The sequence below is a fragment of the Salvelinus namaycush genome, chromosome 20 (genome assembly GCF_016432855.1).
Source record: "Salvelinus namaycush isolate Seneca chromosome 20, SaNama_1.0, whole genome shotgun sequence".
NCBI lineage: Eukaryota > Metazoa > Chordata > Actinopteri > Salmoniformes > Salmonidae > Salvelinus > Salvelinus namaycush.
Genome location: NC_052326.1, coordinates 21,687,881 through 21,739,320, shown reverse-complemented (window position 1 = coordinate 21,739,320; position 51,440 = coordinate 21,687,881). Strand labels below are relative to the sequence as shown.

The window sequence follows — 51,440 nt, the reverse complement described above, 5'->3', positions numbered from 1 at the left end:
GCCAAGGAACATACACCCATACACTATACATAGTTGTACTTTACAGGATGCAGCCTATGTGTACAGTGTGTATTTTGTGTGACTGTTAGCTATGGAATAGAGAGAGTGAAGTTGTATTCCTTTCTAAGATGTCTCAGTCAGTGTTCTTCTCTTAACATATTAGTCCGCTGGAGCGCTCTAACTCGGTGTGCCCATGTGATTTCCCTTGTCAAGTCATGTTCCCCGCTAATGTGCCTCATGAGGCAAACATACCCTCCTCCTGTAAGGGTTGAGTAGACGCTATGTTTTTCAGCCGGGACTACTCGGTAGGTCCCAGCAGTGGCAGAAACTGGACTGAAGTGAATTGATTCGTGGGGGATTAGAGATTAAGATTTCCCCTCCCGCTCAGATGGGCTTTAGTGGAGTAAATCTGGGGATTATGATGTCAGAGGCCCGTGGTTGTCAGAGAGGAAATTTAATTGTCAGAGGAGTGCTGATGGCCAGGATTATGGCACGGCCAGTGAGAAAATGTAAGAACGGGAAGCCATGTCTGTGCCATACCCCTGTACAGTGAAACCTTCAGGGAAGAACATCAACCACTATTGGAATTTGAGAGTTGGTGGTCCATGGCGCTGAGTGGATTGTTCAGATGCTTAGTCAGTGAGAGAGAGAGAGTTTTTTATTATCTTCTGCCTGCCCTTAATGCATCCTTGTCAAGTGGTAAGTAGTCTTGATTGTGATTATTATCTAAGTACTGTACGTACTGTAATTCAGCAAGTTAGCTCACTAATGTTCTAAAATGACATATGCCACATGGTGAAATCCCTCGTTCCTGTTGATCTCTTCGCATTCTGAAAGCCCATTCCTAACCGTGTGTGTGTGTGTGTGTGTGTGTGTGTGTGTGTGTGTGTGTGTGTGTGCGCCCGCACACGTGTATGTGTGCGTGGGTGTGCATGTTTCAGCCTGCACCTGCTGCTGCTATTGAGGGGCTCACCAAGACCAAGAAGATGAAGGTGAAATGGACTCAGTTGGGCATGGTGTTCTTCCTGTTGCTCTCCCTGGTCATGACAGGATGTTTCCTCTGGCAGTACCAGCTGCCAAAGTTACTGCCAGGTAAGGCTCACTCCCTGCATTCAACCTTGTCCGTGAAAACATTAGTACCAAACTGAAAATAATGTCAGGAGCAAGCAATTCAACATATTATGCAGCAAACAGCATCAATTCACTCTAAACATTTCAGCCTGTCAATCTCTTGTGATTTTGTTACATTGTGTCTGAGGTAAATGGGTAAAGATTACTCAAAGCTTATGATTATATTAGTGGTTACAGTATCTTTACATGTAATCTCTCTTGGACAGATCTACATAAACATAACTGGTACCATAGAATCTGTCGGGAAGGAATGGGATGTGTAGGATGAAAGCAGCAGAAATTCCGGTGTTTGGGTTTTTTGTCACTGGTTATTTAGACATGATTTGGCAGGCATTAGCATCGTTCAAATTTCGGAAAGGGAGCAGACATTTCACCCATAACTTGCAAAGAAAGAGGGTGGAGCTCCTTGTTACGGTTCTGCTCATCTTCCTAGCATCTCATCATCTCTTCTATTAACACGCATGGATCCAAAACTTAATTGAGCAGCTGACCAATTACCTGACACTTTAGTTCTGGGTTAACCGAGATTACAGTATGTAGCTCCTGCTTCCTCTGCATTAACGTTGACACATACAATCTGAGATTTTGCACACAAAGAAGCCTCTAGAAATTAGTTAGAAAGTCCATTTGTTTTCGGGAAATAGAGAAAAGTTCCAACACATGGCAGTTCTCCCTTCAGAATGGATTTATTTGCCTGGAAGCCACATGAGGATACATTGAAGTGCTTCCAAGCAAGTCATTCCAGTTGTCTGAGGTGTGATTGTGAAATCCTATTAGCTGTTTTCTGTGGGTGGTCAATGGATTAGACAGACAGTGCTTGAAATATGGATTTTCAGGTGAATAAAAGAGAAGAGCAGTTGTGGATGAAGTCAATCAAAATCATTCTGGTTTAATACAAGTTGCAACAGAGATACAATATCCAGCATTAGAGCAAAGAAAATGTCGAACTGGCCTCCACTATCAGCAGACAACTGTTCTGTCAACATGGTCACTAAATCTTCTTAAAGACTCCAACTCAGACAGCAGGCTTAGCCACTGTCTGCAGAGTTTACAAGAAAGTATACAGTTGAAGTCGGAAGTTTACACACATACACTTAGGTTGGCGTTATTAAAACTTGTTTTTCAACCACTCCACAAATGTCTTGTTAACAAACTATAGTTTTGGCAAGTCGGTTAGGACATTACTTTTTGCATGACACAAGTAATTTTTCCAACAATTGTTTACAGACAGATTATTTCACTTATAATTCACTGTATCACAATTCCAGTGGGTCAGAGGTGTACATACACTAAGTTGACTGTGCCTTTAAACAGCTTGGAAAATTCCCGAAAACTATGTCATGGCTTTAGAAGCTTCTGATAGGCTAATTGACATAATTTGAGTCAATTGGAGGTGTACCTGTGGATGTATTTCAAGGCCTACCTTCAAACTCAGTGCCTCTTTGCTTGATATCATGGGAACATCAAAAGAAATCAGCCAAGACCTCAGAAAAAAAATTGTAGACCTCCACAAGTCTGGTTCATCCTTGAGAGCAATTTCCAAACACCTGAAGGTACCACGTTCATCTGTACAAACAATAGTACACAAGTATAAACACAGCCGTCATACCGCTCAGGAAGGAGACGCGTTCTGTCTCCTAGAGCTGAACGTACTTTGGTGCGAAAAGTGCAAATCAATCCCAAAACAACAGCAAAGGACCCTGTGAAGATGCTGGAGGGAACAAAAGTATCTATATCCACAGTAAAACGAGTCCTATATCGACATAACCTGATAGGCCGCTCAGCAAGGAAGAATCCACTGCTCCAAAACTGCCATAAAAAAGCCAGATTGCGGTGTGCAATTGCACATGGGGACAAAGATCGTACTTTTTGGAGAAATGTTCTCTGGTCTGATGAAACAAAAATAGAACTGTTTGCCCATAATGACCATCGTTATGTTTGGATGAAAAAGGGGGAGGCTTGCAATCTGAAGAACATCATCCCATGCTCGAAGCACGGGGGTGGCGGCATCATGTTTTGGGGGTGCTTTGCTACAGGAGGGACTGGTGCACTTCACAAAATAGATGGCATCATGAGGGAGGAAAATTATGTGGATATATTGAATCTCAAGACATCAGTCAGGAAGTTAAAGCTTGGTCACAAATGGGCCTTCCAAATGGACAATGACCCCAAGCATACTTCCAAAGTTGTGGCAAAATGGCTTAGGGACAACAAAGTCAAGGTATTGGAGTGGCCATCACAAAGCCCTGACCTCAATTCTATAGAAAATGTGTGGGCAGAACTGAAAAAGTGTGTGCGAGCAAGGAGGCCTACAAACCTGATTCAGTTATCCCAGCTCTGTCAGGAGGAATGGGCCAAAATTCACCCAACTTATAGTGGGAAGCTTGTGGAAGGCTACCCAAAACATTTGACCCAAGTTAAACAATTTAAAGGCAATGGCACCAAATACTAATTGAGTGTATGTAAACTTCTGACCCACTAGGAATGTGATGAAAGAAATAAAAGCTGAAATAACTAATTCTCTCTACTATTATTCTGACATTTCACATTCTTAAAATAAAGTGGTGATCCTCACTTACCTAAGACAGGGAATTTTTACTGGGATTAAATGTCAGGAATTGTGAAAAACTGAGTTTAAATGTATTTGGCTAAGGTGTATGTAAACTTCCGACTTCAACTGTAGTCGGAAAGGTCTGTAGGTCTGTTCAACTGTAGGCCAAAGGTCTGTTTAAGAAGTAAAATGATCATCAGTAGTCAGTTACAACAGGTAATTGTAGACTAACATGAGAAAATTACCTGACCAAACATGTCATTAGTACTATGTTAACATGGGGTTTAAACATGATATTTAAAATATATGGTTAACTCAGGTTTCTCCAAACAATGGAATGCCATTGTCAGCATCTCTTCGCTTGTATAATAATTTGTATTGCATATCATTCATAATCAACGTTACAGTAGATAACAAAATCAAACACAGGAAATCATGAATCAAATAATTTCCCACTACAGTGCTCACAGTGAAGCAACCTACTGTAGTGCTAAAGGTGTTTTTAGATTGTCCGCCTATTTCTGATGACAGTGAGAGATACTACTGTACTTTCCCCTTAACTTCTTCTTTGCTAAAAGTTTCTGTGGCAGCTATTTGAGAAAGTAATATTATAGAGAACTTACAGAGAAATATAAAGTGTAGTGAATGGTTTTATTTCCCAAATGTAGCGGTCATCTTTACCCCTAGGCTTCAGTTGCATTCTTTACTGAAGTGCTGCTTCTTACACGTTTACTCTTTCAGTAGCACACCATGGCTGTATGATCTAGTACTGGATCTGAATTCATTAACATACTGTAGGCCTATGGGCCTGTTGACTATAGTAACTCTAGGAGCTATAAAGGCTAGATCTAATCCTGTGTAAATGAAAGTCTCCATTAACTGCTCATTCGAAATTCACAGTGCGTTCGGAATTAAGCACCTTTATGACTATGTGTTTGTGTGCAAATTGGCTCCTTTGTGGTAGCCTACAGACATGGGAACTCAGGTGATTAATGAAGTCCTGTGGAAGTCCATTATGGCACATTGTGTTCGTCTCCTTGTCATGTCATACATATTACTCCACCAACATCAAGTGTGAATTTCAATAAACGCCCAACTTCTTTCCCCTTCTTCCTATATCTCTCTCTGTCTCTCTGCCAGATGAAGGCATGGGAGGCAATGCCAAATCAGAACGGATGTGCCCACGCTTCCCTGAGCCTCTCCCCCTGGAACACCCTATCCCTACCCTGAAAGAGGCACTAGAAAAGGTAAGTGCTCCCTTGGGTCATTCAGACTATGCACATTCTGCTCATGTCCAACTAAGAACAGGGAACATGTGTTAGTGATAATGCTTTATAACAATTGCCTAGACACGCTCCCCCAGAGGGATTGTATTACCATGCAGAGAAATATGTTTGATAAAGAAAGTATTTTTGATAAAGAAGCCTCTGAGTTGGACGTGACCCGCTCCTGCATTAATATAACTCAGACAGTGAAGGGCATTCTACAAAACAGAGAGGAGAGCAGTCCTACCAGTCCCAGCACATATCCATACAAGCAGCGGTCTGTTATGGATGAGTGTTGAAATTCCCATTGGAATCCTATTAACAATGTCCTCAGAATGACAAAAACACATTGGAACTCCTTGTATCTTTTATACAGAACCGAATATCCCTGCATACATTAAGACATTACTGCTTTGGCCCTCATAAAAACAGAGAGACATAATCTATAAGGTAGATTGTCATTCTGACAGTGTCCATTGTATAAAGTCATTCCATCTGCCTATTACCTGTGACAGTTAAGAATAATGTCAGTTCATTCAGCATCTGCCAAGCCTTGGCAGTAAATGCACCTCCATCACAACAAATCAATAGGAAGCAGTCTATTTTTGTGCCTTAAAGTCTTCAAGACCCAGGGTAACTTTTGAACGTCTTGTTTACTGAAACTACAGTACAACCTTGAGGGAGAGTCTGTGAATCAATTTGTTTCTCAGTAAGAATTTCTGTTTTGTAGTGTTTACAGCTATAGTAGTCGATATAAATGCTCATAAGTGGTATGTTCTCACTCAGGTGGACACACTGCTGCGCCAGAGTGTCAACCCTGCCAGTCTTCCCTCTTTGTCGGCCATTGTGATTTTCAATGACACCGTTCTGTGGACTGGTAACTTTGGCAAGAGGAACGGAAGTGACCCACTCTCAGCTCCACCCAATGAATACACCATCTATAGGTAAGGAGCAGCAGAGATCTCAGGACTCTTTGGGCCTTCCAGGGGGATGACCAAGACAGGTCTGTTCATTTTGGTGTCATGGTCATTAATTATAAGCACCCTTAGCCCTTTCATATTAATTTCTTAATTCGGGGACATGTGTGTAATTCCGTTGACCGATTGCATTAGCTTGCAATCATAGCACTATTACATTGTATGACGTACTACGTGCTCTGAGCATGTGAATGTCCTATCAGTCACAGCTTTCTTGCTGCTCATGATAGAGGCATTGATGTCACACAGCAATTAGCCTCTGACACAGTTAGCCACTACAATGCACCGTCATGTACCAAAAAGCTGTAACAGGTATTCTGGCTTCAGAGTACAGTTGTCAACTAAAGTAAACAAAATATAATTAACAATGGTGTGTGTAGTCAGTAATCAGTAGTGTAAGTGAGTGGTTGCGTGTATAGATGTGATAATGAGGAGTGTTGAAAGGTGCAAACGCAAACAAAAGCAAACAAACGCAAACAGCCACAAAAATGCCACAACCAAAATCTGTGTCTTCAGGGAGAGATTCTCCTCAATGAAGAGGGAAGAGGTGTATTTGTCCTGGGACACACCTGAACTCAGGTGTGTCCCATTTCGCTGACGACCCTCCCAGCTCCGCCCACCGACATCCTATTAAGGAAAACAAGAGCAAAGAGAAAGAATTCGGCAGACAGAGTGGGAGGGTCATCACAGGGCACACACTTAATATGTTGTGAATGTATTGTAATGTTTACAATTTTTTATAACTGCCTTAATTCTTCTGGAGCCCAGGTAGAGTAGTTGCTGCCTTGGCAGCACTGTTGTATTTTTTTTCTTCAGACTTGTGGTATGTTTGTGGAGATTGCATTCACGATAAATTAAGCGGATTAAGCGTAAATTACCTTTAAAAGTTGACTGCAATTCTCTTGTCGGCCATGCGCCTTTGATTGAATACTGACCAACTTTATGTCTTGAACTATATATGGGCTATTTATTATTCATTATGTCTTCATCAACATTGGCTCCAGATTCTCTCCAGCCCTGTCTTGAGTGTTGTCAGCATGGTCCTTGAATAGACATATTCTGTAGTATGATGATGTCATTTTAAACTCCAAACCCCTCAGTGTGTTAATGGAGTTAAAAATCATGCTGTTGCAAGAATGTCTGCGGTATGAGGCAGAGAAAACATTGTGAGGTCAAAAGCCTGAGTGTAGAAAGCTTTAGAGAGTGCATGTGAAACTGAAAGAAATTTACAATAAGTTAATCCTCTGAAAGGAAGAATAGTACTCATTTGTGCTTGCTCGCCATTTTTTTTGTTGTAATGATTTCTTTAAAAGCTTTTTGCAGGCATCGGGGTATTTACAGTAGTGAATAACACCTGTTTGATTCCTGCCCTACAGGATTGCCAGCCTTTCAAAGATCTTCCCAACGCTGATGCTGTACAGGCTGTGGGAGGATGGGAAGATTGCCTCTCTGGATGACCCACTTGAGAAATATGTGGAGAACTTCACCATTAAAAACCCTCTGGGCAAGTCACGGGACTCTGAGCTCAAGTACGTGACAGACGGTCTGATCTTTCTGGACAGTGGAGAGATTCAGATCCGCTCCTCCTCTGTCACCCTGCGAAGGATGGCCAGCCAGCTCTCAGGTGAGATACGGACCTCACCCTCCCCCCCACCCCCCCACCACGCCAGGGATTGGAAACCAGGTCATGCCGACCCTTTACACGACTGTGAGGGAAACCCTGTTTTGTGCCTTATGTGCTCAGCTGCAGTGTTAAACGTTCATGCTATTATGACCAAAATGGCCACTATAATGTAATATTGATGATCTTATTCATTGATTTAATTTAAATGCCACCATACTGCAATCTCTAGTCAGAGCCCTTAAACCTCTAAGCAGGTTTCCAGATTGCCTTCTAAGGTGGTAAACACCTCTGACGTTACAGAAACTGTTCAGATTGTCACTGCATCTGCTTATCATCAGAAATAGATCCTGTGAGTGCTGAGGGACGATGAGTTCCCCCTATATGATGGGTGACGCTCTGAATTGACAAAAACCTTGGTACACATCTACACAAATATACAGGCCAATGTGCCAGTGACATACACCTTCTACAGAATCGTATATCTTGTCTTTTTATTAGCATATTACTCCACAAAATCCAAGCCTGTTACTTCAATATGGCACCCTACAATACCTTGCTTTGAAACATAGGTTTGATTTGATTAGGTTTGCACTTTGATCATTGAGGCATGAAGGTTGAACTCAATAATTTATTGAGGAGAGTATTTGATGTTTCTGACTAGACTTTGATACTGATGGATTTCTGAGCTGTACATTAAATTAAATGACCAGTGACATACACTGCAGACGACATGCTGGAATAACAGTTGAGGACCTCATTTTAGTTCAAATTAATTTAAATTGTTGTGAGCTTTATTTGTCATACTAGCTAAATTAATGTATTTGCTTTCTTTATTCGTAAACACTAAAGATGTTGTGTTTTGTTAACTGTAGGTCTACCCAGAAGACTTAGAGCCACTAACCTGCTATGGAAGGGGAAAACACAGGCTGCAGTGAATCTGTTGCAAGACGATGTCCTCGTTGCAGACCCTGGCACCAAGTAAGACCTTAGTCATTCCCATCGTTCGATATCAGAAGAGCAATATAGTAATTAAAATGTTGTGCATATCCTTGTGCCATTTAACATTCAGTAAATATTTGCGTGTGTAATATAATGGAGCATATTTGCTACTCATTTGGATGTAAATAGACGACTCAGGTGTTTAATTCCATCACTCCTGTGGGCTGTATTAACCCTGCAGTCTGCCCTATCATAATGACTTCCCACTCTGCTGCTCTGTGCTTTGCAGATGCCACTACAGTAACCTAGCCTTCTCCTTATTGGCCCACGTCATGGCTGAGAAGGTGGTGGGCATGGACTACCAGCGCTGGATCAATGATAACATCCTCGACCGGCTGGGGATGGAGGATACAGGCTTCGACATCACCCCAGGGATCCACAGCCAGATGGCTGTGGGCGTCTACTCCAGTGGCCAGACAGCCCCTCTGTATGACCTGGGTTGGTACCGCCCCTCAGGCCAGATGTTCTCCACTGCCGCTGACCTTGCCAAGCTGGCTATGATGCTGCTGGGTGCCTACCATCGCAAGCTCCTGGAGCCTGACACCCTGAAAATCATGCTGACCCCTCTGTTCCGCTGTGATAAGGACTACTTTGCCAACCGCACCGGCACACCATGGGAGGTGAATGAGCAGTTGGGCTACGAGGTGGTGCGTAAAGACGGAGACCTAGACGGCTACTCAGCCACCTTCTCACTGGTGCCCAGGCTCAAGCTGGGCCTGGTAGTGCTGATGGCTGGCACCAGACCTCAGAACCAGGATGTGTTGGCCAAGGCTTACAGCCATATAATACCCGCCATGGAGAGGGCTTTCCGGGAGTCCAAGAAGATCCTCATCCCTCCCCCTAATCCAGACCCTTACATAGGCTTCTTCACCTACGGAAACATCACCTTCTATGAGATCAAAGCTGGGGCAGACGGGGTTCTGATCATGCAGCAGTTTGGTCCCCAGATTGAGGACCTGATCCCAGAGAGATATAGGACAATAAAGCTGAACTACCTGGTGGACAGGGTGTTCAGGGTGGTGTTTGAGAAAGAGTACCCTTGTGTCTTGCGGGTCAGCACCGCGTCTGTCTCCCTTGAGGCCCAAGACGGGCAGCTCTTTAACTTTTATGTGTTTGACAAGCGAGGTCTGTCCCCTGGCTTCGATGCACCAGGACTGAATACGTACAATGTGGTCAGGATAGCCCATAGGCCGACTTTCTCGAACTAACTGAACTCATACATTGGAAAGGCGCATGAATGTGCAGGATGAAGGTCCTGTTTGGGTCTGTAGCCTATATTTAATAGTGATATTCTATATTGAAAGAGCACATTGCTGGAGGACAGTGAGTGGACAATACCATGATGCATTGCAAAAGAAGGTACACAGCTAGACAAAAGGTGTTTAATTTACCAATTGTTGTCAACTCTTGTACATAATGTTTTCTTTGATTTCCATGTCAAATAATGGCATTGTACATATTCATCATTTTTATACAGTTGGTAACCTGAGCTTAAACATATTATACTGTACACATTTATTGTATTGTGACACAGTAATAGAGGGGTTGGTTGTTTAGCAACAAAACCGATGCGCGTGCAACCATGGGGCAAAATAGACTGGTTTGGCTTGGATTGTTGACAACATGTAAACTATATTTAGTCTCTTGAAAACATAAATACATTTTTACAATGAGAACTTGTTGTCTCTCAAATACATTGTTACAGTTGTTGGTGAGCTAGCTAGCAAATTCTAGCCATATTAGCATTGACATGACATCAGTCCGAACACCTCAAAACAAGTAATGGTATCAATAACAAGATGACATGAGCTGAAACAAGCCCCACATGGTAGTTTCTTGTCATTCTTTCTAGCAATCTGGCCATCCAGAATGACAACAACATGCTGTCTTCTGTCCCATGGAAGCGCGCACATCGTTTTCGTGATGTTGTCAGCTATCCCATCTATTGAGTTTTTCCTATGTTCTGCACATTGTTACCTTACCTTTATCAGCTTGTTCTATCCTTACATTGCATTTGTAAGAAAAGACTGCATGGAAATATGGCATGCGGGAATCAATCAACACAATTCAATTGTAACACTTTCATTTGCATGTGGAAGTTCATGTTTTCTTGCCCTGTGAATTTCATTTTGATTAATCAAAAGATGTGCAATGTATGTTTCTACTGCAGCAAAACATGGATATATTTTTTATTTGTTATCAATGAATCGCCTGATCATTTTTGACCTACAAAAAATCCATAAGATATGTTCATGCCAAACAAAAATAAAGTCTGATTTTTAAATAGTGATCATGTTGGCATGTTTTGGCAAGGAGACCTTTTACAGTATCTGTAGCCATACTGTACAGTAAGTATACTGTATGTGAGAACAGACCAACATGCTTTTGGCAGTCCAACCTTTGAGCAAAAATATACGCTTAAAAAGGGGATTGGGGACATAGTGCTATAGTTCCAGGAATGACTGTGCACTTTATCATCCCAATCCTCCTTATGAATAGATTTATATGGCAAATATGTGTAGCTCATAAACTGACTCACAAAGAATAACCTTATGTGGGCCTCTTCTTTGGCATTTATATTTTCTAATGTAATACTAAGTAGGGGACAAATGTACAGTTATGACTAACTAGTGTTCCCTGAAAGAGGGAAACAAGGTACAACACAGCTATGGGGGAGTTTGCGTGCTAGCGCCCTCTACTGCCTCACCAGAAGCCCCGCCCTCCACAGGTGATAAACCTGAGGCACTGATTCATTCCTTCAATTCAGTATCTCTCTTCACCGAGCCCAGAACTGGGCGGCACTGGGCCGAACAGGTGTTGTACCTCGTTTTCCTCCTTCAGGGAGCCGTAGTTATAGTAATATCGGTACGTTCCCTTTCAGTAGGTCAACTCGGTACAATAGGTATGGGGACATGAAATCAAGCCCTAAGCCGACCCCAGTGGAAACCAAATGAAGTGGCCCATGGCAGACCGCCCAGAGTTCCAACCCAACAGGTTGGTACCCGGTATTGCGCAATAAGCGTGCTGCCTAATGACCCTCTTCTGCCTCCGTCGTAAGCACACTGTGGGCTACACTAGGGTCAGTGAAATCCAAGCAATAAAGCCTCACAAATGTGGTGATGCCCATCTCGGCGCAGCACAAATAACTCCAACAGGCAACCCTCTACACAACAAGATGCCGCCAGACCCCTGGTGGAGTGGGCACATACACCATTAGGTAATCCCTGCCTTTTGCTGTCATATGCCAGAGAAAATAGCCACCACAATCAAGTGGGAGAGACGCTGCTTAGCCGGATTAGCAAAACAGACAACAAGTTGGTCACACAAACAGACACCCCAAAAGAATCTTAAGGCTAAATTCATTGTTAGGACCTTCATAAGAGCATATTTAAATTTCCAAGCCATTTCCCAAAACCAACTTTGTTAATGTTGCACTTAAAAAACGCTTGTAATCTATAAACGCCTGTCTCATACAACTTGTAGAACAGCTAAGTGCTTAATTAGATCACTGTTTGCCCTCCCGTGTCCCTTTACACACAGAAAATCTCAGCTTAACTTTGCTACACTCGCAATAACATCTGCTAACCATGTGTATGTGACCAATAAGATTTGATTTGATTTTATATTTGATATTAAATATAGAAAATGTTCTTGAGACAATATGGGTGGGCATAGGCAGGCGTTGCAGTTGGAGGATGCATTTTATGCAGATGCCTATTCCACAATGATATTTAATAGGCTACATTTGTCGGTACAAACTTTGACTGAGAAATTATGACTTCATTAAAAAATATATATATGGTGCTCCAACGCCTAAAAAAGTTGTTCAACACCACTGGAAATGAAGCAAGCGCATGCATACATAAGAAAAACATACAAAAAAACGTACACTCCCAAATGTCCATTCAAATGATTTGTTCCGCCGCCGGCCCTGTTTAGCCTAATGACAGGCAGGATTTGAGCTTCAAGTAGGCCTACAGATATTCTACAATTAAATAATTAGGCTAGGCTACACGTTAAGCGAAACATTGCAAACTTTTTAGTAAATCTTCATTCTATGTTAAGCTTCTAGATCCAACAGTGCAGCAATATCTAACAGGTAACATCTAAAAATTGCAAAACAAAACCTGATATCTAACAAATTCCACAACAAAACCTAATACACACAATCCAGGAAAGAAATGGGATAAGAATATTTACAGTTGAAGTCGGAAGTTTACATACACTTAGGTTGGAGTCATTAAAACTAGTTTTTCAACCACTCCACAAATTTCTTGTTAACAAACTATAGTTTGCCTTTACTATGAATCATCCATACACAAATTGGCTCTGTTATTTATTTTCCTAACTAATTAAACAATTACAGAATATACAATACATAATACCATTATACAGTAAATACCGTCCCTAGTGGACTTAACAAAAACAGGTTGGTTATAACATGATAGATTCAGAGAGGAAAGGAGGGGGGAGGTTGGAAGGAAGCCTTAAGAATGGGTCTCTATCAGACATGGGAAGTTATTCTCACATAAATACATATGCCACTAACGATCGCTCGTTCAGAGAAAAGTAATGCATTGTATTTACATGAAGCTGAATTCGATAGTTGAGCTGGTGGTGTGAGGCTCTGGTTTGCCCAGTCGAGGTCGCCATTGTCCTTTACAGATTCTTCCGGGTCGTCGTGGAGTGCGATGTTGTGGTTTTCTGCGTCGGTCAATGTTCTTACTAGATTTGCTACCTTTACAGCTGCCGTTTGTTAGGCTGTAAACTGTAATCTAGGACTCACTTCTTCTTGAGTGATCAATAGTTCAGCGTTCATACCATTTCACGTGTGGAGCAAGCTCTCACGTTTTCTGGCCTGTAGAGTTGAAATTAGAATTAGCCCTTTTTAAACGTGAGGACAACTGCTCACGGTATTTGGAACTGAGGTGACTTTTCGTCACGGGGGCTTTTATTCTAGAGTGGAAAAGGGGTTATTTCATCATTTCCAACCAATGTCTATTCACTTGGGCGGGGCCACTGACTGGGCACACGTTACCATAAAACACTTTTCATTTTAGAAGACTAAATCACATTGTTATCTTTTCAAAAGTATTCTTATACTTCGTCAAACATTTTATCCAACATTCAGATGCAAGCCTCATAACTGAGTAACCTGTATAAACAGAGTTAGGGTAATGTGGCTGTATTGTCTTTCATGAGGTCACAAACATGAAACAGAATGGACTGGGTCGTAGCTGACTTCTCCACCGACCATTTCAACATTCTTTAAATTAGGAACAATGTTTAATTCTCCAATTTGGGGAGGTAGGAGTATATGGCGGGAGAGTTTCTTTGTTCTACTGTGACCCTCTCTCTCCATACTGCATGTTCAGGGAGAGAAGAGTCTGTGCATGAAATTTATGACGTGGGTGTAAAAGTCATAAAACTGACCCCTCGTAACAGGAGAAGGGGGGGTTCACATCTCTGTTAGAAGGCTATCATCATGACAGTCCCCCTCTGGTGGTTCAATCTTGGTATTATTTGGCATGTTGCAACCCACCATAAAAAGGACCCAGAGATGAACTGGTTGTGGATCATCGTTGCTGTCCCCCTCTGGTGGTTTACCCTGGGAGGATTTCTGCAAGCTGAAGGCCGCTCCAAGGATGAGCAGCGCAGGTCCGGTTGGTGATTGCCGTTGATGTCCCCCTCTGGTGGTTTACCCTGGTGTCACGGCTGTCGACAAAAGAGGACCAAGGTGCAGCGTGGTGAGCGTACATGTTCCTTTATTAAACAAGACGCCGAACAAAACCATAAACAATACAAACAAACCGTGAAGCTCAAAGGCTATGTGCCCTAAACAAAGTCAACTTCACACAAACACAGGTGGAAAAAAGAGCTACATAAGTATGGTTCTCAATCAGAGACAACGATAGACAGCTGTCCCTGATTGAGAACCATACCCGGCCAAAACATAGAAACAGAAAATCATAGAAACACAAAACATAGAATGACAGTACCCCCCCCCCCCCCCCCCCCCGAAAGGTGCGGACTCCGGCCGCAAAACCTAAACCTATAGGGGAGGGTGGGCATCTATCCGTGGCGGCGGCTCAGGTGCGGGACGCAGACCCCGCTCCATCGCTGGCTCACCCCACATTGGTGCCACCTCTGGTGCAGGGACCCTCGCCGCCGACCCCGGACTGGGGACCCTCGTAGCGGGCCCCGGACTGGGCACCCTCGTTGCGGGCCCCGGACTGAGCACCCTCGTTGCGGGCCCCGGACTGGTCACCCTCGTTGCGGGCCCCGGACTGGTCACCCTCGTTGCGGGCCCCGGACTGGGCACCCTCGCTGCGGGCCCCGGACTGGGCACCCTCGCTGCGGACCCCGGACTGGACGCCCTCGCTGAAGACTCCGGACTGGAGGCCGTCGCTGGAGACTCCGGACTGGAGAACGTCGCTGGAGGCTCCGAACTGGAGAACGTCGCTGGAGGCTCCGGACTGGAGACCGTCTCTGGAGGCTCCGGACTGGAGGCCGTCGCTGGAGGCTCCCGACTGGAGAACGTCGCTGGAGGCTCCGGACTGGAGAACGTCGCTGGAGGCTCCGGGCTGGAGGCCGTCGCTGGAGGCTCCGGACTGGAGGCCGTCGCTGGAGGCTCCCGACTGGAGGCCGTCGCTGGAGAATCCGGACTGGAGAACGTCGCTGGAGGCTCCGGATTGGAGGTCGTCTATGGAGGCTCCGGGCTGGAGACCGTCTCTGGAGTGGAGAGACACACAGGAGGCCTGGCTCTGGGAGCAGGCACAGGACTCACCAGGCTGGGGAGACATACAGGAGGCTTCTTCCTTGGCCGAGGCACCGGATACACTGGGCCGTGGAGGCGCACTGGCGGTCTCGAACGCAGAGCTGGCACAACCCGTTCTGGCTGGATGCCCACTTCCACCCGGCAAATGCGGGACGCTGGCACCGAGCACACCGGCTTGTGAATGCTCAACCGAGACACAGTGCGCATCACCCCATAGCACAGGGCCTGACCAGTCACATGCTCGCCATGGTAAGCACGGGGAGTTGGCTCAGGTCTCCAACCTGACTCAGCCACACTCCCCGTGTCTCCCCCCAATTTTTTGGGGGGGGGATGCCTCTCGGGCTTCCTTGCCAGCCTTGTTCCCTTATAACGCTGCTGCTCCGCCTTAGCTGCCTCCAGTTCCTCCCTTGGACGGCGATACTGCCCAGCCTGCCTCCAGGGTCCCTTACCATCCAGGCTATCTTCCCATGTTCAGGAGTCCTCTCTACCACGCTGCTTGGTCCTTTGGTGGTGGGAAGTTCTGTCACGGCTGTCGACAAAAGAGGACCAAGGTGCAGCGTGGTAAGCGTACATGTTCCTTTATTAAACAAGACGCCGAACAAAACCATAAACAATACAAACAAACCGTGAAGCTCAAAGGCTATGTGCCCTAAACAAAGTCAACTTCCCACAAACGCAGGTGGAAAAAAGAGCTACCTAAGTATGGTTCTCAATCAGAGACAACGATAGACAGCTGTCCCTGATTGAGAACCATACCCGGCCAAAACATAGAAATAGAAAATCATAGAAACACAAAACATAGAATGCCCACCCAACTCACGCCCTGACCAAACCAAAATAGAGACATAAAAAGGATCTCTAAGGTCAGGGCGTGACACCTGGGAGGATTTTTTCAAGCTGCAGGCCACCACAAGATAGGCCAGGGGATGTCCTGGGTGGAGATCTCCGTTGCTGTCCCCCTCAGGTGGTTTACCCTGGAAGGATTTCTGCAAGCTGCAGGCCGCTCCAAGGATGGGCCGGGGATGTGCGGGTTGGTGATTGCCGTTGATGTCCCCCTCTGGGGGATCGCCCTGGGAGGATTTCCGCAAGCTGCAGGTCACCACAAGAATGGCCAGGGGATGTCCTGGTTGGAGATCTGGGCAGTAACTCAGGCAGATGTTAGCAACTCACACACACTCACGAAATACACAAATACATTTCTTTCCCGAACATGTGGCGTTGTGGCACTAAATGGTGGTTGTATCGGGACTTTGTTTATGGCTCTATCACTTCCTAAGTGTCAAAGGAACTGACCCAAAAAGGAATGAAAGCAGAAACAAAATATATACAAAATATAGTTATCACACCTTAATCATCTAATTGGACTGTATTCTACATACATTCAACAGTTTGGCAAAATGACCATATCATGGCATTGTCTAATGTCCTCTCTAGGGCGTTCCTAATTTGCAGTGTGTTGCTTAGGGCACTATCCTAAGTTGATAACTACATGATAAGTCAACAGCTGCAAGGCACCAGCTTCGGGCAGTCTACAGGGATGACCTATGGACCTCTGTGGTGAAACTGGTGAGTACTGTAGGGTCAAAGGCCTCAGGGTAAATGTTCAATTTTACCCAGGCTGACGTTTTGCTTGGCTCCTTAAGTGATCCCAGCATAAATTCGAATTGGATGTTCCATTGTACATTATGCTTACACAAGGGAAGAAAATCAAGTATCCTGGCAGACTACAACTTGTTCAGAACGAGTCTGACGTCATCAGATAATTTTCAGATCAATTCCTGGAGGTCAGTCAGACATGGTGTCGAGGGAGTCTGTAGTGGTTTTACTACAACTCACTGTGTCTTCCCCTAATGCTAGCTGCAACGCAGTCATCCATTACTGATAACAGAACAACATAAATTGTATCTTGGAAGTCTACACATTCTAGTTATCAGATTCACATGGAATTGTTGTGCAATTTAAGTGTTTAAATATTAAACTATTTGTGAAAACATTAAATGTAATTTTAAGTAAACTATCCTCACTCAGTGGCCACGCCAAAGTGAACAGACATTGGTTGAGAACTATGAAACACGCCCTTCTCTCCCCCACTACAAAAGCCCGTTGATGGAAGTCAGGACGGATGTCCATATGTTTAAAAGGGCTAATTTCAACGTGGAGGTGATGATCACCATACTGGAAGGATGAATTTCTACTAGACCAGCCAGAATTCAGTGCGAGCTGATTATGGCAAAATGGTATGAACTTTGAACTCTTATTCACTAAAGAAGAAGTGATACATCCTAGAAGTCAAGTTACCAGCTGCAGCTGTAAACGTACATGGCCTAGGAAAGGACAGACAATTCTATGAGAAGACAGGGTACTTCAATGTATCCGCTCTACAACACAACACCAGAAAGATTCTGCAAAGGACAAGGGCGATCTCTGCTGGGCAAACCAGTCTTCCATCTTCGACCCATCTATCGAAGTGCAGCTCAGTGTAAATAAATATCTTGCATTTTCCTTTTCCGAATGGGTGGTTATTAGAATGCATAGCATTCTGTATTTATGGTAGCAAGGTCCGATAGAGACCCAATCACCCATTGTCCCTCAGTCTTCCTGCTCTTTCATTCAAACCCAACCCCCTTTCTTTGTGTAACCAGCCGTCATATCGGTTTTGTCTGCTAGGGACTTTTTCTTTTATGACATGATTAGTAATCGATGTATGATCAATCCTGTGTATATGTAATTCTGTGTGATTATTTAGGTATTTAGTAAGTAAATAATTAAGCCAATTTTTGTATTGCTGATTCAACTTGTTAGCCAGGGTTCGTGAAGAATTTTACAATCTTCAGATGAGACTGAATAAGGTGATGATTAATAATTGACTGCTATTGATGTAAATATAAATAGATCTTTAAGAGTTTATTCAGAAGACAGCAGCTCTATAAACACTCTTCCGTGGTGCCCCAGGTTATTAATGAGTTAATTGTTGCATGGTTTAATTCAATCACGTAATCAAATGTTCGGTAATTGATTTGATAAAATAGCCTGTCATATAATCGAATCAGTCAGAGACACGACAATGTGTTTTTCATGTAACATATCATAGGTCTAATATGCTACATATGCTATTATATTTGGTTATGTTATGTAAAATACTAATGAATCATTGTGTAATCTTGCAGACATTGATTCAGCTTGATCTAACTTTACTAAAGGAGTACGAAGAACGAGTGACTTTGACTTTGGCTTTATTCATTCTTTCTCACAGTTTACACAAACTGTAGGAATGCAGAATTGACATAATCCAACATTGCATACAAAATAGCACGATAAAACACTTAGATTACATAACACATGGCAAACATAATACAAACACTTAAATAGATAATAGGCTACAGAACATTTCTTCGCCTTATGGGAAAACTAACAAAATATTTTAAAAAATATGACTTTGAATACTTTTAAGTGCTACAACGAGTTCTTTAGCCTATCTACAGCTCCTGCCGACACAGTTAAGTTTAACTTCGCAATGAGTGCACTGCGGGGTGTTTTGGGAAACGGGTGTGACATCTTCGGCCGTTACCTTCAGATGCATCATTAAAACATGGTAAACCTAAGTTCCATCACAATTGGAAAACAGCCCTGGTCCGTTCAATGTACATGTGTAACGCTCTTACCAGACACACGGCATGTAACCTCCCACCGCTGCTCCTCAGAAGCAAACCAAGGAAGCGAAAAGGGAAAAAGATCAAAAGCTTTTTACAGGACATAGTCACAACCGTAGGGTCTATGGCCGCATTAGAACACAATGTCACCTTAGAGTCGCCAAGGGCGACCTTCATACAGGAGGGTTGAACGAATAATGCATGGAGATCTCCCAAACTTTTAGCTGAGGCCAAAGCCACGAGCAGGGTGGTCTTGTAAGAGAGGATATTCAGATACACAGACTCCATCGGTTCAACAGGGTCCTCATACAGCACGTCCAAAGCCAAATCTCAAGTGGGCGCAATAGGTTTAGATACCGGCTTGAGATGGTGCACACCTTTTGAAAATCGCACCACCAGGGGATGAGCCCCTAGAGTGGCACCATCAATTTCCACATGACACGTTGAAATAGCTGCCATAAACACCTACAGGGTGGAGAATGAATGGCCCTGCCTGAAAAGCCCTTGTAGAAATATTATAATATTCACCAGAGAGCTATGAAAAGGAACAATTCCTTTATTTTGGCACCCAAGCTCGAATGCCCACCACTTATACCCATACAACACTCTCGTGGAGTGTTACGGACTGTATAGTAGCAATAACGTTCTGAGGTAAACACCTTGCCATCAGACTGAACCTTTCAGGGGCCAAGCCCATAGACTCCACATCTCCGGAAGCTACACCTGCCCAAGTACCTGTCACAACAAGTCCCTGTGCAATGGGAGTTGCCATGGGTCTCTGCCTAAAATGCGCATGATCTCCGTAAACCAAGGTTGTTTGGGCCAACAGGGTGCCACCAGGATCAACAACGCACCATCCCAACGTACACTTTCCAGCACGGGCTGAATCGGGTCCACCCGTAAAGGAGGGTCCGATGCAACTGGCGTGTGAGAGTATCCGTTCCTAACAGAGCACTCAGAACATTTCCCGTGTCTGGGAGACCCCCGAGAACTTTAGTGAAAGTGACTGTGGCGAGAGGGAAAGCCCGAAAGGGAGGAACAGAACTCGTAGACTACAGTCGTGGCCAAAAGATTTGAGAATGACACAAATATTAATTTTCACAAAGTTTGCAGCCTCCGTTTGTATGATGGCAATTTGCATATACTCCAGAATATTATGAAGAGTGATCAGATGAATTGCAATTAATTGCAAAGTCCCTCTTTGCCATGCAAATGAACTGAATCCCCCAAAAACATTTCCACTGTATTTCAGCCCTGCCACAAAAGGACCAGCTGACATCATGTCATTGATTCTCTTGTTAACACAGGCATGAGTGTTGACGAGGACAAGGCTGGAGATCACTCTGTCATGCTGATTGAATTCGAATAACAGACTGGAAGCTTCAACAGGAGGGTGGTGCTTGGAATCATTGTTCTTCCTCTGTCAGCCATGGTTACCTGCAAGGAAACACGTGCCGTCATCATTGCTTTGCACAAAAAGGCCTTCACAGGCAAGGATATTGCTGCCAGTAAGATTGCACCTAAATCAACCATTTATTGGATCATCAACAACTTCAAGGAGAGCGGATCAATTGTTGTGAAGAAGGCTTCAGGGTGCCCAAGAAAGTCCAGCAAGCGCCAGGACCGTCTCCTAAAGTTGATTCAGCTGCGGCATCGGGGCACCACCAGTACAGAGCTTGCTCAGGAATGGCAGCAGGCAGGGGGGAGTGCATCTGCACGCACAGTGAGGCAAAGACTTTTGGAGGATGGCCTGGTGTCGAGAAGGGCAGCAAAGAAGCCACTTCTCTCCAGGAAAAATATCGGGGACAGACTGATTTTCTGCAAAAGGTACAGGGATTGGACTGCTGAGGACTGGGGTAAAGTCATGTTCTCTGATGAATCCCCTTTCCGATTGTTTGGGGCATCCGGAGAAGACAAGGTGAGCGCTACCATTAGTCCTGTGCCATGCCAACAGTAAAGCATCCTGAGACCATTCATGTGTGGGGTTGCTTCTCAGCCAAGGGAGTGGGCTCACTCACAATTTTACCTAAGAACACAGCCATGAAAAAATAATGGTACCAACACATCCTCCGAGAGCAACTTCTCCCAACCATCCAGGAACAGTTTGGTGACGAACAATCCTTTTCCAGCATGATGGAGCACCTTGCCGTAAGGCAAAAGTGATAACTAAGTGGCTCGGGGAACAAAACATTGATATTTTGGGTCCATAGCCAGGAAACTCCCCAGACCTTAATCCCATTGAGAACTTGTGGTCAATCCTCAAAAGGCAGGTGGACAAACAAAACCCCACAAATTCTGACAAACTCCAAGCATTGATTATGCAAGAATGGGCTGCCTTCAGTCAGGATGTGGCCCAGAAGTTAACTGACAGCATGCCAGGGTGGATTGCAGAGGTCTTGAAAAAGAAGGGTCAACACTGCAAATACTGACTCTTTGCATCAACTTCATGTAATTGTCAATAAAAGCCTTTTACACTTATGAAATGCTTGTAATTATACTTCAGTATTCCATAGTAACATCTGACAAAAATATCTAAAGACACTGAAGCAGCAAACTTTGTGGAAATTAATATTTGTGTCATTCTCAAAACTTTTGGCCACGACTGTACAAGTCTCAAAATGGAACCTCAGGAACTTCCTGTGAGGGGGGTATATGGCCACATTAAAGTATGCATTCTTTAGGTTAATGGAGATGACCCAATCGCATGGGTGAACTGACTTTAACAACCGGCTCTTTGGCTGTTTGTGAGCAATCTGAATTGGAAGACCCTGATGTGCTTGTTTAGGGTATGCAGGTCTAAAAAGGGATGCAAAGTCCCACCCCTTCTTGGAATCAGGAAAAACCGGCAATACCAGTTGTCCTGGGCCTCTGACATGAGAATCACTCGTGGGGACGTTTAGTGAATTGTAGCCTGTTGCCTGTACCCCGACGTCACTGTTTGCATAATCCAGGGCAACGCTGTGCATGTGCATCATTGGTTGACACAGACAGCGAGTCTCCCGTAAAGTGTCATCTGAAGGGGTGGAATACCACCTTGTGGACTGGGAGAATTTGGCAATTTTTTTCATGCCTTTAAATTTCCACTATTCTTGACAAATCAAATCAGATCAAATCAAATCAAATTTTATTTGTCACATACACATGGTTAGCAGATGTTAATGCGAGTGTAGCGAAATGCTTGTGCTTCTAGTTCCGACAATGCAGTAATAACCAACAAGTAATCTAACCTAACAATTCCACAACTACTACCTTATACACACAAGTGTAAAGGGATAAAGAATATGTACATAAAGATATATGAATGAGTGATGGTACAGAACGGCATAGGCAAGATGCAGTAGATGGTATAGTGTACAGTCTATACATATGAGATGAGTAATGTAGGGTATGTAAACATAAAGTGGCATAGTTTAAAGTGGCTAGTGATACATGTATTACATAAAGATGGCAAGATGCAGTGGATGATATACAGTACAGTATATACATATACATATGAGATGAGTAATGTAGGGTATGTAAACATTATATTAAGTGGCATTGTTTAAAGTGGCTAGTGATACATTTTTACATAATTTCCATCAATTCCCATTATTAAAGTGGCTGGAGTTGAGTCAGTATGTTGGCAGCGGCCACTAAATGTTAGTGGTGGCTGTTTAACAGTCTGATGGCCTTGAGATAGAAGCTGTTTTTCAGTCTCTCGGTCCCTGCTTTGATGCACCTGTACTGACCTCGCCTTCTGGATGATAGCGGGGTGAACAGGCAGTGGCTCGGGTGGTTGTTGTCCTTGATGATCTTTATGGCCTTCCTGTGACATCGGGTGGTGTAGGTGTCCTGGAGGGCAGGTAGTTTGCCCCCGGTGATGCGTTGTGCAGACCTCACTACCCTCTGGAGAGCCTTACGGTTGTGGGCGGAGCATACAGCCCGACAGGATGCTCTCGATTGTGCATCTGTAGAAGTTTGTGAGTGCTTTTGGTGACAAGCCGAATTTCTTCAGCCTCCTGAGGTTGAAGAGGCGCTGCTGCGCCTTCTTCACAACGCTGTCTGTGTGGGTGGACCAATTCAGTTTGTCCGTGATGTGTACACCGAGGAACTTAAAACTTTCCACCTTCTCCACTACTGTCCCGTCGATGTGGATAGGGGGGTGCTCCCTCTGCTGTTTCCTGAAGTCCACAATCATCTCCTTTGTTTTGTTGACGTTGAGTGTGAGGTTATTTTCCTGACACCACACTCCGAGGGCCCTCACCTCCTCCCTGTAGGCCGTCTCGTCGTTGTTGGTAATCAAGCCTACCACTGTAGTGTTGTCCGCAAACTTGATGATTGAGTTGGAGGCGTGCATGGCCACGCAGTCGTGGGTGGACAGGGAGTACAGAAGAGGGCTCAGAACGCACCCTTGTGGGGCCCCAGTGTTGAGGATCAGCGGGGTGGAGATGTTGTTACCTACCCTCACCACCTGGGGGCGGCCCGTCAGGAAGTCCAGGACCCAGTTGCACAGGGTGGGGTCGAGACCCAGGGTCTCGAGCTTGATGACGAGTTTGGAGGGTACTATGGTGTTAAATGCTGAGCTGTAGTCGATGAACAGCATTCTCACATAGGTATTCCTCTTGTCCAGATGGGTTAGGGCAGTGTGCAGTGTGGTTGCGATCGCGTCGTCTGTGGACCTATTGGGTCGGTAAGCAAATTGGAGTGGGTCTAGGGTGTCAGGTAGGGTGGAGGTGATATGGTCCTTGACTAGTCTCTCAAAGCACTTCATGATGACGGAAGTGAGTGCTACGGGGCGGTAGTCGTTTAGCTCAGTTACCTTAGCTTTCTTGGGAACAGGAACAATGGTGGCCCTCTTGAAGCATGTGGGAACAGCAGACTGGGATAAGGATTGATTGAATATGTCCTTAAACACAGCCAGCTGGTGTGTCCTTAAAAACTTCTTGAGCCTATGGGGGGTGCTATTTCGATCTTGGAAAAATTGGTCCCCAAATTAAACTGCCTCGTACTCAATTCTTGCTCGTACAATATGCATATTATTATTACTATTGGATAGAAAACACTCTCTAGTTTCTAAAACCGTTTGAATTATGTCTCTGAGTGAAACAGAACTCATTCTGCAGCACATTTCCTGCCAGGGAGTGAGATTTCTGAAATCGATGTCCCTGTTCCCAGGTCAGTTTATAAGTCCCTGTGAACGCTGTGGGGCTACAAACACTGCATACGCCTTCCTCTAGATGTCAGTAAGTGGTGACAATTTGAATGGAGTCGATTGCGCAATCTGGGACCTTATATAAGACCCTGGAGCGGAAGTACCTTTCTTTTCAACCGTGCGCCTGACGCAGAATGGACGTCGGACTGGCCTCCTTCCAAGCTTTGGTTTAGCCAGTTCTATATCTCCGGTCATGTTTTTATTCGTTATAGTTGTTAAAGACATCATAAGGTAGTTAATTTAAACCGACTTATAGCAATTTATATCAGTTTATTGCGATTTTCTGGCATTTCTTTGTGACGCACTTTCAAGAGTTGGACACTTTTCCGGTACATGCCGAACGTTAGTGGCCATTTCGACAGGACAAGAGGACATCTTTCGACCAAAAGACGATTGTTCTGGACAAAGGACACCTTTCCCAAGATTCTGATGGGAGTTCATCTAAAAGTAAGAACTATTTATGCTGATAAATCGTTGTTCTGTTGAAAAATGTTAAATGCATAAGCCGCCATTAATTTTTGGGTAGCTTCGCTTTAGCGCACCCTGTATTGCGCAGTAAGGTTAATTTTAATCGCTGAATTACATTAAGAACTAATTTGTCTTTCAATTGCTGTCCAACCTGTATTTTTTTAGTCAAGTTTATGAATAGTTTTCGATAAAAATAGGTGTCTTTCCAAGATGGCGCCGGACAGATTGCTTGAGTAGTTGGACACTATTTTCATTGTATAAGCACGATTTGTGCCGCTAAATATGCACATTTTCGAACAAACTCTATATGCATTGTGTAATATGATGTTACAGGACTGTCATCTGAAGAATTCTAAGAAGGTTAGTGAAAAAATTAATATATTTTGGTGGTGATAACGTTATCGCTCTTTTTGCCTTGAATCAATGCTGGGGTGATGTTTGCACATGTGGTATGCTAATATAACGATATATTGTGTTTTCGCTGTAAAACACTTAGAAAATCTGAAATATTGTCTGGATTCACAAGATCTGTGTCTTTCAATTGCTGTACGCTGTGTATTTTTAAGAAATGTTTTATGATGAGTAATTAGTTAATACACGTTGCTCTCTGTAGTTATTCTTGTCGAGTTGTGATGGTGGCTGCAATGGTAAACTATGATTTATACCTGAAATATGCACATTTTTCTAACAAAACATATGCTATACAATAAATATGTTATCAGACTGTCATCTGATGAAGTTTTTTCTTGGTTAGTGGCTATTTATATCTTTATTTGGTCGAATTGGTGATAGCTACTGATGGAGTGAAAAAATGGTGGAGTAAGAAAAACGGTGTCTTTTGCTAACGTGGTTAGCTAATAGATTTACATATTGTGTCTTCCCTGTAAAACATTTGAAAAATCAGAAATGGTGGCTGGATTCACAAGAAGTGTATCTTTCATCTGGTGTCTTGGACTTGTGATTTAATTATATTTAGATGCTAGTATTTACTTGTGACGCTATGCTAGGCTATGCTAGTAGCTTTTCTACTGATGGGGGTGCTCCCGGATCCGGGTTTGGGAGGTGTTAGAGGTTAAACACACAACACTCTTGACACCCGTGAACACTGTGGAACTTGGGGTAGAAGCAATGTTGAAGTGCCAACGTTTGCTGGAAGCCCGGTCCACTCTGGGTTCGAGGGCTTAGGCTACCAGTGACGTGCCTCGAATGGCATTGCCACTTGGGAGTAATGCTGTCACAGAGAAAATGTGGGGAGTGGACCGTGCCACCTCCCCTTTCATCGCGCTAGGTGTGCGAGGGCTGCTGCCTCCCCCGCCCCACACTGGGACCGACTTTCACGTCACCCTTGGTAGTAAAACGGAGCTCTGCGTGGGGCTCCCAGCAGCCAGTGTGGTGGCCAGGTCAGCCAACTGCTCAGTCTGGTAAAGCTGCAGCATTGTGACCGTGTTCAGGGACCCGGCCACCACACACTAGGCCCAGTACACCTTGTCAAGCTGTGCCACCGAAAAACGGGCAACCTGACAAAACTACTTTACCAAATAAATAATCTGCCTCTACCTTCCATTCTATTGGCAAACGTACAATCACTGGAGAACTAAGCACGCACCCCTGAGGGGCCCCCGTATTGAGGGTCAGCGTTGTTGCCGTATGTGTTGTTGCCTAGCCTCAGCACCTGGGGGTGGCCCGTCAGGAAGTCCAGGATCCAGTTGCAGAGGGAGATGTTTAATCCTAGGGTCCTTAACTTAGTGATGAGCTTGGAGGGCACAATGGTGTTGAACGCTGAGCTGTGGGAAAGGGCAGTGTGGAGTGCAAGCTTGCGTCATCTGTGGATCTGTTGGGGCGGTATGCGATTAGGAGTAGGTCCAGGGTGTCTGCGATAATGGTGTTGATGTGAGCCATGACCAGCCTTTCAAAGCATTTCATGGCTACATATGTAAGTGCTTTGGGGTGATGGTCATTTAAACAGATTACCTTGGCGTTCTTGGGGACAGGGACTATGGTGGTCTGCTTGAAACATGTACAGTGCCTTCAGAAAGTATTTATATCCCTTGACTTATTCCACATTTTGTTGTGTTACAGCCTGAATTAAAAATGAATTACAAAAAAATTATTCATACCAATCTACACACAATACCCCAAAATGATCAAGTGAATACATGTTTTTTTGCAAATCTATTGAAAATGAAATACAGAGGTATCTCAATGGCATAAGTATTCACACCCTTGAATATATACTTTGTAGAAGCACCTTTGGGTAAGTCTCTGAGAGCGTTCAACACCTGGATTGTGCAACATTTGTCCAATATTCGAAATTTTTCAAGCTCTGTCAAAATGGTTGTTAATCATTGCTAGACAACCATTTTCAGATCTTGCCATAGATTTTCAAGTAGATTTAAGTCAAAACTCTAACTCGGCCACTCAGGAACATTCACTGTCTTCTTGGTAAGCAACTCCAGTGTCGATTTGGCCTTGTTTTTTAGGGTATTGTGGAATTATAGAACCACTCCTGCTGAAAGGGGAATTAATTTGCCAGTGTCTGGTGGAAAACAGACTGAACCAGGTTTTCCTCTAGGATTTTGCCTGTGCTTAGCTCCAGTCCATTCATTTTTTATATCCTGAAAAACTCCCTTGCCCTTAATGATTACAAGCATATGATGCCTGATGCAGCCAGCACTATGCCTGAAAATATGGAGAGTGGTACTCAGTAATGTGTTGCATTGGATTAGCCCCAAACATAAAAGTTTGTATTCAGGACAAAAAGTTAATTGCTTTTTTATGTCTTAAAGGGAAACTGTTGTATTTTGAGATGGTCTAGAATAAGCTAAGTAGACAGAGCGTAGCATAATTTGTCTGATTCTCTGTAATAATGGTATGGAAATAATAATTACTTTTATTTTGTAAAGGGGTTTCTTGCATCAAACACAACATTTTCTGTCACATACTTGTCTGAAGGACAAGCCCTGCATGTTTATTTTCAAGTCTCATGGAATGTCAGTCATTTAACACCACACATTGTCTGCTGCTGTAGGCTGAATTATAGAACCACTATTTCAATGTTAAAACATTTTTCGCCATTGTTTTTTGTTGTTGTTGGTAGGCCTACATTTTGATCAAATAGCCACAGTAGCCTACTTGGCCAGAGTTAAAACTGTAACTTAGAGCGGGTAAAGCCTCAGTGTTCACAGTAATCACGCACCAGAAGTTGCACAGAATTTTCACAACATTCAAGTTTGCACTCAGCAGACCTGAAATTTGCTCAGTGTCAAAAAAAGAATTGAGAAAACATTGCCTATCATAGCCATTAAACTCTGTAACTGTTAAAGACACAAATTGGGCTGAAATCCCTGAGTTGTTTCCTTCCTCTCCCACAACTGAGTTAGGAAGAACGCCTGTATCATTGTAGTGACTGGGTGTATTGATAAACCATTCAAATCGTAATTAATAACTTCACCATGCTCAAAGGGATATTCAGTGTCTGCTTTTTTTTAACCATCCACCAATAGGTGGCCTTCTTTGCAAGTCGTTGGAAAACCTCCCTGGTCTTTGTGGTTGAATCTGTGTTTGAAAGTCACTGCTCGACTGAGGGACCTTACAGATAACTATGTGTGGGGTACAGAGATGAGGTAGATGTAAAAAAGTGAGTCCATGCAACTTACAGTATTATGTGACCTGTAAAGCAAATGTTTTCTCCTGAACTTATTTTGGCTTGCCATAACAAACAGGTTGAATACTTATTGACTCAAGACGTTTCAGTGTTGTGTGTAGGCCAGTGACAAAAAATCTCAATTGAATACATTTTAAATTCAGGCTGTAACACAACAATATTTTTTGAATATTGAATATTGAATATTTTCTGAATATTTTCTGAAGGCACTATAGGTATTACAGACTGGGTCAGGGAGAAGTTGAAAATGTCAGTGAAGACACTTGCCAGGTGTACAGCGCATGCTCTGAGTACGTGTCCTGGTAATCCATCTGGCCCTGCGGCCTTGTAAATGTTAACCTGCTTAAAGATCTTACTCACATCGGCTACTGAGAGTGTGATCACACAGACGTCCGTAACAGCTGGTGCTCTCATGCATAGTTCAGTGTTGCTAGACTCGAAGTATGCACAAAAGGTATTTAGCTCATCTGGTAGGCTTGCGTCACTCTACAGCTTGCGGCTGGGTTTCCCTTAGTAATCCGTGATAGATTGCAAGCCCTGCCACATCCAACAAGCGTCAGAGGGGGTGTTGTAGGATTCAATTTTGGTTCTGTATTGACAACGGTTTGTCAGGGAACGTAGCAGGATTTTTTTCTTTCTACTTTCTGCCTTCTGTTTCTTAGTTTTGCTTGTAAGCAGGAATCAGGGGGAGTTATGGTCAGATTTGCCAAATGGTAGGTGAGGGTGAGCTTTGTATGCATCTCTGTGTGTGAAGTAAAGGTGATATAGAGTTGTTTTGCCTTTACTTGCATTGGTGACATGCTGGTAGAAATTTGTGAAAACAGATTTCAGTCTTCCTGCATTAAAGTCACCGGCCACTAGGAGCGCCGCCTCTGGGTATATTTTCTTGTTTGCTTATGGCCCTATACAGCTCGTTGAGTACGGTCTTAGTGCCAGCATTGGTTTGTAGTGGTAAATAGACAACTCCAAAAAATATACAGTGCATTCTGAAACTATTCAGACCCCTTCACTTTTCCTACATTTTGTGACGGTATAGCCTTATTCTAAAGTAGATCACATAGTTTTTTTTCTCATCAATCTACAAAAAATACCCCATAACAAAACAAAAACAGGCTTTTAGAACTTTTTGTAAATGGCACATTTACATAAATATTCAGACCCTTTACTCAGTACTTTGTTGAAGCACCTTTGGCAGCGATTACAGCCTTGAGTCTTCTTGGGTATGATGCTACAAGCTTGGCACACCTGTATTTGGGGAGTTTCTCATATTCTTCTCTGCAGACCCTCTCAAGCTCTGTCAGGTTGGACAGAGCTTGACTAGTCTCCCAGTCCCTGCCGCTGAAAAACATCCCCATAGCATGATGCTGCCACCACCATGCTTCACCGTAGGGATGGTATTGGCCTGGTGTACTTCTTGTTCACCCACAACTGTGTGGCCGCACACGACTTCAACACCATCATTGCGGTTTTTTTAACGGCCTGTTTGAGAGAGAGAGAATAAATTTAGTTTGGACATCGTAAAGGAATATTTGCCGATTCTGAAAAGATATAGCTAGCTAACGACATCCTTTTCCACATGGAAAAGATGGGCAGAGATTTGCTAGCTACGATAGCTAGTTAGCTGGGATTTTCTACAAGGAATCTGCATCCTGGATTCCACCTGGCGATTTGTTCACAGTTTGCACTAGCCTGTTTCCCTCTGTCTGGTATAGGTACCCCCGCCACACTCCCCCCTTTCTCCCAAGCTTTCTCTCGCCTCCAGCACACATGCACTGTTGAGGCGAGTGACTGAACTTACAATGGCTAGCACCAAGTTGTTGTATTTTTCGCTTGTGCTTTATGCTATTTGCCTCATGACTCCTGCGTGCCTCGTTGACTATGAACTTGCTTGTTTACCCAACCGTGGGACAGCCTATGTTTGTTCCCACACTCGGGACTCTGACTCTCTCCTAGTTACACGGACTCTTGGCCTCCCATCCTATTCTAACTACCTCTTGCCGGCTTTGTATTCACGTTACCTGAGGAAATTGCTGTACAATATGATATTGTTGCCATCTAATGAACATTCAAATGTTCTAAATCAACACTGCAGAGATCTCCCTGTCCTCTGCCGTGCCGTGATTGTATTACTGCTGATTATATCTGGAAATATGCATGTACACCCTGGCCCAGCTACTGTTGCTAGCCCCAATTCTAATTTGTGCTCTGATATCTGCTTCACTGATTTCTGCTCTCGTAAAAGCCTGGGTTTTCTGCACGTTAACACTAGAAGCTTATTACCTAAAATTGATCAATTGAAAGTGTGGGTTCAAAGCTACAATCCAGGTGTGTTGGTCCTTACTGAGACGTGGTTAAGAAAGAGTGTTTTGGAACACTGAAGTTAACCTTTCTGATTATAACCTTTTTTGGCAAGACAGATCTTCCAAAGGTGGTGGAATGGCAATCTTTACCAAGGAACACCTTCAGTACTCAGTTGTCTCCACCAAGTCTGTTCCCAAACAATTTGATTTACTGGTTTTACGCATTAAACTTTCAAATAACCCTTTGTTGACTGTTGCTAGGTGTTATCGGCCACCATCAGCACCAGCCTGTGCCCTTAATGCCCTAAACTCTCTCCTGGCCCCTTACACTAAGTCTGAATTTGTCTTGCTAGGTGACCTAAACTGGGACATGCTTAAACCACCTGACAAAGTCCAAAAGCAATGGGACTCCCTAAATCTTTCTCAGATTATTACCAATCCCACAATGTATGACTCTAAACACCCAGAAAAGGATACTCTCCTTGATGTTATCCTTACAAATAATCCTGATAGGTATCAGTTTGGTGTTTTCACTGATCACAGAGCCTGTGTTCGTAATGGCTGCTCAGTGAAACGACCTGTCCTGACTTGTCATAGACGCTTGCTAAAAAAATGAGCAAGCCTTCCTTCATGATCTGGCCTCTGTAAATTGGTATAGAATCAGCTTGATCCCCTCTGTCAAAGACGCTTGGACCTTATTTTTTATATTTTCAGTGGTATCGTGAACAAATACGTGCCCATAAAGAAAATGAGAATTAAAATCAGGTTCAGCCCCTGGTTCAACAGTGATCTGGCAGAGTTACTCCACCTCAAGAATTCAATTTGGCAAATCGCTTGGCACACGCATACTCAGGCTGACTGGCTCTCGTTCAGGAAAATTAGAAATAAGTGCACTCAGGCAATCTGGAAGGTCAAAGTTAGTTACTTTAAGGAATTTAAGGAGTTACCCCAAGAAGTTTTGGAAAATGTTTAAAAACCTGAAGAATAAACCCTCCTCATCACAGCTGCCCATGTCCCTTAATGTTGATGATGTGGTTGTTACTGACAAGGAGCACATGGCTGAGCTCTTTACCCACCACTTCATAAAGTCAGGATTCCTATTTGACTCTGCCATGCCTCCTTGCCTGTCCAACATTTCCTCATCTCCTACCCATTCTAATGTGACTATCCCTGATGCTCCTCCCTATTTTTCCCCTGCACCGCTACAAAGTTTTCCCCTTCAGGCAGTCACTGAGTCCGAGGTGTTAAAGGAGCTCCTTAAACTTGACCCCAAAAAAACATCTGGTTCAGATGGTTTAGACCCTTTCTTCTTTAAGGTTGCTGCCCCTATCATCGCCAAGCCTATCTCTGACCTTTTAACCTGTCTCTCCTCTCTGGGGAGGTTCCCATTGCTTGGAAGGCAGCCACGATATGTCCTTTATTTAACCTGTTTGGCGTGCAAGCCCGACGTCGGTACACTTATGACAACAGCCACTTCAAGTGCAGGGCGCGAAATTCAAAAGATATTTTTTTTTAAATAGTTAACTTTCACACATTAACAAGTCCAATACAGCATATGAAAGGTACACATCTCGTGAATCCAGCCAACATGTCCGATTTTTAAAATGTTTTACAGGGAAGACAAAATATGTAAATCTATTAGCTAACCACGTTAGCAAAAGACTCCACTTTTATTACTCCATCAGTTTTTGACTCCATCAGTAGCTATCACAAATTCGGCCAAATAAAGATATAAATAGCCACTAACCAAGAAACAACCTCATCAGATGACAGTCTGATAACATATTTATTGTATAGCATATGTTTTTTTTGAAAAATGTGCATATTTCAGGTATAAATCATAGTTTACATTGCAGCTACATTCAGAAATTGCACCGAAAGCAGCCATAATATTTACAGACACCAACGTCAAATACCTAATTACTCATCATAAAACATTTCTGAAAAATACATAGTGTACAGCAAATGAAAGACAGGCATCTTGTGATGCCAGACAATATTTCCGATTTATTAAGTGTTTTACAGCGAAAACAAAATGTAGCGTTATATTAGCTTAGCACAATAGCCAGAAACACTTGGGCGCCGGCGACTACGACAGATATATGAAACAACATCATAAAATGGGTCTTACTTTTGCTGATCTTTCATCAGAATGTTGAACAAGGTGTCCTTTGTCCAGATGAGTCGTTGTTTGGATTCAGAACGGCAACTTTCTCTCTCCATTTAGCAAGCGCGCTAGCCGGGTTGCACGGATCTCTCCATGTAAACAAACGGAAGAGAACGGAACACGGCAAAACTCCCGAAAAAAATTCAATAATCTGATGAAACTATATTGAAAAAACATACTTTACGATGATATGGTGACATGTATCAAATAAAATCAAAGCCGGAAATAATAGTCGCCTATAACGTCAGCAAAACAAAAGGCAACCCCACTGTCCAAATCGCGTTCTTCAGAGTACCGGAAATGGGGTACACGTCATTCCAAGAGGATTTATTCCATCCCAGATCGAGATAATCACCTCATTTCTTCTCTCACAGCCTTCTTGACACCCAGAGGAAGGTGTATGACGTGCATGTATACTAATAGCTCTTGTGCCCATTTATAGGCAGGAAGAGGAAGAGAGCATCGATTTCAGACTTTGAACTTCCGGGTCAGGAAAAGTGCTGCAGAATGAGTTCTGTTTCACTCAGAGAAATAATTCAAACGGTTTTAGAAACTAGAGAGTGTTTTCTATCCAATAGTAATAATAATATGCATATTGTACGAGCAAGAATTGAGTACGAGGCCGTTTGAAATGGACACATTTTATCAGGCTACTCAATACTGCCCCTTGCAGCCATAAGAAGTTAAAGGGGGAAATCAAGCTGATCCTAACTGTTATAGGCCCATTTCTATTTTGCACTGTTTATCAAAAATGTTGGAAAAACTTGTCAAAAATCAACTGACTGTCTTTCTTGATGTCTATAGTATTATCTTGGGTATGATATCTGGTTCCCACTCAGGTTATGGATGTGGCACTGCAACCTTAAAGGTCCTAAATGATGTCACCATTGCCCTTGCCCTTGTTGTGCTGCTATTTTTATTGACTTGGCCAAAGCTTTTGATACTGTAGACCATTCCATTCTTGTGGGCCAGCTAAGGAGTATTGGTGTCGGTGAGGGGTCTTTGGCCTGGTTTGCTAACTACCTCTCTCAAAGAGTGCAGTGTATAAAGTCAGAACATCTGCTGTCTCAGCCACTGCCTGTCACCAAGGGAGTACCCCAAGGCTCAATCCTAGGCCCCACGCTCTTCTCAATTTACATCAACAACATAGGTCAAGCAGTAGGAAGATCTCTCATCCATTTATATGCAGGTGATACAGTCTTATACTCAGCTGGCCCCTCCCCGGATTTTGTGTTAAATGCTGTACAACAAAGCTTTCTTAGTGTCCAACCTTGTCTTGAACACCTCTAAAACAAAGGTCATGTGGTTTGGTAAGAAGAATTCCCCTTTCCCCACCGGTGTGATTACTATCTCTGAGGGTTTAGAGCTTGAGGTAGTCACCTCATACAAGTACTTGGGAGTATGGCTAGATGATACACTGTTCTTCTCTCAGCACATATCAAAGCTGGAGGCTAAGGTTAAATCTAGACTTGGTTTCCACTATTGTAATCGATCCTCTTTCACCATAGTTGCTGTAATGACCTGCCCTGGGGGTATCATAGGCGCCCCTCTCTCTCTCTCTCTCCACAGTTTTATGACTTAACGACAGGTCGTAAATTCCTGGAAGGAACCCTCTCCTCCTTTGGACATGCAGTATTGAGAGAGAGAGAGAGAACAAAGCACTAGACTTGGCCAAACTCCTAATCCCCAAAATGGGAGTGTTAAACAATATCTCTACTTTTGAGAATGTGGGAATGGTCCGTGGACACTTAAGGATGAATGTGTTTCATTTGGTGATCTCATTAAGGACAGGAAACACACATAACGGTATCTCTTAAAGTGTACATTTCCCAGCTGTCAGGTTTACATCTAAATATTGTGAAACGTATGTAATTAAACATGAAACTATTTGTGAAAAGATGCAATGTGATGTTAACCTTCTAAATGAGAGTATGGATTTTCATATCAAGATTAACTAGTCAGTGGCCACACCCACGTGAGCATAGACATTACATCGGCATCATGGAACCACCCTTTTCTACTGAAATGTATAAAACCACCTGTGACGAAATGTACATTTCATGCCAAAGAGACCCACGGTAAGCCAGACGTCTTAAATGGTTAAGACCACACAAACCACGGTGTAAGCTAAGGCTGCAAATGGTTAAACGCTGAGACTATCGATCACTACAGAATAAGAGCAAATCTTAGATGTATAATTACTAGTCTGCAGCTAGAAATTACATAAGTCTAGAACGAGAATACCGACAACCACCGAAGCATCTATTCTATTAGAGCATTTCCGAATGGTACTCTGAAGTAGACATTCTAACCACCTACAACCATGGAAGACATCGTGACTTCTGGGAAAGTGAACCAGAGACTCTGATGAACCATACAGGACAATCAAGGATTCCAACAGAGAAGACAACAACGACATACGGGTATAAATATATAAATTGCAATTATTCTCGAATGAGCGGCAGTTCATGTGCAAAGGATTAGCATTTCAATGAATATAATTATAGACTGTGTGTAGTGAATCCATTTGGTCTTTTCCGCTCTTTCTCAGTCTCCACCCTTTCCCTTTGTCTACCAAGCCATCATATCGGCTTAGCCCACTAGGGACTTTTCTATTATTGTTAGTAACCAATATCTACTGTTTGTTTGTTATGTATTTCTGTGATTATTTAGTTAGTAAATAAATTATTAAGCCAATTTGTATATTGCTGATTCATTATGGAAACTAGGGTTCGTGCAGATAACCAATAATTTTACGACGTTCAGATGAGACTGATCGAAGGTAAAGCATAATTGATGTGACAGGTAGCCTAGTCGTTAGAGTGTTGGGCCAGTAACTGAAAGGTTGCTAGATCAAATCCCTGAGCTGACAAGGTAAAAATCTGTCGTTCTGCCCCCGAACAAGGCAGTTAACCCACTGTTCCTTGGCTGTCATTGTAAATAAGAATTTGTTCTTAACTGACTTGCCTGGTTAAATGACTGAAATGTAAGAGATCTATAGATCTTTTAAATTTTGTATTATTATTTATTACAAAAAACACAAGGAAGGGGCAACATTAAAGTATTAGAACATGAAGGACAAACAATACAGCATCAAGACACTATCAAACATGTATCAGTCTTTCCGCAACAGAGCCATCCTTATGAGTGAGTGATAGTGATATAAAATATATGTCATAGTTTCCTTTTTCATGATCACAATCTTGTGAAACCCGAACCCTCCAAGATCCCCCCACAGTTCCCCAACAGCTGTCCCTCAACCATTCGAGACTGCTCCCACAGTCCCCCCCCCCCCCAGAAAAAAAAATACAATTAATTCCATTCCCCCAAGAACCCCCCAATGCACCAACAACCAAGAGAATGAACTAAAGAGAAACAAAGGAAAAGATAGAAGAGAACAGCAAACAACAATGCTAACATTTTTTTTTAATAATACATTTAAAACAAAGGACAACAAGGACAACTGAAATTATAACAGCAATGCCAACTGTATATGTTTGTGTGCATGTCTGGCACTATTACATGTATGTGTGTGTTCTTGTATGTGTTTATTTGAATGAGAGTGCGTGTATATGCATTTGTACAAACACCTGCACGGCATCAGCCTCAGGCAAACCGGCATTAGTTGTAAAAACACTGCCACTTAGTGTCATTCAAATGTACTTTTATTATGTTTTATTTAGACTTTTTTTCCCTTTATCTTTTGACCATCATTCTCTCTCTCACACAGCAACTCCACTCCCACTTGTCTCCAATTCCACATACCAACCCTCAGCTTCCCTCAGCCCATCCCATCTATCTCTGCTGGCCACCCACTTCGTGTTTCTACGCAACACATATCTTTCAACTATGCTATGATGTTTAACGTACAATTTCAATCTATCTAATCGAATAGAATCAACAGATTGCGTGTTGAAGATAAATACTTTTACTAAGAGTATTAGTATATTAGTAATTGACTGACCCGGTCTCTCCAAATCTCCTAACAGTACTATTTCTAGGGTCAATTTTAGATCAATGCTATGCATTTTCAGCCATTCCTGAACCTGAGACCAGAAACAGGCTACCTGAGGGCAATACCAAAATAAATGGTCTATTGATTCTGTATCCTCACAACAAAATCTGCAGAGCTTTGATGATTTTATGCCCCAAATATTCAACATTTTGTTGGTGGCAAGAATTCTATATAATAATTTTTGCTGAAAAGCACGAAGTCTTGAATCTTGCGTTGTTTTATATATCAACTCATACACGCTGTACCATGGAATCGGTACATCAAAAATCTCTTTCAAACTATTTTGCAATCTGTATGGCACAGTTGTCAACATCCTGGTCCTCAAATGAAACTGGTATACTTCCTATTTATGCTATTTTTATTCCTCCGCCAGTTTTGATCCTTTATATTGGGCAGACAGACCAGTTCCCTACCTCCTCCCGCTGCCACCCGCCTCCTCCATTTTTGGTGCCCCAGGTTATTAATGAGTTAATTGTTGCATGATTTAACTCAATCACGTAATCAATTAAACGTTAGGTAATCGATTTGATAAAATAGCATGTCATCACATTAAGGATACTAAAGACACAACACTGCCAAACTGACCCTAATTCAGATGTCCATCCTACCCATGCTAGGTTAGGGAGGCGTAATTTATAGATCGGCAGGTAAGGGTGCTCTCGAGCGGCTAGATGTGCTTTACCATTCGGCCCTAATCTGATTTGCCACCAATGCTCCTTATAGGACACATCACTGCACTCTATACTCCTCTGTAAACTGGTCATCTCTGTATACCCGTCACAAGACCCACTGGTTGATGCTTATTTATAAAGCCCTCTTAGGCCTCACTCCCCCCTATCTGACATAACTACTGCAGCCCTCATTCTCCACATATAACACCCGTTCTGCCAGTCACATTCTGTTTAAGGTCCCCAAAGCACACACATCCCTGGTTCACTCCTCTTTTCAGTTCGCTGCAGCTAGCGACTGGAACGAGCTGCAACAAACACTCAAACTGGACCGTTTCTCTCCATCTCTTCATTCAAAGACTCAATCATGGACACTTACTGACAGTTGTGGCTGCTTCACGTGATGTATTGTTGTCTCTACCGTCTTGCTCTTTATGTCGTTGTCTGTGCCTAATACTGTTTGTACCATGTTTTGTGTTGCTACCATGTTGTGCTGCTGCTGTGTTTTCATGTGTTGCTGCCATGCTATGTTGTCATCTTAGGTCTCTCTTTATGTAGTGTTGTGTCCTAGGAGGCCTTTTTCCTTCTGGTAGACTGTCATTGTAAATAAGAATTTGTTCTTAACTGACTTGCCTACTTAAATAAAGGTACAAAAAATATACATATACAAACAATAAGTTTGCTGACGACACGACAGTTGTAGGCCTGATCACAGCCTATAGGGAGAAGGTCAGACATCTAGCAGTGTGGTGCAAGGACACCACCTCTCCCTCAACATCAGCAAGACAAGGAGCTGATCGTAGACTATAGGAAACAGATGACCGAGCACGCTCCCATTCACAATGATGGGCTGTAGTGGAGAGCTTCAAGTTCCTTGGTGTCCACATTACTAAGGATCTATTATGGTCCACACACACCAACACAGTTGTGAAGAGGTCACTACAACAACCTCTACCCCCTCGGGAGGCTGAAATGATTTGGCATGGGCCCTCATATCCTCAAAAAGTTCTACAGCTACACCATTGATAGCATCTTAACTGGTTCATCACCGCTTGGCATAGCAACTGCTTGGCATTCGATCGCAAGGTGCTACAGAAGGTAATGCGTACAGCCCAGTACATCACTTGGGTCAAGCTCCCTACCATCCAAGATCTCTATACCATAAAAGACTTCAGTCACCGAAGTCATATACTGTTCTCTCTGCGACCACATGGCAAGCGGAACCAACAGGACCCTGAGCAGATTCTACCTCCAGGCCATAAGACTGCTAAATAGTGCCTCCCGAGTGGCACAGTGGTCTAAGGTACTGCATCGCAGTGCTAGCTGTGCCACTAGAGATCCTGGTTTGAGTCCAGGCTCTGTCGCACCCGGCCGCGACCGGGAGACCCATGACCCACAATTGTCCCAGTGTTGTCTGGGTTAGGGAAGGGTTTGGCCAGCGGGGATGTCCTTGTCCCAACGCGCTCTAGCGACTCCTGTGGTGGGCCGGGCGCATGCACGCTGACACGTTTGTCAGGTGTACGGTGTTTCCTCCGACACATTGGTGTGGCTGGCTCCGGGTTAAGCTGGCATTGTGTCAAGAAGCAGTGTGGCTTGGTTGGGTCTTGTTTTGGAGGATGCACAGCTCTCGACCTTCACCTCTCCCGAGTCCGTACAAGAGTTGCAGCAATGAGACAAGACTGTAACTACCAATTGGATACCACAAAATTAGGGAGAAATAGTTAGTCCAGGTAGCTATTTGGTTAACTATTCAACTATCTGCATTGACCCTTTTTGCACATTTTATTTTTTCTCATCACATACGCTGCTGCTCCTGTTTATTATCTATCCTGTTGCCTAGTCACTTTAATCTTAGATATACACTACCGTTCAAAAGTTTGGGGTCACTTAGAAATGTCCTTGTTTTCCATGAAAACATACATGAAATTAGTTGCAAAATGAATAGGAAATGTAGTCAAGACGTTGACAAGGTTATAAATAATGATTTTTAGTTGAAATAATAATTGTGTACTTCAAGCTTTGCATTCGTCAAAGAATCTTCAATTTGCAGCAATTACAGCCTTGCAGACCCTTGGCATTCTAGTTGTCAATTTGTTGAGGTAATCTGAAGAGATTTCCCCCATGCTTCGAGGGCATCATCCCACAAGTTGGATTGGCTTGATGGGCGCTCCCACAACAGCTCAATAGGGTTGAGATCCGGTGACTGTGCTGGGCACTCCATTATAGACAGAATACCAGCTGACTGCTTCTTCCCTAAATAGTTCTTGCATTGTTTGGAGCTGGGCTTTGGGTCATTGTCCTGTTGTAGGAGGAAATTGGCTCCAATTAAGTGCCGTCCACAGGGTATGGCATGGCCTTGCAAAATGGAGTGATAGACTTCCTTCTTCAAGATCCCTTTTACCCTGTACAAATCTCCCACTTTACCACCACCAAAGCACATTGCACATTGCCTCCACCATGCTTGACAGATGGCGTCAAGCACTCCTCCAGCATCTTTTAATTTTTTCTGCTTCTCACGAATGTTCTTCTTTGTGATCCGAACACCTCAAACTGTTCATAACCCTTTTTTCCAATCTTCCTCTGTCCAGTGTCTGTGTTCTTTTGCCCATGTTAATCTTTTATTTTTATTGGCCAGTCTGAGATATGGCTTTTTCTTTGCAACTCTGCCTAGAAGGCCAGCATCCCGGAGTTGCTTCTTCACTGTTGACGTTGAGAATGGTGATTTGCGAGTACTATTTAATGAAGCTGCCAGTTGAGGACTTGTGAGGCGTCTGTTTCTCAAACTCTCAAACTAGACACTCTAATGTACTTGTCCTCTTGCTCAGTTCTGCACCGGGGCCTCCAACTCCTCTTTCTATTCTGATTAGAGCCAGTTTGTGCTGTTCTGTGAAGGGACTAGTACACAGCGCTGTACGAGATCTTCAGTTTCTTGGCAATTTCTCGCATGGAATAGCCTTCATTTCTCAGAATAAGAATAGACTGACAAGTTTCAGAAGAAAGGTCTTTGTTTCTGTCTATTTTGAGCCTGTAATCGAACCCACAAATGCTGATGATCCAAATACTCAACTAGTCTAAAGAAGGCCAGTTTTATTGCTTCTTTAATCAGCACAACAGTTTTCAGCTGTGCTAACATAATTCCAAAAGGGTTTTCTAATGATCAATTAGCCTTTTAAAATGATAAACTTGGATTAGCTAAACACAACGTGCCATTGGAACACAGGAGTGTTGGTTGCTGATAATGGGCCTCTGTACGCTTATGTAGATATTCCATTAAAAAATCTGCCGTTTCCAGCTACAATGGTCATTTACAACATTAACAATGTCTGCACTGTATTTCTGATCAATTTGATGTTATATTAATGGCCAAAAAATGTGCTTTTCTTTCAAAAACAAGGACATTTCAATGTGACCCCAATCTTTTGAGCGGTAGTGTATGTACATATTAAAATCAACAAACTACATTTTAAGTGAGAATAGGGATCGGTCTGAGGTCAAAAAAGAAAGGAAATTCACGAGCACCACAATGCCTCTTCCACACATGCTCTACAACGGTTTTCCAGCACACAGCTTGGTCTACTACAGTAGCTATGTTGGTATTGTACTTCAAACTACAGTATGTGTAGGCAGGTTGCTTAGGATTCAAACCTTCTCAAACAGCCTAATTCATACTCTTAGAGGAGGTGCTTCTACAATAATTCCTCGGCATACACATCACTTACAAACTGAAATGGTCCACCCACACAGAAACGGTCATAATAAGATCCTTTTTGGTCAGTCGGTGCCCAACATAACAACAGGTGGTGGTTTGTTGGACACAGTAGCTCAGATAGATAGAGCCTGTCTGCATTCCTGATTTCTGTAACTATTAGCTTACCTGTGTAATATTGACAGAAGCTATATTCTGTTTGTACTTGTATTTATTTCTGCAATAAAGATGGTGAAGCAACAATAATACACATTTACAGTAGGCCTACGTCTAAAAATGCATACAGCCAAATTATATATGTATATACTGTACTGTTTAAACACAGTCAGTATCTGTTAACATGAAGAGACAAAATTGTATGTCACTCTTCTCAGGATATTGAATGAATCCATATCTGGCCATAGGAAATGTCTATGTGTGATATTCGGCGTAATCCCAACATCATATATGTCTATAAGACACATCTGTATTCAGAATTTGTCAGAATATGGTGCATATCCACAAAACTCAAAATATGCATTGGAAATGATATGTATTCTGTATAATATCAAAACGTGTCATGTAAAGATATCCCCTGATAGGGACCCATTCCGATAGCTCCATGTGATCCGACCACGGACCCAGATCCATAATGTTAGCACACACAAGCGATGGAGCTCTTCAATATGCTGTCATAAACGCAGGCAGAAAATGGCCTTCATTATCTTCCTTCCAGTGGATTTTATGTGGCATTCAAAGCTAATTTGTTTTGTAGAGAATAACAATTTATCCATAGAGGCTGCCAGGAGGCTTTAAAGAATCTATGGTCAAATGCTTGAAGTGCTTTAATTGTCTCTCATGCTGATTTCTCTGCATTTTTAGACACTACAAGAACACTGTGTTAGCCTTCCCATTATACTGCCACTCACACTTTGAGAATCTAACAGACTACCTGTTGGTGTTGTTGGGGTCCCCAAGAGACTCATACGATACATTATCATCATAATGCTCTTTCTGTTTCAGACATTTTAAACTGCAGCTGCAGTATCTGCTTTACATGTAAGACAGGCACACCTAGTGAAATGACTACAGGTTCTGGAAAGGATGAGAAGATAATGTAGAAACAAAATAAAATGTCTGCTAACACATTGGTGAAAACCTTTTATTTGAATATTTCAAACATCAAATGAATGTCAAGCAACATAAATATGTTTAGTAAGAAAAAGCTATATCAACTCATTGGAACTGATTACATGGATACTCAATAGTCTTTATGCAGTTATGTTGGGCATCGGTCAACGGACATAATCTCAGTCTGAAATTTACAGAGACTACATACCGTAGGTGCAAGCAAATAAAGCAATCAATAACAGCTGGAAAACAATGCAATTCCTGAAAAAATCACCAAGCAATACATTCGGGTTTTGCTGTTGTTCACAGAAAGGCAATAAATATTGATTTACATGAAATTACATACAATTTCTAAGTCGAAGGACAGCTGTGCTACATATGTACATTCAATTATTTGACAAGGAGAAAATCACATGGGGAAGTGTTGACATACACAATAATTTAAGGGGCAGGAGTAGGTGGTTATGAATACATAACTGCAGTTCACATAAGTCAATATCACAAAGGTTAATATGGGATAATCAATCATTAGAGTTAATTATCAAGTGCAACCAAGTCTCTCATTTACATACCCCTAAATCAGTTGTTTTCAGATAAATCTTTATGCTATGAGGATTTATGCTGCTTCAATAACAAGTTCACATATCACCTCATGAAATATTCACTTATCCAATTGTGCACAACGTATCATCTGCTCATTAGTCAAATCCACCTCCTGACAGAGGGCATCATATCCACTACACATTAAATTAGACATGGGACCAAGTCACAATTTAGGAAGTCCTAAGCAAGTCTCTAGTCTTATCCTTCAGAGTCTCAAGTCAAGTTTCAAGTAATAATGGGCAAATCTCAAGTCAGGTCCCAAGTTCCAGAGATCAGGTCAAGTCACAAGTCCCTAATTTGGGGTTTTGAGTCAATAGTTAAAGGGATACTTCAGGATTTTGGCAATGAGGCATTGTATCTACTTCCCCAGAGTCAGATGAACTTGTGGATACCATTTGTATATCTTTGCGTGCAGTTTGAAGGAAGTTGCTAACTAGTGTCATAGATATATAAAAAAAAATTGATGGCACTAGTGCAATTGCTAACTAGCATTTAGCAGACACCAATAGACTTCCAGTCATTGTGCTAATGCTAGCTAGCATTGGCTCACAAAACTACCTCTAACTTACTTCCTACTGGAAAATGGTATCCACGAGTTCATGTGACTCTGGGAGGTAGATTGCCAAAATCCCAAAGTATCTATTTTTATACCAATTTTATACCAATTTGTTTTATACCAATTGCAAAGCAATTTTTTAAATCAGGATATTTACTGTTTTCCTTACGCTAGACCTACTAGTACAGTACATAAGCCTACATATTAAACTTCACAGATCATGAACTTAATGTTTTTTGTATCATCATTACTAATAGAAAGACCATCCAAATGAGGATGTACAGCTACTGTTGATAGTACAACTACAGTTTGACTTACATTATGAAATCTCCAATTACAATAAAGTGTTGTTGTTTTTCCCCTACCCACTGTATGCACATTGAGAGATCTGTGGATGGCTGAGAATAAACATTCACAGAAACTCAAGCTCAGAGCTCATATTTTCAAGCGACAAGCATTGAAAATATAGGACAGCGCTCTATTTTTCCCCTTGCCTTTCCGCACTTGCTGGTGCATCTATAAGGGATCATATCTTTCTCCTGGATCCACCTGGTCAGTCTATGTCATGAAAAGAGCTTTTGTACGCTCAGTGTATGTTCACGGTGTAATAACAGAATTTAACAGGAAATTAAGTGTTTTTTCTTTTTGTCAAGTCTAAGTGGCAAAATTTGCGACTCAAGTAGTACTGGAGTCCAAGTCACGTGATTCGAGTCTACATCTCTGCATTAAATATTAAATAAGATTAAAAAGCCGTAGCAGTGAAGTCAGAGTCTACCACGCAAGAATGTTTACTTGTCAGTGTTGTGATCTCTGTGTTCCCAGTTGGAGATAACAGGGGAGTGAGGGAGTTGTGGTCACTGGGCCTGGCCTGGATTTTAGGAACTGGGCCCGAGGGGACCAGCAGGATCTTGGCGGAGGGTGTGGAGTCTTTTCCAGCAGTGGTGTCTTCTGTATGGGTGCAGACGAGATCCCAGAAGCATTCCCGGAAGCGTGTGGAGAGCAGGTTATAGATAACGGGGTTGACTGCAGAGCTGAGGTAGAAGAGGATGCCTGAAAGGAGGTGCACACACTGGTACACAGCTTGGTTGAGGTCTGTCCAGACAGACCACTGCATGATGCAGCTCCACAGGAGCCGGTCAATGTGGAAAGGTGCCCAGCAGATGGCAAACACCAGCACGACCAGAGCTACATTACAACAGACAGTGAAAAAAGGAGTAAGACAGTAAGGGGGAAGCGAGACATAGAGGGAGGATGAATTAAGTGATGTGTAGAGAGAGAGAAAAGGGGGCAACAACAGTCAGGGTGGGAATCCTGTTCACTGTTCCCTGCAAAACTTGGTCCTCGAGAAACTGAGACAATGTAGGGCTAGGGCTGGCACAATTAACGTGTAATCGTGTAACCGATGACTATGGATGAAAGCTATCATGAAATAAAATAACAGTCATAAATGTAAAAAAAGAAAAGGGTTTGCTTTTTGTTTTTGGAGAATTAATCGCTGATTGAAAACTGGACGGCTGGGAATTTGTGCGGTTGAGTTGAGCAAGTTAGGTCTCCCAAAAATATTATCAGTTAGAGGTTTTATGATACTTCCAACTAGGCACACTACATCATTTCAACGTGGAAATGTGGGTAATATTTGGTTGAGACATTGATCAATGAGATTTCAACCTTTAGTCATCCATCCAAAAAGTAAACCAGAAGTTTGTTGAATTCCCAATGTGTTCGATATGAGGTCCTAAACATAATTTCAATATGAGGTCCTAAACATAGCATGAAAGTGCATCCTTGTAGCTGTGTGGTCAAAATGTTAGTCAAAATGTTTGCCTTTGGGTAAGTTGAGCCAATGGTTGAGCCAATGGCAAGTAGAGCAAATGTATGTGTTTTCTTCCCAGGTGTAATGCAAGGCATTATCGCTGGGTTATGAAGTACAGTAACAACAGTGCCTGGTCTATGTTTAAAGTGTTTTAAAAAAGTGCAATAATTCAGTAAAGAAACAGATCAACTTACTCCATACCCGGGATTAAGTTGTGACAAGAGACCATGTTTTATGGACAAGCTATGTTTTCAAAACTGCAATGTTTACTTGAATTCTGATTATTTCCAGGGATACACAACATCCTGAAATATACGTAGACATCTTTGTTAGAAAGAATACTAGATTTCCTTTGACAGAGTGATACTGATTATAAGAAATGGCGGAACTTATCCCACTCTCCCCTACTAAGAAATATTGTATGATAAAATATATATTTGAATATTATTATTGTGCCTCAGAGAAAGAGATTTTGTTCAACAAGTATTTTTTTATTTTTTATTTTTTAATCTAGGGGTCAAAATTATTGGCACCCCTGTTTTCAATACCTTTCAATACCTTACCTTGCTATCAGGGGCATCAGTTGGGTATGGTAGGGTATGGCAGTTGCCAAACCCTACCTCAAGACCAAAAATGTAAAGTTAGCAAAACAAAGTAGATTTAAATCATTCAATCTCAATTAAAATGCGATTTCAGATTAGCATATTAATTGGTTGGCTTTAGGATCATGCGGAGCATCGCTCAGAGAGCAGCTGCCAGCCTGCTGCCCTTTTCTCTCACTTTTAGAAAGCAGAGACAGTGCCAATTTGCTTTGCCGGTCAGCCTTTTAGGCAGTGTGCCCATTGCTTTGAATGAATGTAATGTTGGCATTTGAGCTCGGCCTTGTAAGCCTTGTTGTAATCTGATAGCCACAGGTTAATTGAATTGGGAGGTGGGGGAGCCCTCCTTTTTGGTTACCATTTCGAAACCAAAATATATTTTATTGCTATTAAAATATAGGTTGTGTTAGCTGTAGGTCTTTCATTAATTTTCCCAGTAGGCTAGTGAAATGATGGTTTCATGTATTGGTATGGAAATAAACACAACTGAACACCTTGCTATTTAGAGTATTTCCCCAAAATACATGTCCTGTTCTTGGCTTCAAAGACAATAACAATTGTCGGCAATAAATGCGCATTGTCATACAGTGACAGAATGATAATTGAGATAATGCAAATCATTAATAACTTCATATTTGGGGTGAATGTTGTTACCCTCCTGCTGTAGGCCTTCATCATCATTCTCTGTCTGCATCCCTAATCCTTACCTGTAGCCTACCTGCCTCTGGTATAATCAATTTCCACCTCTCACTATCAGACTTGCTTAATCATTTCCCTGAATTAAAATGAGATCATCTAACAGATCTTGCTGGCCACCCCACTTTGCCATATCCTACTTTTAGCTGAACTGACACCACTGTGTGTAAGGATAACGGCACTGAGCGAGAATACATTGGGAGGGATCTTAGACCATTCAGATTCTTAATTTCCTTTGTCTGGGCTTATGGGGTGCCCTCTTCAACTCAAACCATAGGCTCCCAATGGGGCTCAAGTTTGGAGACTAAGTTGGCCATTGCACAATGTTGATTTTGTGGTCAATTAACCATTCTTTGTAGATGTTGATACGTGCTTGGGGTTATTGTCTTGATGGAAGATCCAAGTTTCAGCCTCCTGGCAGAGGCAACAAGGTTTTTGGCTAAAATGTCCTGATACTGGGTAAAGTTCATGATGCCATTGACCTGAACAAGTTCCCCAGGACCAGTGGACGAAAACAGCCCCATAACATCAAAGATCCACCACCATAATTTACAATAGGTATGGGGTTTTACATATGATTCCTCTTTTCAACGTTAGACCCACCACTGGAGTATGTGGCCAAAGAGCTCTGTTTTCATGTCATCCAACAAATGTAAACGCCTGGATTTTGCTAAACGGCATTGGTGCTTGGATTGGAGCCAGTGCTATGGTCAGATGACATGAAAATAGAGCTCTTTGGCCACGTACACCAGTGGTGAGCATACAATATACCTCAATATAGTTCAGTATTGGTATTATTCATTTTATACAGACTTTTTTGCTCTTCTTTATCAAGGGTGCCAATAATTTTGGACCTGACTGTATATTTGGACGCGAGCTAAAATCCAGTTAGAATACAACAAAAAGTACATTGTGTGTGTTCTTATTGCTTTGGCTGAACTGCTTTCAGTGGGGAAAGATTGCTTTGGTACCCCGCTTCTGTGATTTTAGTTGAAAACGTCTCCTTCCCATGTGGACCATTGCCGCCAGGAGCGGAGGAGAGGAGGAAATGTGAGTCATAAATGATGTGTTTTTTGTTGTTCTTTTTGCTATTCAAAAGATTATAACGGTGACCGCGGTCACTTGGCTGACCAATTTTTGTGGAACGAACAGCTGACTGAAGACGGGACAGCCGAGCATTCGAGCGGTTGAGTTTGTTTCCGTGGTAACATGGACTCATTACAACGTGATGAAACTTTGTTGCACCTTCCTGAACAAGCAAGGTGTTGTAGCAAACAAGTCATTGGTTGCCTAGGCAATGCCCCCCTTCCTGCAGCAGCAGCACATACCTTATCACAGAGTAACGTTTCACTGTGGTTACGTGGGTCGTACTGGGGTACAGATGTAAAAATCCCTCCCTCAATTTTTTTTTTCAGTTGAAAGTCTAAGTTATGTTTACCATAGTAGTGATGCTTGTGACTGTGACAATGGTTAGACATGGAAATGGGATGCAGAACTCACCAAGCATCTTGGTGACTTGTCTCCTGCGCACTCGCTCCACATGGATTCTCCAGCTGATGTTAGCACTACAGTTCTTCCTCATCGTCCCCCGGGAGAGGTGTCGCTCCCTGCCCAGCTTGATGCCAATCCCCAGGTACAGCCCGCTGATCACCGTCACAGGAACAATGTAGAAGCATGCGGTGGTGATCAGAATCACCAGGTTGTAGATCCATGGGGAACCTATCAAACTGCATATGGCTGACTCTGCCACCTTCTCCGGGAGATTCAAGTAGTAGATGCCATGCAAGGAGGTGTTAGGGATGGCACAAACCAGGGACAGCACCCATACAGCACTGATGACATGCTTGGCATGCTTGTTGGTGGCAACATAGCGTGTTTTTAGTGGATGGACCACTGCGATATACCTCTCCACACTCAGCACTGTCACATTGAGGATGGAGGCGAAGCAGACAGTCTCGAAGAGGAAAATCTTGAAGTAGCAGACTCCCTCTCCGAAGGGGAAGGGGTAGTTCTGCCACAGGTCGTAGATCTCCAGGGGCATCCCGAAGAAGAGCACCAGGAGGTCTGACACAGCCAGGCTGAACAGGTACAGGTTGGTGGGGGTGCACATCTTCTTGTGTTTGGATATCACTGTGCATGTGAGCAGGTTGCCAGACACGCCCAGGAGGAAGATGAGCAGGTAAACCAGGGAGATAGGGAGAAAGACGGGGGAGCGCTTCGGCCCTAGGACTTCCAGTAGTTTGTCCTCAATGGACTTGGTTCCAGTATCATTTCCTGTAACATTTAGAAACGTGATGTTACAGAACATGCCAAGCTGTTCTGAGATGTTGGAAAGAGAATCCAGGCAGTACTTCTCCATTTCAGAGTAGGGGCTTGTAGTAAGTGAGAGTAGAGAGGACAGGATCACTGGTAATGTCGGCACATCGTTTGCATATGTCTGAGAGACTTCATTCCATACAGATAGAAATACAACACCTAGAGAAACACAGCAACCATTTATATTACAGTATAATACTTTCTGTTAAATAATTTATTGCTAGTAATCCTAATTCTACATGAGGTGATGTAAAAGCTTTCAAATGATGACTGAGACATCTCAGTAAAGCCTCACAAGAGATTTCTGTTTTGCATGATTGTCTTGACTTAAAGCCATAAATTAAATTACATTTTTATGTTGGTGGTATGAAACTTTGAAAAAAAATTATGTAGAACTCAGTTATATGTTCAACGCTGTGCTGTAATGCATGGAGGCACTCATTACCTGATATTATACAATGAAGGGGTAGTACAATCAATTTCACGTGTTTCAATGGCATGAAACACATGTTTTAGGGGGTTTTCATGTGTTTGATACCATTCCATTCACTCCATTCTGGGAGTGGTGGAAAAAGTACTCAATTGTCATCCTTGAGTAAAAATAAAGATACCTTAATAGAAAATGACTAAATTAAAAGTGAAATTGACCCAGTAAAATACTAACTGAGTAAAAGTATTTGGTTTTAAATATACTTAAGTAGCAAAAGTACAAGTACAAGTATACATAATTTCAAATTCCTTATATTAAGCAAAGCAGATGGCCACATTTTCTAACATTATTTATGGATAGCCAGGTGCAAGCTCCAACTCTCAGACATATCATTTACAAACGAAGCATGTGTTTAGTGAGTCTGCCAGATCAGAGGCATTAGGGATGACCAGGGATGTTCTCTTGATAAGTGTGTGAATTAGACACTTTTTTAAGTACTTTGGGTGTCAGGGAAAATGTATTGATACTTTTCTTTAGGAATGTAGTGAAGTAATATAAAAATATTAATAGTAAAGTACAGATACCCTAAAAAAACTACTGAAGTAGTACTTTAAACTATTTTTACTTAAGTACTTTACACAACTGTATTCTGGCCATTATTATGAGCCGTCCTCCCTTCAGCAGCCTCCACTGGTGTGGAATAACTTTACTGGCCTGCACAGAGCCCTGACCTCAACCCCATCAAACACCTTTGTGATGAATTGGAATGCCGACTGCAAGCCAGGCCTAATCACCTAACATCAGTGCCCGACCTCACTAATGCTCTTGTGGCTGAATTGAAGCAAGTCCCTGCAGAAATGTTCCAGCATCTAGTGGAAAGCCTTCCCATAAGAATGGAGGCTGTTATAGCAGCAAAGAGGGATTCAACTCCATACTAATGCTCATGATTTTGGAATGAGATGTTCGACGAGCAGGTGCCTACATACTGTTGGTCATGTAGTGTATGTGAATGATGTTAGCTAATTAAAATAAAAAAGCATTCTTCATTGTATCTTATGGCTTACTTCTTGAACTTAATTCGAAATAATGGTTCTTAATTGTCGGCTCAGAAAAAGCAACCAACTTTGTTCAAGACTACCATTACTGTATAATGTAATTTGAGAAATGTTTGTAGCTCAGTAGAATTTTTACACTCACCTTTGATGCCTGTTCAGAGCTGCTAAAGATTGCTCTCGGAGAAAATGAAATCCCTCTTCAAAAAGTCTGGACATGCTTTTAAGAAATTGCAGGTGGTGAATGGAAATGAGATAAGTCATCCCCTGCAAGAAAACTTGACTGAAGGCGTCGATAAGGAGGTGCGCCTGTAGGAGAACAGCTCCTTGGGTACCTGAAGCAAAGGGGCTGACGTACGCAGCACGTGATAGAGAGAGAGATAGAGAGAGAGGGGAGGGAGGGTGTTCAGTGGGTGTTTGTAGCCATACTTTTTGTTTATTCATTTACTTACGCAACCGTGTATGTATGCTACATGTGCCTCTTACCAGACAGGTAATTTGAGAACATGTTGTCATTTATGAATGTGCTAATGATGACACCTGCTAACAACATTGGCACTGTGCAGTGGCAGCATGCCTGAAGAGAGGTCAACCGTTGTGACCTAAAATGGTTTGGTAACAACACTTGAAAATGTTTTGCAGTACAAAAAAACATAAAAACACATAATGCCTTATGTAGCCTAGACTATATGCCCTTCAAGTTGGCTAAAGTGTTCTCCTATGGAGAACTTGCAGCATTTAAGAATCAAATACTTTACCTCATGATGAAAAAAACACTTTAAAAGGTATTTGCACTTTGAGTAAGTGGTTTTACAGAATGTCATTCTGTGTTTATGGACATCATTTGAGCTTTTCTCCATTTACATCAGATGGACCATCCTGTACCTTTGGACCATTTAAGACATGTCAGTGCCCGTTGGTGGTGCATTAATTAATCACAATTTAATGTAATCACTGCTCCATTTCTGAGATTTTATAAGATGCAGTGTTTTGAGAGATTTCTCGTTACAAGTATGCCTTTAGTCAAGTCTCTCAGAGAGCACTTTAGCTTTATGCCCATGTGTCACGACACATGCCTCTCCTTGTTTGGGTGGTGCTCGGCGGTCGACGT

General features: G+C 42.7%; 2 protein-coding genes across 2 annotated transcripts; one reads left to right on the top strand and one right to left on the bottom strand.

Annotated features, from left to right (window-relative positions):
• The first annotated feature begins 281 nt into the window (after positions 1 to 281).
• Positions 282 to 9,755, top strand: lactbl1b (lactamase, beta-like 1b). The gene is made up of 7 exons (XM_039015320.1): positions 282 to 305; positions 942 to 1,092; positions 4,829 to 4,929; positions 5,734 to 5,891; positions 7,301 to 7,548; positions 8,421 to 8,526; positions 8,777 to 9,755. The coding sequence occupies exons 1-7, from the start codon at positions 282 to 284 to the stop codon at positions 9,753 to 9,755; spliced, it is 1,767 nt and encodes a 588-aa protein (XP_038871248.1).
• A 1,415-nt stretch (positions 9,756 to 11,170) lies between these two features.
• LOC120064698 (neuromedin-U receptor 2-like) lies at positions 11,171 to 48,890 on the bottom strand. The gene is made up of 4 exons (XM_039015319.1): positions 48,032 to 48,890; positions 44,216 to 44,608; positions 16,299 to 16,448; positions 11,171 to 11,184 (listed from the first exon to the last, which is right to left on the bottom strand). The coding sequence occupies exons 1-4, from the start codon at positions 48,888 to 48,890 to the stop codon at positions 11,171 to 11,173; spliced, it is 1,416 nt and encodes a 471-aa protein (XP_038871247.1).
• Positions 48,891 to 51,440: the final 2,550 nt, after the last annotated feature.

What these genes read in the sequence shown, in the direction of transcription:
- lactbl1b (XM_039015320.1), top strand. Translation starts at nt 282, where the DNA reads ATGTTTTTCAGCCGGGACTACTCG. An exon ending in TGAAAGAGGCACTAGAAAAG is followed by an intron (nt 4,930 to 5,733) that starts GTAAGTGCTCCC and finishes GTTCTCACTCAG; the next exon opens with GTGGACACACTGCTGCGCCA. An exon ending in GTTGCAGACCCTGGCACCAA is followed by an intron (nt 8,527 to 8,776) that starts GTAAGACCTTAG and finishes TGTGCTTTGCAG; the next exon opens with ATGCCACTACAGTAACCTAG.
- LOC120064698 (XM_039015319.1), bottom strand. Translation starts at nt 48,890, where the DNA reads ATGGAGAAGTACTGCCTGGATTCTCTTTCCAACATCTCAGAACAGCTT. An exon ending in ACAAGTCACCAAGATGCTTG is followed by an intron (nt 44,609 to 48,031) that starts GTGAGTTCTGCA and finishes GTTGTAATGTAG; the next exon opens with CTCTGGTCGTGCTGGTGTTT. An exon ending in AGAGATCACAACACTGACAA is followed by an intron (nt 16,449 to 44,215) that starts GTAAACATTCTT and finishes ATCTCCAACCAG; the next exon opens with GACATCCCCTGGCCATTCTT.